Source organism: Myotis daubentonii, chromosome 1 (assembly GCF_963259705.1).
Source record: "Myotis daubentonii chromosome 1, mMyoDau2.1, whole genome shotgun sequence".
Taxonomy (NCBI): Eukaryota; Metazoa; Chordata; class Mammalia; order Chiroptera; family Vespertilionidae; genus Myotis; species Myotis daubentonii.
This window is the reverse complement of record NC_081840.1, coordinates 20,470,256-20,542,344: the sequence shown is the minus strand read 5'-3', so window position 1 is coordinate 20,542,344 and position 72,089 is coordinate 20,470,256. Positions and strand designations below refer to the sequence as shown.

Here is a 72,089-nt window from a genome sequence, read left to right as displayed (position 1 = left end):
CAGATATAGAACGTGTCCACCATCATAGCTCTATTGGAGGCTCTGGAGATCAAAGCGGGAGGAAGCAGAGGTCTCAGGAAGAAACAGCTCCTGTTTTGTTTTATCACTTCAACAAAACAACAAAGAGCAAGATCTGGAGCAGAGAACTAGGAAAGGTATCTTGCCTGTATCCCCTTCTTAACAGTCCAGGAACACACATCTCCCTTAAACAAAAACAAGGGAACAGACCTTGTTCTTGCACCCCCGCCCCCCTCAAAAAAAAGACCAAGTCACGAATAAGGGGGAAACATCACATTATCATCAGGCTTTTCAACAGCAATGCTTTGTGCAAAAAAAAAAAAAAATAGATCTATATATAAAAGCTATTCCAGGAAAGTAAGAGTGAAGGATGTTACATCCATACTAACTGGTAATCAAGTATAAAGGCTGCAGACACACTTTTCAACATCCACGTCATCCCCATGAACCCTTCCTGAGGAATCCACTAAAATGAACCAAGGATCAAAATTACTGGAGTAACTGTGACTAGGACTGGAGGTGAGCATTAAACACACAAATATTTTTAGTATATAGAGACTTGTGCTTAATATATGAATGTATTTTTATGTTTCTATAAATATATAATAATTACAGTTAGATTATCAAAAGGGGGGGAGTAATGAAGAGTATTTGAAAACTAGAATAAGCTTTCTGGTTGCCCGATAAATATTAATCAGGAGTAAAACACGATGGCAAGAAATGACCCTGGCCTCCCTAATATGTGACCTTGACCATGTAGCTCAATTTCCCAACTGGGAGATGGTGGGTGGGTGGGGGAATAAAACTTTCCTTGCCTATCCTAGAGGGTATGAAAAAGTGGTTGGCAATCCATCAATATCACATTTTATTATTCTGGGACTTGGGAAAAACATCCCATCTTAGGGCTGAGGAGGCTAGAGGTGTTAGCCAAGGTATATGAGCGGGAGGAGGTGGAGACGCAGCAGCGACTCAAACCTTTGCTTCCCTGTGGAAGAGGTGAGCTCTGAATGCTCCTTAGGCTGGGCTGGGAAGCAGGAGGCAACCGCACTACACCAGAAATGGAGAGACACACAGTAGGGAGGTGAGCCCCCCCAGGAACTACCAAGGAAGCATGCTGCTGTCAGGGCGGGGGGGGGGGGTGGTTAGCGGGGGGTAGGGAACAAGCCAAGCTGGGGTCTGAGGAGTGGGGGAGAGCAAGGAAAAGTCAGAAAAACAGACACCCAGCTGACAGGCTTCACACCACGGACTAGAAAAGGAAAAATCACATAGGGAGGTAGTCATTTGTTAGAGGGCATACATAGGAGTCACATGGTCAAGTTGCCCCCACACGGACAGAGGAGCCAAAGCTAGCTCTGTGTCTCAGAGACACCCCTCCTCCTTCCCTAACAGGAGGGGAGGGTGACTCCTATAGGCACCAGCCAAGTCACATTCGCCCAGTGCACACCCAAGACATCCCGGGAAGGTTGGAAGCTGGGTCCTCACCCTCAGGGGCCCGGTGGATTCTGGGAACCTCTGGGGCTGAGCTGGTCCCTGACACTTGGTCAAATAAAGTTTGCCCGTGGTCCCATCCCCGCTGCTGTGTCCCTGACTCCCTCTCCAAGGAACCCTGCTCTCCATTTGTCAATTTTAAGTGATAATTTCTATTCAATCTGATACATATTATAAGAATATAAACAAATGCCTCTCCCCCTATCGGCGCCATAATCGCTTTCTTTTATAGCTATCATTTATTACGGGCCGACAGATGGCCAGTTCACAGAATTCCAAAGAGGCTGCCCACCGGCCATCCACCTGGGAGCACGGGTGCACTTGCATCTCTCCAAAACAGATGGGAGCGGGAGGGGGCAGGAGGCAGATTCCTGTCAAAACTTTGGCGCTTTCCAAAACGTGTTTCTTTTGCTTCTCCCTCTCTCCCTCTGCCTTTCTTGCAGATGGTACTTGTATCATCTGGCCCCTTCCAAACTTCCTCATTGCCCTCCCACTCATCCGTTTCCCATCCATGGCAACTGAATGCACCAATATGGCGGCCTTGATGGGTGAAGACTGGGCGGGCTCTTGGCAGGCCACCTTCTGGGACTTCTGGAGCCTGAGGCTCAGTATCCCAGGGGTCCCTCCCGGCTGGTCATTTGGGCCTGGGGCTGTGGTGAGAGGGTGAGAAGTGGGTCTGCTTTGCAGAGGGCAGATGCTGGAGCCTGACTTTTTCACAAAACCGCAGTAGTTTTGGCTCCTCTGTCCCTGTGGGGGCGACTTAAGCTTGTGACTCCTATGTGTGCCTCCTAACAAATTACTACTGGCTTGTTATGCGGGAGCTACTAGTACAGGGCAGTGGTTCTCAAACCCTGACCACACAGGAGAGCATCGGGAGAGCTTTTTAAAAAACACGAATACCAGGGCCCACCCAGGATGGTTAAATCAGAAAGCCTGGTGAGGGGCCTGACAAGGTGTGCAGGTCTGGTGAAGAACCCACTGCTTCAGGTAAAGGAAAAAGAGGTAAGAAGTCAAAAAATGAAGAAACTGTAGAGACGAGAGAGTCGCGTGCCAGGCACTACAAGAGCAGCAAAGTTAGAACTCAGTGATCTAAAGTCCCTGCTCATGGCCCAGCGGGGTGAATGCAGTAACTGATTACAGCGGGAGAGGAGGTTCAGGGCTACGAAGGAGGTATGTTCAGCTTGAGATGGGAGAGAACCTACTGGGGAGAGAACCCACCGGTGGGAGCCACGGGATGTCTTCCCACCAGAAGATGACATCCGGAGTGAAGAAACCCGAAAATAAGGGACTATCTATATGCCCCAGTGTAGGGAATGGTTTCCTTAGACCAAGGAGCACAAACCTTAAGGGAAATGATTGTTGTGTTTACATCAGGACCTTTTGTTCACCAAAAGATGCCCTCGTGAGAAAGAAAAGACGAGCCACAAACCAGAAGATACTTGTAACCTGGGGAACTAGAAGAGGATGAGTATCTAGAACACACAAAGGAAGCAGAGGAATCTACAGGAGAAAACAACCCAATAAACAACTGGGCAAAGAATATGAAAATGAAACACATACTGAAACAAATAAAAAAAATAGCCCATAAGCATAACAGCCCTTAAATCACTTGTAATCAGCAAAGTGCAAATTATAACTATAACGCCACCGTTTCATACCCGCTAACTTGGCAAAATCGGAAGTCTGACAACATCCAGTGTGATGAGTAAGTTGATGCCCGTGGTTGTGTAGATTGGTACAACCACTTTGGAAAAGCCATTCGGTGATGACTACTAAGGCCGAACACATACACGCTCTGCCACCCAGCATTCCACGGTCGGTACGTACTGTAAAGAAACTTGCACAATATCCCAGAGAGGCACATAATAAGAATCTTCATAGAAACACTGGTCATAACAGCAAAAATGAGAAATAATCCAAATGCCCACCAACACCAGCACAGATAAATGCTGGTTTAATCGTACATATACTGAGAGCTTACTCTCAGACACCAGCCTAAGCCCTTCGCACGCCGCACCCTCGCAGTGGCTGGGAAGTTCAGTGCTGTCCTCACAACCATTTCACAGAGCAGACATTCTACTGAAGCACACGGTGTGGCTGGAGGCAGAGCTGGCTGTGACCTTGTGGTCTGACTCCAGCACCTACTCACTCACCCTGCTCTGTTCTTACTGGAATCGCCATAATGACTGGAGGGTCGTTGTAAGATGAGAGCACTTTCCAATATCCATCTGCTAGGTGACGACGCTGAGGGGCCGGCTGAGTGGCTGGCTCTGCCCACACAGCCAGGCAGTGACAGAGGGGAGAACCACTACCAGATTTCGACTCCTCTTTTCGTGTCCTGCTGGGTTGCTGGGTGGGAGATACACCTGGTGGGCTCAGGCATCTGTCAGGAAAGCTGGGAGACTCCTCCTAAAAGGTCATTGCCCTGACAGCATCTACAGCGAGAGAGGGAAGGGCATGGAACCAGCCCCGCCGCTCCTGATCTGGGCTCTGCAGTGGGTTAGGCCGGTTGCTGCTCATTTAAAACCTCCACTGGCTCCGGAATCATGCATTCTCGCCCCTGTTTACAAGAGAAGAACCTGAGGCAGGGAGGGTCTCACCGGGTTTGGGCAGCCAGGCCTGACTTTGGAGCCTGTGTCCTCCCTGGCACCAGGGTTCCTTCTGCAGGCTCCACAGAGCGGCTGGAGGTGGGGCTGGGGTAGTGGTAAGCTGGCAGACCTGTTTCGTACACTTCCTACGTCAGTTGTTTTCCTGTCTCACGTGGTGCGTTTAGTTCTAGACAAGCCTGCCTTGGGGAGGGACGAGCAGGAGGAAGACAGGCCATCTGGGTGCACGCGCCCCAGTCCAGTTAGACCTGAGAAAAACCTGGCAGCGTGCCCTCTGCTGCCCCAGGCCCACCAGAGAGTGCCCGGAGGGTGGGAGGTAAGTGATGGGACAATTACTCTGGGTGCCACTTGACTCATGGCTGGGAGGCAGCACTGCTCTGGGTTCTCTGAATATTTTCCTCCAATTTTTCCATCCACACTTCTAAGCCCATTTTCTTCCTCTGACCCCATCTCTTTCTCTCTCTTCCCACCAACCTTGCACTGTCCTGTTCTGCTGTCTCAGCCCTGTCCTGGGAAATAATGAGCGTTAGTCTTCACATTGGTGCGATGAGGGGGTTCTGACACGCTGTGAAACTGGGAGGCGGCATCCCAGCGCCCTGACTGCTGCTGAGCCCAGGATGAGTGTGTGACTCACTCTCGAGCTCCAGCTGCCAGATAATAACAGCGCTTTCCTCTGTGAGTGACTGCGAGAGTGCATGGCGTACAGGACGTCACTGCTGCCCAGGGTTGGCGGAGCCTAAGCCTCTTAACGATGCTCGGTGCCAGGAAGAGCCCGCACCCACAGGGAGAAGCCTAAGGGAGACTTCTTCCAGAGTTCAAGACCAACAGGCGGAATCTCGACTGGGGAATTTCAGCTCAGTAGGCAGGCAACTAGGAAGCGACTGATGCTCAGGCCACACTAGTGAGCGGCCCTGGCCAGGTATGTGTAACATGGGTAGCTCTTAAGAAGCACTTCCTATCTGCCAGCCGCTGTTCTAAGTCAAGGCTCAGCAAATTTCAGCTCACGGGCAAATGGGCCCACCTCCTGTTTTTGTAACTCGAGTTTCACTGGAACAAGTCACTCCCGTTTGTTCGAGTTCTGTCTACAGCGGCTTCCCCACTACCGGGTGGCTGCGAAAGAGGCTGTCTGGCTGGCAAAGCCTAATATATATACTCATCACCTGAGGATATTTTTCCATTGATTTTTAGAGAGAGGGAAAGACAGAGAGAAATATTGATGTGAGAGAAACATATTGTGGTTGCCTCCTGCACGCACCCTGACCAGGGCCCTGGCCAGGGAGGAGCCTACAACCGAGATACATGCCCTTGACCAGAATGGAACCTGTCACCCTTCAGTCCACAGTTCGAGGCTCTATCCACTGAACCAAACTGGCTAGGGCAAGCCTGAAATATTTACTATGATCTGGCCATACCATTGTTCTAAGTACTTGGCACACTTAATTTAAGATAATCCTTATCCTATCCCTACAAATATGTAATGTTGCTGTGCTCATTTAATAGATGAAAAAAAACTGAGGTCAGAAAGGCAAAATAACTAGCGATTCAATTCTGAACATAGGCGATACAGTGCCCAAATCATAACAATTCCACTGGCTGGGGATTCTCTCCCTGAGAGGGTTGCCAAACAGCAAATGAAAATATAGGACACCAGTTAAAATTGAACTTTAGATAAACAACAAATAACCTTTTTAGTATAAGTATGTCCCATGAGATTTTTAGGACATAGATATACTAAAAAAACTATCCCTTGTTTACCTGAAGTTCTATTGTAACTGGGCATTCTTATTTCAACTGGCAATCCTACTGCGCCCCTTTGAAAGTTGACTTTCACAGGTTCTCGGGGTGGGGTGGGATGGGGTGGAGGGAGATGATCTTCGGGTCCATTGCCATGTAGCTTCAGACCTCAGCAACCAGGAGCCCAGAGGAAAGCTCCAGGGGAAGCACGAAGCCCCTCTCCCCAGGCCAAAGCCAAGTACCATCTCCCTTCTCTTAGTGACCTCTGACATCCTCCTCTCCTCCTTCTCTCTTCCATCCTCCTGGTCAAAGGCCCACCAGGTCCTCTCTCCTTAAGATTGCACAGGAGTTTAAGAAAGAAGAAAAAAAATATGGTAAGCCAGGGTGACAGCAACCTAGGGCCAGACGGGGTGGGGATGGGGTAGAAAGAGAAAGAGAAAGAAAGAGATGATAGGTGGGGGATGGGAGTCGGCCATCTAATTTTTAATAGACTGAGACATAAATGCAACATGATTCACTTTGAACAGGCCACCTGGATTAGATGGAAGTTAATTAAAACAAGCCCTCATTTCTCAGCGTTTGAAACTTCTTCAGTCTCACTTGGGGAAGAGTGCGGCAGGACTTTTTATTACTCTTAGATGGTGTTCAGAAGGCCCATAAATACATCTCCTCTTCCTGTGATCCCATTAATCTTGCCGCCTCTCCTGCTCCTCTCTGCCAACAATCAGATCCCAGTAAACAACCTCAAGTGAAATTTGCAACTGTCAGATAAACATTAAAAATGCTTCTCTTGTCCTTTCCCATTGATAGTCCCATTAATATTGTAATGGAACAAAAAGTTATGAAAATGAATGCATGCTGGTTTTGGAAATGAATGATGCCGGCCGCTGCTGGGATATAGATGCACATGCATATGGATGGGCTCGGAAGATCGCCGATGCTGCCCACATCGACAGCAGGCTGCCTGGCCATGCACATCCCTGGAACCAAGGACAGCCCCACGCAATGCTGGGTACACGCGTGTACACATGTGTCAGGATGGGGAGGGCTTGTAAGTGGAAAAAAGGAATTCCACCCCAGAAAGTACTGTAGACACACACTCACCACCTAGCTTTATACAGAGTAAAATATTACAAGGTTTTCTACTTTATCATTGCTTCTCTCCTACCTTATCTGCTTGCAGTCAGTGGTTGGATTCTCTCTACAGATACTCAGATACCCCAATTGATAAGGCCCTCTTGACATTTCTTCCTCATTTGTTTTCCATGCAGAGGCCTTATTAATACACATGCATGCTCTTGTGTGTGTGTTTATCTATCTGACGAATGAGGCCTTAAAATCTGAAGGTATAATACATGGGAACTTCATAAGAAGAAACTTCTTAAGGAGTATTTCAGGTCAAAGATTCCTATTTGATGCAGGAAATAAGTACAAGTGTTATGATATTTAAATTCACTAGGCTAGCCCTAACTGGTTTGGCTCAGTGAATAGAGCGTCAGCCTGCGGACGGAAGGGTCCCAGGTTTGATTCTGGTCAAGGGCATGTACCTTGGTTGCGGGCACATCCCCAGTAGGGAGTGTGCAGGAGGCAGCTGATCGATGTTTCTCTCTCATCGATGTTTCTAACTCTCTATCCTTCTCCCTTCCTCTCTGTAAAAAATCAATAAAATATATTTTTAATAAATAAATAAATGCACTAGGCTAGTGCTTGGCACTTAGTAGAAGCTTAAGAAAGGTGATGTCCAAGAAAGAGGAAGGAGAAACAAAGGAAGGGAGGCAAGAATGGCCATTTTGCTTTTCTTCTGTGGGGAAGTCTGTGGCACCTGCCAATCAGAGGCAGGAGGCGGGTTTTAGCATTTTAACATCTGGGAAGGTCAACCTGAAGGCGGAGTGGACGGACACGGGGAGCAGGACCTGGCTTGCTTGGGCAGGGGAATGAGCACATTAAAAAGGACTCCCATTTGATTAGCTCCTCTCTGTGTCTGGTTTTTACACCCTTTCTTCTAACATTTCTTTATCATGATCTTAAAGAAAGTGTCCTATCAACATATTATCTGAAAAGTAGAGAAGTGTCACAGAGAACAAAGCTTCCACAGACTTCCCCCCACCCCTGCCCCGGGATGCTTGGACTCCCATACTTAGGCTTAGTAAATCCCCTTCAGGTCCACTCTGGAAAGCCCCCCTGACCTCTCAGAGTGGGTTAAGTCATCTCATGGTTTTCCTCCAGGCTATAAACTCCACCAGGGCAGAAGCTTGACTCATACACAAGCTTAATAAATATTTGCTGATGGACTGACAGTGTGGTTCTTTTTATTTTTATTTTTTGACTCAAGAATATGTCTTACTGTTTTGAGAGAGAGAAACATCAATCGATTGCCTCTGATATGCACCCCCACCAGGGATTAAACCCACAACCTAATTTGTGTACTGGTGAGGAATCAAATAGGCGACCTTTTGGTGCATGGGATGATGCGCCAATGAACTGACCCACCTGGTCAGGGCAGAGAATATCTATATATATAAAAGGCTAATATGCTAAGTGTCCGACTGTCTGACCCATCACTATGATGCACACTGACCACCAGGGGGCAGATGCTCAACACAGAAGCTGCCATGATGCACATTGGCCATTTACAGAGAAACGGCACCGTGGACCTGGTGCTCACAAAGCAACACTCAGCTTCCCCCAAGTGGGGCACAGGCCCTGCCACCACCCCAGAGTGACACCCCACCAAATCACAGCCAATGCGGCCAAGACCCCATGGCACAAAACGTGGCCCACAGTCCAGCCCAGCCCAGACATGGTGGCTGTGGGCACCAGGTAATGACATCACATAGCAACACCCAGCTTCCTCTCCCTAGCGACTAGCCTTCTTGAAGTTTCTTCAGCTCAGGAGCACGACTTGCTTTATTGCCAGGTACAAACATTTTTAGACTTTAATCAAATGTCTCTGAAGCGTTTTCTCATGCCTCATCTCATTTGATCCTCACAGAAGTCCTGGAGTAGGTAGATAGGAGACTCGGTGGAATCCTATTTTCTTTTCATTGGCTGGAAAATGGATATTTAGAAATCTTAGAAACTTAACCCTATTGAAAAGAAGTAAGAAATGGTGGACCTTGAAAATTACTTCAGGTTTTCTCACTGCACAGAATATAGTCAAACACTGCTGCAATTAAATATTTTACCCTTTGTTCTCCCTGTGTGATCTACAATAATAATCTGCTTTGTGTCGATATTTACTACTGTGTTGCTGACAATTACCTGAAAGAGAAGTTGGGGTGCTTCACTGGGCTGGAAAAAGTTTAGCTAAGTCAGAAAGCAGGTCTAATTAAGAAAGTTTATTCTATATCTATAAAAGCCTAAGTTGACTCATGCATGTGTGATACATATAAAGCTCTCACTGGCACCAATCGCACACGTGTGTTTCCATCTGTCATTGTTGATTGTGAATTTGGTTGATACTTCTATTATAGAGAAAGGGAGAATAGCAATATTAAAATATTTCTTCTAACTAATTTCCTTTCAATGTGCACAAATTCATGCACTGGGCCACTAGTGGTCATATAAACTCTCTAGCCTAGCTTATGAGTGCCTAACTTATGTGATTTGCAATGTGGCAATAGAGAGACCACTAGCATCTTAGTCCACATACTCAATTCTGGCCACTTCCCTGATTCATAGCAAGACCTAGAGGAGTTCATTTAAGCTTTCTATGCCTCAGTTTCCTTACCTGTGTCAATACAATGACCTCACATAATGTAACTGCAAAGCAGACAAAACCAAGTGGGGTATCCAAAATACCAACTCACTCCAATCCAATATTATATCAACATACCTAACATCTGTATGTACATTAAAGAGGTAGGGATGATATAAAAAGAATGCAGAATTTAATTAAGCTCTTGCCTAAAAAAAAAAAAAAGACACATACAAAACTTGAGAGAAAAAAAAAATGAATGGAAGGTGTAATCCTGTAACACCTAATTGGGAGATGCTGGCTTCCAGGAATGCAAGTAATATGGCTATATGGGTACTGGACTTCATCTCCACCTCTTTTGGAGTTGTGAAGCCATCAACCTTATAGCAACCATACATAAGAGTGAGTATATCCCCAAAGGGGCACGAACTGGAATCCAGGTAGAATCCTGGAGAAATCTCAGACATCAGTAACCTCTGGTAACCGCATGTCATTACCTTCCAAGGGACATACACCGTTCAACTCCGGGAAATTGGTAACTCAAAATTCTATTTTAATATTTGTTGAATTAGTGAATCTGTAAAATTTTATACCCTATACACTTGCAAAGGTTAAGGGATTTTGACCTTTGGCATAACAACTTTCTAGTCCAATTAAAAATGTATACAGTAATTACATAATTGATTTGAGACCTGAGATTTTACATTGCACGGTGTTGGGACATTTAAGAGAAACTTATACTCATTTTATTAGTTTAATTTCATAGATTTTTGAGAATTATTTAAATAGTTGGGAACTTTTATTGTTAGGAAGTGGAAGTATTTAAGGAAATAAAATATAGTACATTTACAAATGCAGTATAAAATACTCGAAAGTATTTAATGAACTGGATTTTGTAATGGGGCAAATAGAATTCAAGGGCCCTTTAAAATGATTGTTAAAATAAGACTAACAACATTTGTAAACAGACTTATAAACAGAATAATAAGATGTATAAGTTGGTCTTAAAAGCATATGGAGAAATCCTGTCACAAAACATGAGTGAACCTGAGGAAATAAGTCAGTCACAAAAGACAAACATTGTAGGGTTCCTCTTATATAAGGTACCCAGAGTAGTCAATGTCATAGAAACAGGAAGCAGAACGGTGGTTACCAGGGCTGGGAGGTGGGGAAGGGGACTTGTTTAATGGGTAGAGTTGCAGATTTGCACAATGAAAAAGTCTGCACATCTACTTTACATCAACGTGAATCTACTTAATACTAATTAAATGTACACTTTAAAATGGTTAAGACAGTAAATTTTATGTTATGTGGGGTTTTATAATCACAATAAAAACAAGGGGGGGGGAGAGCCTATGGAGGAATTGGGGCTTTTGATGTATAATTTTAGTTTATTGCGCATCGGTGTTTAAAACCCTAAATAACTATTTCCTGCATACAGAAGCCCCCCTCAAAGGCATAAAAACCTCACCTCATCTATAATTATATAGATTATAATGGGGTAATCATGCATGACAAAATTACTGTAAGGACTAAGGGAGAGGTTTAAAAAAAAAAAAAAGAGGTCCCTACAAACCAAACCAAAACAAGTCTCTGGGATGAACTTGAGTCACATGGGCACCCTGAGCCAGTCACTGATGGCTGGCAGGGTGAAATATGCTGACTACCACCTGGGATTCCTTCAGCTCCTTCCCCTGGGGCTGGGGTGGGAGGGGTGGTTTCCCAGAGGAAAATCAGGCGCTGTTACCAGAAGAATGGGGGGAGTTGGCAGGGAAGACAAATGCCGCTGATCCTATGCTTGCCCTTCTCTGTCACTCATTTACTCACCCCGTATAACACGGGGCTCATCGGAGCCTCCCACCCCACTCCGAGCAACTTCCCTGGTGTGTTAGGCGAGTCCTGCCTTTCTGTTCCACTGGAACCCTCTCAGACCTCACATGCATAAAAGAGAAAATGAGGAGGTGCATTTACCGGGGAGGGGAGGGAACACGTATAAAACACTCCCGGGCTGGAGGCCCACGCCTCCATTCACAGGCTGCTAACTTACCACTTCACCGTCAAGGCAAAGGGAACAATATTCTGGGTATATGTGATCATGCAAGGCCAACAGCACAGATATTTCCTTACCCATAAAATTTTGTTTGTAAATGCATATTTATTGCCTATTGGAACAAGTGGACAAATAAAAGATTGGTGCCCAGAGAGAGGACGTGCTCTTTATCAGAGCGTGGAGGGAGGGAGAGGTACCCAGGCAGGCCCAGCAGGGGTCAGGGGAATTATGACTGACTGGCTAACGCTTGCTCTGGGCCAGGTATTGTTCTAAGTGCTTTACGTGTAGCAATCTGCTTAATCCTCGAGACAGCGCTTTGGGTTTTATTATCCCGATTTTGCAGATGAGAAAGCCTAGTCTCAGAGTAGCTAAGGGACTTGCCTGGTGTCCTGGCTGTAAGTGGCAGAACCACCTGGTCCCAGGACCCCGCACACTCTCAACTATTGGGCTAGACAACTATGATGCTCCTTCATTAGATGCTGTAACAAATAAAGGCTTAGAGAGATGAAGTGTCTTGACCCGGCTACACAGCTGACAAATTAAAAAGCTGAAACTTCAGCTCAGGTCCCCTCATGCCAGGCTCTTGGCAAGAATGGAAACCCAGTGTCCTAGCCATTTTGGTTCAGTGGACAGAGCATCGGCCCTCACACTGAAGGGTCCTGGGTTCAATTCCGGTCAAGGGCACGTGCCTGGGTCGCAGGCTGGATCCCGGCCCTGGTCGGGGCTCGTGTGGGAGGCAACCAAGCAATGTGCCTCTCTCACAGTGATGGTCTCTCTCTGTCTCTACCTATCCTTTTCCCTCTCTCAAAAAATCAATGGAAAATATCCTTGGGTGAGGATTAACAGGGATGAAGAGGGTAAAATAGACAAAGAACACCTCCCTGCCACACTGAGAAGGAAATGTGAGAGCTTTGTGAGCAACGGACAACAGCACCCCGGGGGCTGAAAGGCCTTCAGCTCTTTCCTTGGTTATTACTTCTTTCCATGCAACACCCTGCCACATGTCTTAACTTGGTGGACGCCACTGAAGTCACTGAAAATTCCCCCAGTCCCCTCCTCGGCCCCATCTGCTCACATGCTCTTTGCCACGCGTTGATGCTGGTTCTCCCAGCTGTGGAGAAGTGTCCATACGATCTATAAAAGACTCTGACTTGGGGAAAGGTTTGAGAACACAGTCATCTTTAAGATAAGTAGGCAAACAGAAGCAGACTCAGAGGTGCCGAGAACAAACTGAGGGCCACCAGCTAGGAGGGGAGTTGGGGGGCTGAGCGAAAAAGATAAAGGGATTAAAAAGTGCAGATTGGTAGTTACCAAATGGCCATGGGGATGTAAAGCTCAGCGCGGGGAATGCAGTCAGTGATGTTAAAGTAACTGCGTGTGGTGCCGGGTGGGCACTCGGATGATCAGGGGATCACTTTATACATTATGAACTGTCTAACCACTATGTGTACGCCTGAAACTACTATACAATAATATTGAATGTCGACTGTGATTGAAAAATAAAACATTTAAAAAGGTAAAGTAGGCAAGAATTATGCTCCCTCTGAAACCTGCAGGGGAGGTCCTTCCTTGCCCCTCCAGCCTTCTATAGCCCCCAGGCACTCCTGGGCCGGTGGCAGCATCGCTCCAATCTCTGCTTCCGTCTTCACAGGGCCTCCTTCTGTGTCTGTGTCCCTTCTCCTCTTTTTATAAGGACACCAGTTACATTGGACGAGGGCTCACCCTAATTCAGTATGATCTCAACTTTATTACACCCACAAGGGCATGACCTTTGGGAGAGATGTAGAAAATAATACCATCTGTGTTTTTTAAGTCTGTGCTTGGGATCAGGCACAATGATGGAAGGAAGACACTGGATCTGGGCCCCAGCACACATCCTCTAGAACAATAATTCCCTAATTCTGTCTTGGAGCTGCCATGGTCCAGGTAGACTGGTCCGCTAAAGTAGCAAGGACTGTGAAACACTAGAACCTACACTTCCGCTTCTGGCATGGATGACAACCTGGCCCTTCACAGGAAATGGCGCCTTTCCTCCCATCTCTTCTGTTAAGCTCCTTTCTCAGTAACTGGAAATATGCAGAGTCGACAGATGGGCCCTGCAACCGCTTGTCAACTAAAGTAGTGAGGGCCCTGCAGAAGCTGGAGACACATTTCTGCGTTACATCCTCAAGTGGGGCCTTCACGGGTCTCCATGAAAACTCTGGTGACTTCTGCCAGGTTGCCAGGCTCTCCCTTCTGATCCTCCCAGAGGCGGAGCTGGAGAAGTTGCAGGCTCACCTTGCACAGCTTTTGGAAGTCAGGAGGTTAGATGAGGGGCATTCATGTCATAGGGAAAGGACCGAAATCCCTACACCAGAATCTGCAGCTTCTGATAGGTAATAAGAAACCCAGGAGCTATTGGCACCCTGGTAAGAATTACTTTACAAGCTACGAAGAGCCCATGTACATCCCTAAAGTCTGAGAGAAAAGCACACAGGACAGATACTCAGAAGACCCAGGTTTCGGAACCAGTGTTCCAGCAGTCATAGTGAGGGCTGCCCCAGGCAAGCTTGGATCCAGGTTACACTCAGAGTTGCATTTGCCCGGTGTGATGCCAGGACGTGCTGCCCATCGCACTCTCCTTGAAATTATCTGTACAGGGCTGATGGCAGCTTACGACACATTTTCTGCACTTTAACCGAGATCAAAATCTTAAGTTGAAGAAGTATCAGCCAGCAATTAAAAGGGGTTCAGACCCACTCAGGCTTTTTCCGAGGGCTGCCATACCAAATTACCACAACCTGAGTGGTGGCTGGAACGTCGGAAATTGATTCTCACAGTTCTGGAGTCTGAAAGTCCATAAGCAAGGTGTTGGCAGGGCCAGGCTCCCTCTGAAACCTGCAGGGGAAGGTCCCTCCTTGCCCCTCCAACACCCCTTGGCTCGTGGCGGCGTCCCTCCAATCTCTGCTTCAGTCTTCACATGGCCTTCTTCCCTGTATATCTGTGCCTGTGTCCCTTCTCCTCTTTTCATAAGGACACCAGGCATGTTTGGACCAGGGCTCACCTTAATTCAGTTTGACCTCAACTTTATGACATCCACAAAGACCCTCTCTCCAAATGAGGTCATACTCACAGGTTCCAGGGGCTGGGACTTCAACGTAACTTTCTGGGGCACATACTTCAACCCGTAATACCAGGCCTCTCAGCCCTGGGACGTCATGGAAGGCGAGCTTGTCAGCTCAGGTAAAGCCATCCTGGAAACCTCAACCTGCCAAGAACAGTGCTCCCGACATCTGCCTCCTACATCTGCCTCTTCTCCCTTCCCTTTCCCCCACAGGAAGATCCTTCCCAATGGGCCTGTGCCAGGATGTCACAGCTCCTCCCTAGAATGGAAGTCACCGGGACCAGACAGGCAACCCCTGATCCCAAAGCCTTCTCCCTGTAACTCTACAATTAAATCGCAAGGGGACAATGACGCATGCTCCTTGAGAACCTCACTGGCCTGGGAGTCAGGGGCCCGGTGGGAAGCCTGGATTGTGGCTCTCCAGCTGTGAAACCCTGGACAAGTGACCAAACATCTCGGAGCCTCCGCTGTCGCCTCTGTAAAGGGACCTTGCTGCGCTGTTACCAGGAATTCACAGAGAGGCGCCCTGAAGTTGCTTAGCTCAGAGTCTGGAAAAACGCAGGTGCATGTAGGGCGAGGCACTGGGCCCATCCCTCTGCTTCTTCAACGCCAAATAAAGAGCCCAGAAACGGAAACGACTTTGGAGGCGACGTGCCCAGTTTCACCCCCACCACCAGGGAGAAAAGGGAAGACAAATAAAACGGCCATTTTAACGTATATCCTCTGCATTAATTTTCACAGCTAACTGCTGAACTGACTAAATTCTTTTCTTTTCTTAAGGACCTTTATAAATTCCATCATTAATAAAATCAGACATTCAATTAGCAGGAAACTCTGATTGGGAGCTGATGGCTTCCGCGATACCTTTCTCTCCCCTCCCTCTTCGCAGACTCGCTGGCTTGTCCCAGGCTGGGTCCTGCCAATGCTGTTTCCGTTTTCCCCTTTCTTCCCCGGGCCTGTCAGAACCGTAACAAAAGCCAGAGAAGAACCGGGGCTGATTCCATTAACCTCTGTCATTGCTTAAATCTCTCTCTTAATTAACATGAGTTAATATGATTAATCAAAATAATGAGACAAACCTATTAAATTGGGGGGGGGGGGCGGTGAAATGGCAGAACTCGGCAGAAAAAGTAAAAGCAAGAGGAGGCATGAGGGGAAACGAGAGGGAGGTGGTGAGTCCAGAGGGGAGGAGGGCAGGAGCGGGCGGCCGGCCCAGTCCAGCCAGTCCAGCCCGGGCTCAGGCAGGGGAAGGGGGCTTGGAGGAATTGCTTTGGAGCATGTTCAGTGTTTGTGCCCATCTCAGCTAATTATAACTAGTCCTCGGACTTTATAACTAGTCCTCGGACTTTTCTGGGGCCCCTCCAGCTCCTTAGCCTCTCCCAGCTTCAGAATTTTCGGTAGCCCTTTGGGGGTGTTAGGGTTTCCTGGTACCCGCAACCTCACCTCCCAAGCCCAGGCTTTTAGAAACGACAGCATTTTCTTTTTCTTTTTCTTTTTAGATATATTTTTATTGATTTCAGAGAGGAAGGGAGAGGAAGAGAGAGATAGAAAAACATCAGTGATGAGAGAGAATCACTGATTGGCTGTCTCCTGCACACCCCACACTAGGGATCGAACCCACAACCTGGGCATGTGTCCTGACCAGGAATTGAACTGTGACCTTCTGGTTCATATGTCGACACTCACCCAGCCGGGCTAGAAACGACGGCTTTTTCTGAGGCAGGGTGACCCACCCCGCAGCTCTGCCCCTCACAGGGGTTGAGACTTGGGGAGAGTCACTTCACCTCTCTGAAACCCAGCAAGCACATCTACAAGAACGGGAATTACATTCCTGAGTCGGAATGGTTACTGTAAGAATTTAGAGAGAGGCTGTGTGAAAATGCCTGGGGTGGTGCCAAGTCCCCAGTAAAATTTCCCTTCGTTCTTCTCTGCTATGACTATAACATGTGGAGGTTCTAAAGCGCTTTTTAATTCTGAACATATTTCCATGTAGATCATTCTACCAGAAACTTAGCTGATACGCAGGACAGGTGTGCTTTTGCAGAGCTGTGAGGTTCTGGCCACATTACTGAGTACCTTCTGGGTGTCAGCTCCTAGGGGCCACTCAGATCCAACAAGGCAAAGTGACTCATCGGGGACGTCCAGAACCTGGTCCCTAATCCTAGGCCAAAGGGATTTCCATGGCCCCTGACTCCGAGGAACCAGGAATTCCCACAGTGCCCTCCTTTCTCTCCTGGTCACTCCGCGCCGTGACAGAGTCCACACAGGCCCGTGGCTCCTCCGCCTCCAGCTGCTGAGTTGCCCGGCAGGGAGTCCATTCAAAAGAGAACAGTGGTTACCCTAGCTGGTGTTGCTCAGTGGTCTTCAAATCCCAGTCAAGGGCACACACCTGAGTTGCAGGTTCAATCCCTGGCTCTGGTCGGGGTGTGTGGGGGAGGCTACCAATTGATGTGTCTCTCTCACATAGATGTTTCTCTCTATCTATCTCTATCTCTCTCTCTACCTATCTCTCTCCTCCCTTCCTTCTTCCCTCCCTTCCACTCTCTCTAAAAAATCAATGGAAAAAAATATCCTCAGGTGCAGATTATCAGAGAGAGAGAGAGAGAGAGAGAGAGAGAGAGAGAGAGAGAGAGAGAGAGAGAGAGAACAGTGGCTCTCCAGTGCAGGCCACCTGACATCTGACAGGTCACTTTGGCTCATCATCAGGATGTTTTCTTCCAGTGAAGCCATCGTTTTGGGGCCAAAGAGTCCTTCAGACATTCTTGGCCATCCAAATTCTGGCTATTCGAACTCAGGAACCGAATGAAATCCAAAAAAAAAAAAAAAATTACAATCGGGCTAATATCCCTTGCTCTCTGAACTCTCTGTATTTGTTATCCAAAGTATAGGAGCCAAATCGCTTTGGCTAGTTCAGTATCCCTTACTGCGTGACCTCTCACCACGTGGATGTGGGCACCACGTAGCTTTGGAGAGTGAGGAACACTGCATTTCATCTCAGGTTGATGAAAATAGAACAGTGACTAATTTAATATGTAAATGATATGTTCATCTAAGTAAAGGTCAAATCCTGTGCCTGGACTGTGTCCAAACATAGACATCATAGAAACTGGGATAGGAAAGGAATGGGACAACTGAGTTAGCACAGCACACCTGGGAGAACAGGCATGATGAGGTCAAAGGCTCCTTCAAAGCAAGCATGTGCTGGGACCACCCTGTTTGGGCTCATAAGAGCCAATTGTTCAATTTTTCAGGTATTTTGAGAGCCAATGAATAGAGCAATTATGATAGCTACTAGAGGGCCCGGTGCACAAAATTCATGCACGGTGTGGGGGGAGGGGAGGTGTTCCTAAGCCCACCCTGCACCCTCTCCAATTTGGGACCCCTCAAGGGATGTCCAACTGCCAATCCCTCTCACAATCCAGGATTGCTGGTTCCCAACCACTCGCCTGCCTGCCTGATTGACCCTAACCACTCCCCTGCTAGCCTGATCGATGCCTAACTGCTACCCTGCCAGTCAGATTGCCCCTAACTGCCCTCCCTTGCCAGCCCGGTCGCTCCTAACTGCCCTCCCCTGCCAGCCTGGTTGCCCCTAACTGTCCTCCCCTGCAGGCCTGGTCACCCCTAACTGTCCTCCCCTGCAGGCCTGGTCGCCCCTAACTGTCCTCCCCTGCTGGCCTGGTCGCCCCTAACTGTCCTCCCCTGCTGGCCTGGTCACTCCCAACTGCCCTCCCCTACAGGCCTGATTGCCCACAACTGCCCTCCCCTGCTGGCCATCTTGTGTCCACATGGGGGCAGCCATCTTTGACCACATGGGGCAGCCATCTTGTGTGTTGGAGTGATGGTCATTTTGCATATTACTTTTTTATTAGATAGGATGAGCCATGCTAAGACTATTTACACCATGGAAATTGGAACACACTAGGAAACAGCTTCTTCTTCTTTGTTTTCCCCCTGAAGAGCCCATTTATTAACCCGTCACTCTCTGTAACAGTCAAGGCCGCATTTGCCTTGTGAGCGGCAATTTAGTTTCTGCAAATAACATCATCTAGTCAGTCCACTTAATGTAAAATTTTCTTAGTGCTATGCCTTTTTTGCATTTAAATAGGTTTGGTTTTGTGATTCATATAAGAGATATAAAACATAAGGAGTGTACACTTAGTTTTATGTCTGTTTATATTCCACTGTCATTAAAAATAATTTTAAATCAAAGTTGGGTGCTAGCAAGAATGTTTTTATTTATTCAAGTCTGAGAAACACCAATCTGAGTCCATTCCAGTCGATAATCCCAGCCTGGCACATAAGACCCTCTAGGATCTGACCTCACCCTGGCTTTTCCCATCTTGAACTCCTTGCTGCAGCCAAACTGGTCTCTCCCTGTCCTTTCAGTACATTTCTCAGGAATGTAGCATTTAAATGAGATTATAGAAATGGAAGTACAGTGGCTACACTATACCTTTCCACACTCTATCCCAAGTAAACCCATCCTTCGAGGCTGACTCAGATTCCTCCCCCGCTATGGATGTCTCTGGGGTGGGGGGTGGTGGTGGTGGAGGGGTGTTGGGGTGGGGGGCACGAGGGCAGGGCGATCCTTCCCTGCACACACCACCTGGGATGCTTGATTTTACCAACTGACGTCACTCATCCCCTTGACTAGTGGAGAAGCAGTTGCTGGCAGGAGAGTTCTAAGGGTCCTTATAGATTGCTTTTTCAATTTGCCTTTACCTCCAAATTTACTTGTATTCTCATTATCTTTTTGCCTTCTGTGCATGAGAAAGAAGTTTGCTTATTTCTTTCCAAGCCAGTTCTTCCACCAATGGTCTTAACCACAATCATTCCTATTTCTCCTGGGAATTTAATCCATCAACTCTCTCTTTTCTCTGTCTTATGTCTTTAATTTCTTCTCTTCTCTGAACTTTCTCTCTTAACCTTATGTATCCTCCATCCCTTCAATAAAATAAAATCCACTGATAAGCACCAATGGTGTTTTTGCCTCTCTGAAACATCTGACATGTAACAGAAACCTAACTAAAATGGTTTAAATAATCACTAAGTGTATTATGTCACATGAATGAGAAGCCTGGATGTCGGGCCATTCCAGGCACCATGACAGTCAGAATTCAGCTCTCTGTATCCAGACTGGCTTCTCTCATGGTGGCATGGTTGCCAGTAGCCCACATTTTCATCAGTCTTATAGGGCCAGAAAGTCAGGTGCCCTGGACAATAAATAACTCTTGCCAGGAGAATGCCCTTCATGGATGGACTAAAGCATATATTCTGGCGCCAATCAATGACAGAGAGGTATGAGATTACCATGGTTGGTTTAGATTAATCAGTGCCCATTCTGGGGACTCTGAGTTCAAGGTGTGGTGGAAACCTTAACAAACTTGGGGATTCTGTTAGGGAGTAAGAAGTGGGGCAACAGAAGCTTGAAAGAAAGCCAATAGTCCCAGTGTTCCACTTTTCCTATTCTCAGCTACTGCCGTCTCCCCTTTCCTTAACCCATCCCCAGACTCATAACCTTCAGATGATCAGTCCTTCCTCTCCAACATGTTCCCCATCACTCAACAACGTTTATTTCACAAACATTTTTTGAGCACTTACTGTATACTAATTCAATATATCCAGCATGTAATATGCTGCAAAGTATTCCTGAATATATAGTTTAGCCTCATTTTTCACCTCCACAATTACAGTAACTTCCCAACTGGTCCCTCTGCCTCCAATACCACCCCCTTAGCAATCTGTCTTCCTTGCTCACAGGTGTGATCTTACTAAATGTTAGTCTGGTTATTGTCGCTCCTGTTTTTATTTCTCCTGCAAGAAGAGGCTCCAAATCCTTAGCGTGGCATTTGAGACTTTGTCAATCAGGTCCCACCAACCTCTCCGAGTCTAGCCCATCCTTTCTCCACTTATATTTTAAGTTGTAGGCATACTTCCCAACCACATCACGAACTTTCTTAATTTTAAGTTTTGTTCTTCTTCTTATTCTTATTATTATTACTAAAACGCCCTCTTCTGATTTTTCTGCTAGGAAAAAACCCTACTCATTTTTCAAGATCCAGTCTCCATGTCCCCTCCCCAGTGAAGTCTTCTCCAAGGCCAAGTCAAGCAAACCTCTGTGGTCCCAGAGCACTCTGTCCATATTAATAATAAACCCTTCTCAGAGTGTATTATAGTTAGGTTTATGCTTGTGAGGTCTTGCAGGAGAAGGACTGGATCTCAATCATCATTCTGTACTAAGCACAAACACTTGGCAATGCAAGCTCAATCTCTGTTTGGAGAATTAAACTGAATTAATTATTTCAACCATCTCATTTTATAAATGGGAAAACTGAGGGCTAGTGAAGAAGTGACTTGCAACAGTCATTCTGTGTATTTGATCAGCATTCTTTTGCTGAAAGTAGAAAAAAAAAGGCTTAAACAAAAAAGGAAAATTATATGCCTCACTGAATTGAAAACTCTCTGTTCAAGCACAACTGCTGTCTCAGGATTCAACAAGTATCATCCAGACCTGACTTCAGCCCTGCTTCCTTCTATGTTGGCTTCATCCCTTGGTTTTCTGGTAGAACAAAACAGCCAACAGCTCCAGCCTAAACTACTCCACACTTAGGTTCCCATCAATGGAAAAGAGAATGCCTTTGGTGGTCATGTAAGTAAAACTTCCGACATTTGTTTGAATTATGACTTGAGTCACACACAATACCATAACTGGCGTTCTATGCCACATGTTCACCCACAGAGCTGTGGGTAGAGTCAGCTCCACCAAAGCATGTGGACTGATAATGGGAGAGGAGTAATTCCCTCTCGAGTAACATCGTCCAATAGAACTTTCATGGGTGATGAAAATACTCGTACCTGTGTTGCCCAGTATGGCAACCATTAACCACATATGGCTATGGACCATTTTAAATGTGGTTAGTGTGATTAAAGAACTGAATGTTTAACTTTAATTAATTTAGATTTAAGTTTATACTATAACATAGCTAGTGGCCACTGTATTGGACATTACAACTATAGGAGAGAGAAGGTCTAGAATTCTACACACATGACTGTTGAGTCACAAAGAATATGTACACCCAGGCCACTCTAAGTGTGAAGTTCTCCAAAGCCCTCCAAGATGGACTGCATCTGCATGGCCTAGAAGTGTGTGTGTTTAAAAATCCAGATTTCCAAGTTTACGCCAGTCACTCATATTCTGATTATTGTGGATTCAGTGCTATTTGGGATGGGAGCTTATTGAAGAACATAGAAGGCAGTGGGTGGTATCTCTGTGACCATATCATTATTTCTAGTCTTAGAGATCCCAAAGCTAGAAATTACAGAAGTCTTCCTTCCTTCCTTCTTTCCTTCCTTCCTTCCTTCCTTCCTTCCTTCCTTCCTTCTTTCCTTCCTTCCTTCCTTCCTTCCTTCCTTCCTTCCTTCCTCTTTCCTTCCTTCATTACCTCCATTAGTCATATTCTGAGCACATCCTAGATATAATTTGCTATGCTAGATACCTTACATCATTGATTCATTCATTCATACATTCATTAAATATCTTCTATGTGCCAAGTACTCCACTCAATAATTTAAAAGTTGAACAAGAAAGACAGGGTCCCTTTTCATGTGGAAAGTAAAAAAAACACATTGATGAACTATTGAACAGTGTGGTGGGCATTTAGAAAAGGGGAATACAAAGCAGGGGCTCCAATACGTTGAGAGGAGGCCTCGCTGACATTAACCTGAATGAGGAAGAGCAAGGAGTCTGTGGTGAATTATCTGAAATCATTGACCAGGCAGAGAAGGAGAACAGGAACTCTCCACACCCATTCTAGCTTTGTTTTCTGATAGAGGGAAGGAAACTCTTTCAGAAGAATAAAGGTGGAGGACTAACACTATCTTACCTTAAGGCTCATCATAAAGCTACGTTAATTAAGACAGTGTGGTACTGGCATCAATACAGACAAATAGATCAATGAAACAGAAGAGAGAATCCATAAATAGATCAAAACACATGAGCAGCTGAATTTTTTAAAAAGGTATAAATGCAATTCAGTGGAGAGAATATAGTCTTTGCAACAAATGGTGCTAGAACAATCAAATATTGAGCTAAAAAAAACACAACTTCAATCCATACCTCACGTCATATTTTAAAAATTAACTCAAAATAGATCATAGCCCTAAATGTAAAACATATCTATAAAATTCCTAAAAGAAAACAGGTGAAAAACCTCTGTGATCCTGGGTTGGCAAAGAATTTTTGGATATGACACCAAAAGCATGATGTATTTTAAAAAAAAAAAAGAACAACAACTTTGACTTTTTCAAAATAAAAAACTTCTGGTCTTTGAAAGACACTGTGAAGCAAATGAAAAGGCAAGCCACAGATGCGAAGAAAATATTTGTAGTCATATATCTAATAAAGAACATGCATCCAGAGAGAGAAACCAAGATGGCAGCATAGGTAAACACCAGAAATTGCTGCCTCCCACAACAACTTCAAAAATACAACTAAAAGACAAAACGGACATCATCCAGAACCACAGTAAGGCTAGCTGAGTGGAAATTTTACAACTAGAAGGAAAGAGAAAAGCACACTGAGACTCAGAGGAGGTTCGGAAGTAAAGTGCAGAGGTATGGAGGCGCACATGGAAAAGACTGGAAACTAAGGACGCAGCTGTCTTTTTCAATTGGGAGGGAGTCACAAGCCCCTGACTGCTCTGAACTCCAGTTCTGGGAAGTCTCTGGGAACCCAGACTCATACGGGGAGAAAATGGACTGTCTGGCAGTGGGCAGAACTTGGAACTTGAGGGCAGCTTTCTCTCAGAGGTGCATGCAGCGATTACCAGGACACTGAGACACGGGGGCCTCTTAGGGCAGGACTGAGGAGCAGCCATAGCTGTTTGCTCCACCCTGTTGATTCCCTGAGGCCCTGCCCCACCCAAGCTGTGGCAGAGGCTTTTGCATATGAATGCCCTGGCCCTTTGCAATCTGAAAATTACCTAACAAACTACAGCTGGGCCAGACAGACCCAGAACTTCCAAGAGAAGACCCAAGGCCCCACAGCAGCTTGCATTGCTTCACAGCTAGGCCTCATCTGGGCACCTCCAAACCCCAAACAAGGAAGGGGAATCTGCAGATCTCTTCGTAGCTCCTGCTGGGTAGCCTCAGGCAGAGGCTAAATTAGCACCTCCTTAGATCCAAGAGCCAGTGTACCCAGTGGTCAGAGTGGGACCATCCAGATTACAACTCCTCAGATCCATAAGGGACACACTAAGGGGGCAGACTAAGTGAGCACCAAAGCCCCACTGAAGCAAGTCTTGCCCCATAAGGGTGTCTTCAGCACAGAATTTCTCCCACCATAGACACAGCTGATTCTCACAGCTAATAGGCCTGGAGGTCAATTCCTCCCAGTGATACCTACATCAATCAAGGCTTAACTACAACAAGACTGTGCACAAAGCCCACAAAGGGGTGCACCAAGAGTGTCCACCTCAGGTAATTGGGAAGGCTGAGCCACTGGGCCCTATAGGACACCTAGCACACAAAGCCACTCTACCAACACAGGGAAGCATAAAAAATGCGGAGACAAAGAAACAGGTCACAAATGACAGAAATGGAGGAAAACAAACTACTGGATATAGAGTTCAAAACCACAGTTATAAGGTTTTTCAAGAATTTTCTAGAAACCACCAATAAATTTAGTGAGACCCTGGAGGATATGAAAAAAGACCAACTAGAAATTAAGCATACACTGACTGAAATAAAGAATAATATACAGGGATCCAACAGCAGATAAGAGGATCCCAAAAGTCAAGTCAAAGATTTGAAATACGAAGAAGCAAAAAATACCCAACCAGAAAACCCCCCCAAAAAAAGAATCCAAAAATATGAAGATAGTATAAGGAGCCTCTGGGACACCTTCAAGCGTACCAACATCCGAATTATAGGGGTGCCAGAAGAAGAGAGAGAGCAAGATATTGAAAACCTATTTGAAGAAATAATGACAGAAAACTTCCCCTACCTGATGAAAGAAATAGACTTACAAGTCCAGGATGCACAGAAAACCCCAAACAAAAAGGAATCCAAAGAGGACCACACCAAGACACATCATAATTAAAATGCCAAGGGCAAAAGACAAAGAGAAAATCTTAAAAGCAGCAAGAGAAAGACAGTCAATTACCTACAAGGGAGTACCCATACGACTGTCAGCTGATTTCTCAACAGAAACTATGCAGGCCAGAAGGGAGGGACAAGAAATATTCAAAGTGATGAATAGCAAGAACCTACAACCAAGATTACTTTATCCAGCAAAGCTATCATTCAGAATTGAAGGTCAGATAAAGAGCTTCACAGATAAGAAAAAGCTAAAGGAGTTCATCACCACCAAACCAGTATTATATGAAATGCTGAAAGGTATCCTTTAAGAAGAGGAAGAAGAAGAAAAAGGTAAAGATGCAAACTATGAACAACAAATACACATCTATCAACAAGTGAATCTGAAAATCAAGTGAATAGTCTGATGAACATAATAAACTGGTGATTATAAAAGAATCAGGGGCATAGAAAGGGAGTGGACTGACTATTCTTGGGGGGGGGGAAGGAGGAGGGGGATGCGGGAAGAGACTGGACAAAAATCGTGCACCTATGGATGAGGACAGTGGGTGGGGAGTGAGGGAGGAGGGTGGGGTGGGAAGTGGGTGGAGGAGAGCTATGGGGGGAAAAAAGAGGAAAAACTGTAATAATCTAAACAATAAAGATTTAATTTTTAAAAAAAGAACATGCATCCAGAATAAAGACTTTTCAAAACTCAATAATTAAAAACAAAGACCTCAATAAAAAAAAAATGAGCAAAAGACTTGAATAGACACTTTAGTAAAGAAGATATAGGGATGGCAAATAAGCACATGAAAAGATGTTCAACTCCCTATAGTTGAAAAACAAACTATCATTAGTCACTAATGACAATTAATGAAGCCTAAACTATCATTAGTCATTAGGAAAATATCAAGCCTAAGCTATCATCAGTTATTAAGATAACGCAAGGTAAAGCCATATACCTTTTAGAATATCTAAATTTAAAGGAATGATTATATCAAATGTTGGCAAAAAATGTGGAGCAAATGTACTTCTCAACCAGTTCGGCTGTTTATTTCTAAAATAAAAACCTAACAAACAAAGAAACCATATACCCAACATATGACCCAGCCATTCCATTCTTAAATACTTATAGAAGAGAAATGAAAACACATGTTTACATAAAGACCTGTACATGAATGACCACAGAAACTTTATTTACAATAACTCAAAACTGGAAACAACCCAAATGTCATCAACAGGTGAATGGGTAAAGAAATTCTGGTATGTCCATACAATAGGCAACTACGTAGCAATGAAAAGGAATGAAATTTTTATACAAACTAGAATGGATCAAAAGACAATTACGGCTGATTAAAAAAATAAAACAAAAAATGTATGCTGTACAATTCAAATTATATAGAATTCTAAAAAATGCAAATTAACTTTTATTTATTTTTTATTTATTTATTTTTTTAAATATATTTTATTGATTTTTTACAGAGAGGAAGGGAGAGAGATAGAGAGTTAGAAACATCGATGAGAGAGAAACATCAATCAGCTGCCTCCTGCACATCCCCCACTGGGGAAGTGCCTGCAACCCAGGTACATGCCCTCGGAATCGAACCCGGGACCCTTCAGTCTGCAGGCCGACGCTCTATCCGCTGAGCCAAACCGGCTTTGCAAATTAACTTTTAGTGACAAAAAGCAGGTCGGTGGTTGCCTCAGGGTGGGGTAAGGAGAAGAGGGGTGGGAGGGAGTGATTACCAGAGGCACAAGGAAACCTTGGAGAAGGGGACAATGAATATGTTCATTATCTTGATCATGGGTGCATATGTTGAAACATCAAATTGTACACATATAAGTATGTTCTAGTTTTGTATGTCAAGTATGCCTCGATAAAATTATTTTCAAAAGAAAGAATCTGGGGACATGGGGAGGGAAGGCCTTTCTTCCTTGCGTTCTCTCTGTCACTCTATCCATCCATCACAGAGCTGACTGCCACTGAAAAGGGGGGGGGCATGTTTTCTGCCCCCACAAGCCAGTCACTTTTCATTGACACTAGCTTGCCCAAGGAAGTCATTTTGACTGCTTTTTAATTTCAATTAGAAAAACAATTATGTATATAAGGACACAATGTCTTAGAATTTTGTGACTTTTTGTACAACATATAAATGCGTTTATTAATAATTGTAGTTACCTCCCCCTCCTTCATTTCCGGTATATATGTATGTGTTATACCTATATTGCCCAAAAGCAGTCATTTTGACTGCCTAGGAAATTTTAGATAATCAAATGACTCTTATTATTGAATTGAGTAAATTTCTTATATGACCAGTTCGGCTCTGTATTGAAATAACAGTTTTCATTTTTTTTCGATTACGTCACATGATAACATACAAGTACATGATAAATTGTCGACACTTGATAAGTTGCAGTTGCTCAATAAGCTAAACTAGTACTTGTTATTCGAATCTTTATGCAGTGATACTTGTTCTAATAAGTTGTTTATTTTATTTCTTTTGCGCCCTAAATTCATGAAAGAAATGTTGAATAGAAGTGAGTTATTGGAAAAGCTAAGGAACATAAGTGAAGAGTGCTCTGATATTATTCTTTCACAATGCAGTCATTTTGACTGCTTTTGGGCACTATAGGTATATACTAAGTTTCAGTCTTTCTAGTGTTAAAGAACAGTCTTGTGGAGGATAAGCCCGGATGTGTGAGCAAACACAGGCAAAGGATTCTTCATCAAAGTCAGGGCAATCCGTAGCAAAGCCACTGTCAAACGTGCCCAAAGAAACAGGAAAGAACCACAAATTATAATGTACAGAGCAAGTCCTGGGAATAAATTCTGAATCCATGATCTAGCAGCTAATTTCTAACCTCTCTAAACCTCTGCATCTTTACCTTAAAAATGGGACCATAACATCACACAAAGGCTGTGGGGAAGACTAGGTAAGGTTCTATTTACAAAGAGACCTACATCAGGGCTGGCGCAGTTAACGCTTCCTCCATCCAGGGAGGCAGCATCTAGAGAGGAGAAGGGCCTGAAGTTTGAACGTGGAAAATGTGGGTTCTAGTCCTGAGTCTGCCCTTGACATGACCTTGCTGCCGGTCCGTGAAGCCCTTCTGCACTGGGGATGGAGAGGGGAGAACAACGGACGGAAATAGTCCTGCACTCCACTAGGCTCTCTAAGCCCTGGCTGAGGGTTCAGTTAGATTAGGTGCCACCCACAGGGAACTCTAGTTTACTACCTGCTTTTGTACAGCCCATGAGCTAAAAATGGTTTTTACAATTTTAAATGGTTTTTAAAAATTCCAAAAAAGAATAATATATTGTAAGGTGTGAAAGTTATATGAAATTCAAATTTCAATGTTCCTTAATAAGTTTTATTTTAATACAGACACACCCGTTCTTTTATATGTCTGTGGTATCCTTGTGATAAAAAGTCAGAACAGAGTAGTTGCAAATGTGACCATACAAACTGCCAACCCTAATCTTTCTTCTTTTTTAAAAAATATGTTTTTATTGATTTCAGAGAAAGGAAGGGAGAGGGAGACAGAGACAGAAATATCAATGATGAGCATCATTGATCGGCTACCTCCTGCACGCCCCCTACTGGGGATGAAGCCTGAGACCCTGGGCATGTGCCCTGACCAGGAAGTGAACAGTAACCTCCTAATTCATGGACTGATGTTCGACCACTGAGCCACACTGGCTGGGCAAAGCCTAAACGCTTCACCAGCTGGCCCTTTAACAGAAAAAGTTTGTGGACTCTTGAGTTAGGTCATCAGAAGCACAAGCTATTTGCTCAGCTCCCCATAGAAAAGTATTTGGTGTACTAAGATTTAATACAATGCCCTTAACTTTTATAGGGTTCATAAGAAACATCCATTTGAGTGGAATTTCTGTGTCTTCTGCAATAAATGCTTTCTAGAATTTTATGCCAGAAAAGAAGCTTGTCTTCAATTGACCTTGTATACGTCATTTTATTACCCAGTGTAGCTGGCATATGGTAAGTGGTGCAGAATAATTTTAGTTTATTTTAAATTATATTAGCAGATGATTCTTTTAATATATATATATATTGATTTCAGAGAGGAAGGGAGGAAGAGAGAGATAGAAACATCAATGATGAGAGAGAATCATTGATTGGCTGCCTCCTGCATGCCCCTACTGGGGATTAAGCCCACAACCCGGGCATGTGCCCTGACCAGGAATTGAACCCTCACCTCCTGGTTCATAGGCCGATGCTCAACCACTGAGCCACACCGCTGGGCATGATGTATCTGTTAATATCCTCGCCCTCTCCAGGAGCTTCCCAGCCGTAACTCAGATCTTCTAGCTGCTTCCTCAGACCTGGCACTGCTTCCCTCTCTTCACTTCTACCGGCTCCAGTCCTTCTCCCTGTGGCTGCCGGTTGACTTTCTACAGCAGCCAGCAGGGAAAGGTCAAAAACTAAGGTGGTCCAAGCCTGCCCACCACCTGTTTCTATATTTTTAAATGATTACATAAGTACTTACACAGTCTCCTCCATTTCCCCCTTAGCCCCAAATGCTTATTCTCTGGCCCTTTCCCGAAAAAGTTCGCCATCCTCTGTCACAAATGAGAACTGGTTGCTGCCCCGCTTCTCCTCACCTGCACTCCTCAGTGCTCGCCCCAGAGGCACTGGGGGAAATGCAGATTGCTGGGCCCCCAGCCGTGGGCAAACTACATCCCGCGGGCCAGATCCGGCCCATTTGAAATGAATAAAACTAAAAAAAAAAAAAAAAAAAAAAAAAAGACCGTGCCCTTTTATGTAATGATGTTTACTTTGAATTGATATTAGTTCACACAAACACTCCATCCATGCTTTTGTTCCGGCCCTCCGGTCCAGTTTAAGAACCCATTGTGGCCCTCGAGTCAAAAAGTTTGCCCACCCCTGATAGACATTCTGGTTCCGTGGGGGTGCAGCCTGGAATCTGTATCCTAACAAACACTCGTCGCACACACCCGGCGGTCCTCACATAGATGGCCCACAGCCACACCTTGTGGAATCTCTTCTAACTGGAGCGATGACCTGAGGCTCCTGAGATACCCAGACAGCTCATGCCTTTGCCACAGTCTTGTCTGCCCGGAAAGCCTTGGAAATGCCTTTCTCTTTCGAGGCTCAACACAAAGGCCACATCTTGTTCGCAGGCCCCCACCGCTACCTCAGACCAGCACTGTTGCCCCTCCCCTGTCCGCTCCACAGAGCACCTGTCCTCCTATAACCCTGATGATGCGCTAATGTAGCTTTCCCAGGAGCCACACGTGAGCTCCCCATCGTGTCCCCAGTCCTTGCAGAGAAGGCACTTGATTAACATTCAGTGACTCGGGGAATGAACAGATGGATTTGCTCCAAAATGCCGCGTAACGCAGCGCCAAGTCAGAACTGGAGTCCCCACTCCAGACCCCCGTGGGTGGCTCCCATGCCCAGCCATCAGCTGCCGGAGCAGAGGGTTCGGAGAAGGGCTGGCCTGGGTGTGAATCCTGCTAGCTCGGTGACCTTGGCGACTTGGACCAGCTCTCAGAGCCTCATTACATCATCTCTAAAATGAGAAAGATGATACGAACAGCACTTACCTCATCGAGTTGCTCTGAGGCTGAAGTGAAATAATCCACGGAACGCTCGTCAGCACATAGGAAGCATTCGATCCCGGTTAATTATAGTTGTGATTCCGTCATCTTCCTTGGTCCACACCAGGCATTTCCCCAGGGAGCCTGGGAGGAAGCCTCAGCCTTTCTCTGTGAAGGGGACAGTGGGGACTGTTCAGATTTGAGTCTCCGTCAGCCAATGCCATCCCTCGTGTCTTTAAGATCTTATGGGAAATCACCAACCAGGCTAAAGCCCTGTCAAGTGACCCGGTGTTCTGGAGCTGCTGAAGCACATGAACCCCAGCTCTGAGCCAAACTCAAGAAATCCACCCACAGAGACCCTGCTCCCTGGAGGTTTGAGGCAGAGTTGTTTCAGAAAACAGAGGACACCCAGCACCAAGGGCTGGGACACTCGGAGGCTGCTGGCCGCATCCCCGCCCAGCACAGCAACACTGCAAGTTTGTCGAGTCCTCATCACACACAGGCAGGTGCCACCAACCCCGGGAGAGGGAATGAAGCAGGAGCCTCAGTTGCCCACAGCGTGGACCTGCCATGCAATGTGGCAGATCCAGGATGGGGCTTCCTGCAGCAGGGTAGCCTCTGGGATGAGGAGCCCGGATTACAGGCCCACCCACCACCCCCAAGGTGACAGGGCACTGTCAGAGAGCTCACAGGCTACAGAACCAGGAAGACTTGAGTAATGTTTGGTAGCCTAATACACTCTTTTAAAACCATTCTTCAGTCACACAAACCAGAAGCCTAGGAGTTGACCTTGACATCTCTCTCTCCCTCAATCCCCCCTACCTATCCTCCATCATGGAATGACACCATTTTATCTCCTAATGATTTTGGCCACCAACCATCCCCATTCCCAATCTCACTTATTCTGTTGGATTTCTTTTTCTTTTTCCATTGCACATAATGCTTCCCAACACACTAGCTTACTTATTTATTATGTTCTGTCTCCCCCTCATGAAAATGTCAGCTCTATGAGGATAGGGTTCTTGGCCTGTTTTGCTCACAGAGTAGGTGCTCAGAAATACTCATGGATGAATTCTTCATGTCTACCATCTCCGATCTAAATGACTACACTAGCTTCCTGCCTGGCCCTCTGATGCCCACTCAGGTCCATTTCCATTCCATTCCCCAATGTGGTATCTTCTCAAAATCCAAGCTGGTCATATGTCTGCTCTCTGCTGCTCACACCTGCACTCACACCTGCACTCACAGACTCCAGACACAGCAATGGCTCCCCGCAGCTCTTGGGATGACGTCCAAAGCCCCAACTCAGCCCACAAGGTCCTGTGTGGCCTGCTCCGGCCTCCTCTGGCCTCTGTGCTCCCCACCCTCCTCCTTCTCCTTTCTCTGGTCCCACTGGACTCTCTTCAGCTACCAAATGCCTGTTTGCCACATCGTTCCCTCCACAGGGCATGAGTCCAAGAAGATTCCCGTGCTTGGAATACTTTCTCCCTTCCTACTCATCCTTTAGCTCCCTGCTCTGGGCAGTCTTCTCTGACACGGCTCACACCCTCACTAGGTCAGACCCTCATGGCAGGATCTCATACACCATCCGGGACTTCCCCTCCACAGTGCTGTCAGGAATGCATTTTTATACCCGTCTGTGGGTTGTTTGTTAACATCTTTCTTCTTGACTGTCAACTCCAGGAGGGCAGGGCTGTCTTTCTTGCTCACTATTTTATTACAGGCGGGCAGGCCTGTAATGCCTAACAGAGTGCCAGACACCTCGTAGGCACTCTATAAACCTTTGTTGAGTGAATGAATGAAACCAAGGCCCAAAGGCCAGAAGTGACTTACTCACAGTGGAGCCGCCTGGAGTTGGCTGCACTGGGCTGAGGAACACAGAATTCAGGACTCTTCCCGGAACTCATTCACTTGTCTTTGGCAGAGCAGTGATGACAGTCCCCCAGCCAGCAGAGAACACAGCTGGTCAGCACACCAGACAGGGGGATGGACCCAGGCCTCTGGAGGTCCTTTCTGGAACAACGGCTCCAGGCAGTCAAGACAGAAGGTCTCTATGTTGGGGACTATTACACACTAAATTCCCCTCATGGAGATTGCAATTCACATCTACAGACTGAAGGCTCTCAAAGTCCCAGGTCGGAAAGAAACGGTGAACACCATGCAGAGGATTTTCCTTCCCCAGAAGAAAACATTTCTGCACAAGGCCAGTCCACAGGTCAGCTCCGAGCACAACCAAGTGGACACTCAATCTTCCAAAGAACACGTATCAAAGGCCTACTCAGTTTCAGGTATGCGCCGGGTGCCGAGACAACTGCAGAAGAAAAGTCAGCAAGGCCCTATCCTCAGGCAGTTTACGTTCTAGGAGGGGAAAAGCCAAACTCAAAACCAACTAAAGGGTGGAATGAACAACCGGCCGTGAACTGAAATCACATAAGTTCAATGAAAGGAACGCCGGCCATGATTGGCTGCTGGGCTGAGCCCTGAGGGGGTGACCACACAGCTGACAGTGTGAGGCACTGAGGCCAGCCTGACGGACGGCCAGGGCCAGCATGCCCGGCTCCCAGTAATCCCGTCCCTTAGCTGTGAATCCTCTAGAGACGAATTCTGCTTCCACACGCCTCTCAGTAACACCCAAGTAGGAAACCACAGGTCCTCCAGGATGTGACTCAGGCAGAGCTGACACGGGGGCTCGGTGTTGCTAAATTTCCAGCACACCGGTGAATGGAAAAGCACACATAGAGAGGAATGTCCCCCTTCCAGGGTATGATCACGAAAACCGCGCCAGATTAACGTATAATATCTCACTGAACGTGCTAAAAATGGTTTTGGAGCGCAGAGGAATTGCTTAAATGGAAAGTAATTGTTGAGGAGCCATTATTGTTCATCCAAGATGGGGCCGATGACATTGAGGTGTTCCGTTTAATGTGCTGCCATAACTATCCTCTTTTAGAGACGATAAAGCTAAGCGTTCTCAGATGACCTGGATGCCCGTACCTCGTTTTCTCATAATACCTTATGGCCATCCACCTGGAATTCTCCAACCTTGGGGGTTTCCAAGAACTATAGCCCTCACAGCTGAGGAGGGATGTGCCGTCAACATTCGGGTCCTAGATGTGTCTGAGGCTATCAAAACGTTAGGTTTCTCCAATGGTTTGGCAAAGTGAGCTGTGCAAACGGAGGAGATGCTTGTCACTTGCTCTCCCCCTATTCTTCTCCTCCTCCTCCTCCTCCTCCTCCTCCTCCTCCTCCTCCTCCTCCTCCTCCTCCTCCTCCTCTTCCTCCTCCTCCTCCTCCAGCTTGCCCTGGCTGACTCTCACGGTGGAGTGGAGATCATTTCCCAACATGAGAACATTCCTGGGTGCTGTAGGGAACGAGCAGCAGAAAAATGAGGTTTGCCTGACCCCTTGTGGTGCCTGGCTCTCAAAGCCTGCTCTTGGCTGTGCAGACTAGACACGGAAGACTGGGCTCGGTTCGGTGTGAATGTGGGTGGCTGTAGTGGATTGAATGGTGGCTCCCCAGAAAACATGTTCTCCCACTGTGACCCTGTTTGGAGAGGGTTTTTGCAGAAGGATTAAATGATGAGTTCTAAGATGAAACCATTTTAGATGACCTGAGTGGGCCCTACATTGAGTGATAAGAAGACGCAGACCCAGACAAGGCCGTGAGAAGATGGATGCAGAAACTAGAGTCACACGACTACAAGCCAGGGAATGCCGAGGATTGCCGCAGTCATCAGAAACTGGGAGAGAGCCATGGGAGGGATCTGCCCTCAGAACCTCCAAAAAGAACTAACCTTGCCGACGACACCTTCATTTGGGACTTCTGGCTTCTGGAATGGTAGGAAAATAAATTTCTGTTGTTTGAAGCCACCAAGTTTGGGGTTATTGGCTAAGGCAGCGCTGGGCAACGAATACAGTGTCTTTTATAGCCAAGGTGGGGTTGGGGGATAGAAGGGCTCAAAGCCAGTGGTTTCCAAATGCTTGTCTATGGCGAGAGTGAATCAGATTAGCCTGGGCCCTTGTTAGAACCGAGTCCCGATTGTGGGTTAGAGTCCCTGCGCTGTGCAGGGGGATATGGAATCTGTACCTTTAATACGCTGTCCCTATCAATTCTCCCGCACAACCAGTCCTGGGAGCCGCTGCTCTGAACACCTCAGGAGTAGCCGCTGTGGTCGTGGTAGTGCTATTCACTGAATTATTTCTTCCTCTTCACCTTCCAAGCACAGGATAAGACCACACTTCCTGCTCTGCAGCCGGTGGTCAGGTAAAGTCAAGCCACTAGTTTGGGCCTAAGGAACTGTGAGTGAAAGTGCAGTGTGTCGCTCCTGGGCTGAACCTTAACTGCCAGCGTGAGACCCTCCGAGCTCTTTTCCGGCAACGTGTGGGATGGCGGCAGCCCCATCAGCCTGGTTCTCTGAGTGGCTGAGCGGAGCTCCTTGCCCCCCTCGAAGGCCCATGTGGCCCTGGGGTTTGAAAGGCTCTGAAATGTCCGGTTGTTTGTTACTGCAGCACAACCCAGCCTATCCTCACTGACTGAAAAGTTTTATTTCAACTTCAAGTCACCCTCTCTAAGGCATAACTTGGATACGGAAACATTGTTTTGGCACTTTGGGGACAATTTGTTAACCATGGCTTCGGCTCATCATTGCAAACACTGCTCATATTAGGGGAGGGACTGAACTGAACTCAGTATTAACTCCCAAACAAACTCCAAAAATTTTTTTTCTAGCCAAAACCGGTTTGGCTCAGTGGATAGAGCGTCGGCCTGTGGACTGAAAGGTCCCAGGTTCGATTCCGGTCAAGGGCATGTACCTGGGTTGCGGGCATATCCCCAGTAGGAGATGTGCAGAAGGCAGCTGATCGATGTTTCTCTCTCATCGATGTTTCTAACTCTCTATCTCTCTCCCTTCCTCTCTGTAAAAAATCAATAAAATATATTTAAAAAAAAATTTTTTTTTCTTGCTATCTTTTTAATTCACTAAAACTGGTGATTTTCTAGCCAGTATCAAACTTTAGTGTGCATACGAATCACCCCAGATCTTGTTAACATACACAGTATTAGAACTCAGTAGTCTAGGATGAGTTACATTCTGTATTTCTGACAAACTCTCGGGTGATGCCAGTTCTGCTGTCCTGTAGACACACTTAGAGTAGCAAGGTTTTAAACAATGATTTTCTACAAAATTACTTCTAAACCAACAGTTAAATTAACTTCATAACCTCCATAATTACACTGGTGTATATCTGTAAAGCCATCTGTAGTTTCACATGCGTCCAATTTCAGCCTCATCATGGTCCTGTCTGTGAGGGAGACCAAGCAGGTATTCTCAGACCCACTTTGCAGACGAGAAAAATAAAAGCTGGGGGAGGTTAAGAGATGTCTCCAGGGTCATATAGCTTAGAAATGCCAAAAGTCTGGCTAAGGGCACAAATCACATTATACTGATGCTCTACCAGTGCCCAAGTAATAGCTCTCAAGACTTCATCAGTGTTTAAATACTCAGCAGGATTGTAAACTGAGAGAGAGAGAGAGAGAGAGAGAGAGAGAGAGAGAGAGAGAACGAACTTCAGATTTCAATTCTTTGGTGGCCTCAACCTAGCCTCTGAATTAGTCTACACTGGCTTTGGAATGTCCTTTTCATGGAGGAAACACTGCCCTCTGGTGGGTTTCCAGAGCATTACTTTTCAGGACACCATCTGAGTTCCATCCTTGCAACTCTGGGCTTCATAGCTCCAGTTCTTTGAGTCAACAAGGGCTAGGCCCTGTGTACGGGATCCAGACGTGGCATAAGCCATGGTCCTTACCTTCTAGGAGCTCTGGAGGCAGGCGCAGAGACAAGACTTTTCGCATGACACAATCTGTTCGTAACGCAGAGTTTGTGGCCGCTTTGGTCCTCAGCTCCCCCGTCTATAAAGAGAGGATACAATAGGCTTGCCAAGCTAGGTACCTGGATGAAGATGAGAGATTTGCCCTAAAAATCAACAGGCCTTGGACATGGAGGTGTTACAGGAAAGGAGACGGTCACGATGCCAAGACGACACCATGATGTTGAGCCTCGTTGGCAGGGAGAACCATCACGCCTCCGGGAGAGATAAGGTGAACAGTTAATTTGGGGGAAACGATGACAAGTTTCAATTTACCTGTGAGTCTGAAATGACACCAGGACACGGTGTGGCACTATCCAAAGCACTTGAAAGGAGATGAGGGATGAAAATGCAGCTTTAGGAAGGAGAAGGCAGCGGCCAGGGGCACAAGTCCGGAGTCTAAGGGCCTGGGTTTAAGTCTTAACTCCACTACTTGCCAGCAGTGACCTCAGCAAGCGTTTAACCTCCCAGTGTCTCCAGCTGGGCACCTAGAACATGAAACAATAGTTGCCATGAGAATGAAATAAGTTAGTGCGGGTACTGGGTTATACTATCTCTTGAGTGCCTCCTATTCACTGGACTATAACCTCCATGAGAGCAAGAGTTTTTGTTGATTTCTATGTCTCCTAGTGCAGAATGTGCACTCAATCAATAGTCACTGGATAAAGGAGTGAGTGAGTGAATGAATGAATGAATGAATGAATGACGGAATTGCCACAGGATTGATGGACTGAGACGCTGTTTGAGGGGCAGGCTGAAAGAGAGACTGGACGTCTGAGCTCAGATGTTGCCCAGAATTGGGAGCTGAGGTCACTATCTAACACTGTTCTTTTTAGAAGCGTGAACCGGAGGTTTTCCCATGGGAAGGACTAGGTTCTCAACCAGAGCAATGTCTAGAGGAGAGCTCTTTGGTTTCTGCAGTTGGTGGGAGCGGAGAAAATGCTCCCTGCATCCAGCCAGGGAATCCGCTAAACAGCCCACAATGCACGGGACAACCCCACAACAGAGTCATCTATCCCCCAATGTCAACAGGCCCAGGGCTGCGAAACCCTAGAGTAGAGGGGAGAGTCCAAAAGATGGCCCCGATCCCAGCTAGTGTGCTTCTCTCTAGCTCTGTGACCTTCGCAGTCAAATCCTTGCTCTTTCTGAGTTTGCTTCCTAATCTACAAAATGGGAACCATAGCAATACCAACTGAGGTTGTGGTGAGGAGAACAGTTGTGTGTTCCCAGCCCCTGACAAATGGTGGGCCCACGTTAAACCCCAGCATTCCTATTAGTTATGACTCTCGGGCACGGGGATGCATAACACAGACAACGCCTCAGCTCCTGGGGAACCACTGAGGCTGAATCCCACTCCCACAGCTTGAAGAGGTCACATTCACGCCCGCTTCGCTCCCCCCATCCTACACACAAAAGCAATTACACTAATATTGGTCTGGCTCCTCCTTTCATGTTGCTGAGGGCACCGAAGGGGGTGCACGGCCAGGAATGGCTTCAGACTTGCCACCAAAGTGAAACTGGGCGGAGGTTCTACTTCTACGCAGCTTAGAATCAGCTCATAACCTTGACCCAGGCCTGACCCAGGCAAACGTTAGCCAGACCGACCGCCATCTCGATGGTCTGGCCAGTGGAGCAGGTTCTGGCAGGTAACCTGAGTATGAGAGAAGTTGCCAAACACCACCAGAAGCTTACAAAAGACCTACCTTCCAGGCAAAGAAAATAAAAAAGAAATCTGGGGAAACTCTCCTGAAGGCCACGTTACTTAGACATTGCTGTGTGTGAGTGTGCAGAGGATGGCGGGCAAGCACGTTACATACACTGAGGTTCCCACGTCTCTGAATGCACCCACATACCCCTCATAACACTCGGGGTGCCGCTCCTGCCTGGCCTTTCCCTGGCTTGCTCCGGCTGTGGCTTACAGGTGACTCTGGCCAGAGCGACGGCACCTTTATTTCTTGAAGACAGAGACTCAAGCATCAGTTCTGTCCTCTGTCTTGGAGGTCTCATGGAGGATGGATGGGGCCCAGGGGCAGGAAAGATGGAAGAGAGAAAATGGGGAAGAAATAGGACAGAGCTCCTCAATGAACAATAATAGTTAAAAATTTCTGAGCATTTACTGTATACCAGGCACTGTGCTACCTTCGTGTTCATTATTCAGTCCTCCAAGTCTCCTATGAATTCAGTTTAAGGTTGTTCATTTTACATAAGTCAAGTAAACTGCTCCAAGAGTTACACTGCCTCACACCAGCTCATTCCCAGTCCAATCAATGCCTATGACCCTGGGGTCAGGTGTGAAGTAACTTAAAAGGAAGATCTGCCTTATAGGGCATCCTCCCACCCGGCATTTGCGGGTACGTGGTAGGGGAGGGGGAGACAGTTTTCCTTCTGGTGGGAGGGCTAATTACTTGTCACATGACTGGGGGAGGGCGATGCCACTGGTACGTAGGAGGGGAAGCCAAGGGCATGAAACACCCTGTGTTGTAAAGAATAACACTCTGGTTGAGAAACACCGGAACCTTCTGGCCCTCAGCTCCCCCACCTCCACAGTATAGACCATATCGTCTGCATTATCATGAGGATGAAATGACATGTCATCTCGAAGGCACTGGCTCCCACAGGGCAGCAGACACTGTCAGAGCCCCAGCATACCCTGGGGCCTGTACCACTTCCCTCCACCTGCCACATCTGCCCCTCTTCCTCCAAGAGCTTCTGCTGCTGGGAAAGCTTGCTGTACCCTCTCATGACAAGGCACATCGAGGCACCCCAGACCCTCAGCCAACAACTACTGGTGGGAGCTGCCTCGCTCCTGGGAGCGAGAAGACGGAGGCTCATGCACTACCGTTTCCGCAGCAGGACTAGCAGGGTCCTTCCATGCTAACCAGCATCCTCTCCTCTGTCACTGCCCCCTCTCTTTCTCACGCTCTTGGGATCACCTCCCAATGAAACCATGTGCTGTCAGATCCTTGGGAAGCCCAATCTAAGACACACACTGACTAGTTCAGTGTTGGTCCCCTTTCCTCTGTGCCCTTGTTGGCTTGTATGTGTGTGTTTTTAGCCTAGAGCTGCCCTTATAAAAGCGTGTGTGTCTTCCTGTGCGGGTCCTGCTCATGTTAATAACTGTGTACTGTGAATTATGTTAGTTCTTCTCTCTGGCTCGTTAGCAACATTATTAAAAATTGGGTGGGGAGGGTAGCCCATTAAATTCCACAAAATGAAAATAATTCTTTCCCACACAATGTGAGCACTACCATTTCTGCTTTGGGGACTGAGAGACAGCACCCCCCTTTCCCCCGCCCCCCTCCCCCCTTCCCACACCCCGCCAGCCAAGGAGAAGAGTGGGCCCTTGAGGGACAATAGCTAGAGACAGTGCAGGTCCCAGGCAGCCAGAGGGCTGTGCCCAGGGAGGCACCCGCTGCCCTTGTCCATATAAACAGCAGAGCTGCACCGGTCGCATGGCCCCTCCTGAGCTCAGCAGTGCTAGAAGGGCCCACCCCTGTACAAATTCCTGCACCGGGCCTCCAGTGTAATTATAAGATATTCCTCCATGAGCATGTTCAAGTTTATCCTATTGGCTCTGTTATTACTTCTTTCATTTACTTCCAGATGCTCTCCCGATGACATGGGTTTCAGACCCCATTCATTTTCCAGATGACTTGTTGACACTGCCGTGGAGCAGCACCTTGAGCAGGAAGGGATGTGCCCTTGTTTCTTTCCTAGCCATCTCTCCGTCCACACATTGTCAACCCTTCACATATGCTCCATTCCGCTGGGTGTCTACAGAGGCAAAGAATTTAGAGTCTGGAAGGGACTCTGCCTCCTCACTCTCCTCTCCCTCCCTTTCCTCTTCCTTCTACTTCTTTCCCATATAACAACCCAGTTTCCTGCATCTGAAATATAGTGCCTGGTTGTAAACACCAGGAATTTGAAACCTAAGGAGACCCTAATTAAGGCCTAGGATCACACAGCAAACAAGTAGCTGAGCCAAAGTAATTCTCAATCTCCTGACTCTCAATATAGTGCTCATCCCACAGAATCCCATTTGGTTAAATTGATCCACCAAATTCATAGTCTTGATAAGGACCACATAAGTGAGTGAAGCAAACCCATCCCATGCCCCAGCCTATAGAAAGCCAAGCTCTGTTGGATCTGCTCTGTCAGGGTCTGACCTCATCTCTTGCCCTTTGCTCACTTTTCTTACAATTGTGCAAAGTTGGTTCCTGCCCTGGGGCCTTGACATTGGCTGTTCCCTCATACTAAACACTCTTCCCAGATCTTTGCATAGTTCAGGTCTAGTTTCCCCATCTGAGAACCCTAAAATTCCCTTGAGCTGCCCAATGCTGCCCATTCCTTAAAGATGGGTTCAGTATCTATGGTTTATATTATTATCTTTACTATAATTATTTTAATCAATGTCTAGTAATAGCATTGTGTGCTAGGCACTGTTTTAAATATACTACTTGTATAAATTAATTCTCATAATAGGACTCCATGAGGTAAATACTATTATAGCATCCATTTTCAGATGTAGAAATTGAGGCACAAAATTAATTTGCGCAAGTATATGTAGCTTATGAGTGGAAGAAAAGGAATTTTAACTAGGCCATCTGGCTGTAGAACCCTATACTCTAAGTTTTTAAAGTTATTAATTTTCCTCTTAGTATAACTTCAGCTATATCTCTCTCTAACGTTCCCCAAGTGGCCATTCAGCCATGTTTAAACTTTGCTAGTGCTGGGAGTTGGGAGCATGTGCCCCACCCCCCCACCCCGCCCTCCACCCCCCAACCCTCCAGGAGCCTACTCCATTGTTGGGCTGCTCAGGAAGTTCTTTCTCAATGAACTGGACTCTGCCTCCCTGCCACTTCTTGGTCTTGGTTCTTACATGGAGCACACTTTCCCATACAGCATCCCTTCACACTTTCCAGATCGGTTTCTAGAAACACCAAACCAGTAACCCTCTTTCCGAATGCCTTCTCTGATACCTTCAGTTGTACTAAATGTATCACAAACTCTGAAATGCCAGTTGGAAAAGAAATATTTTAATCCTAAAAGTCTTCAGAAGCCCCTCACTTTACGAGGGATCCTTAAAAATCTTAGGCTATGTTTTCTTTGCCTCAGTTGCCCCCGACTTCATCAGAGATTCTAGAAACAAGCGTACAAATAGCGATTCTGCATGGGACAGGGTGAGAGAGAAAGTGAGAGAGAGAAGAATGAGGTGTTTATGTGCAGAAAGAGGCCTTCAGAGCCTTGGTAGGGCAGGCAGTGTTCTGGGAAACAGAGCCATTTGGAGAGATCACTGACCATCAGTGGAGAATTGTTTGTGCTGTATCAGTGGACAAAGCTTTTGGAGTCAGAAGCAGCTGTCAGAGGGAGGGCTACTGTTGTCCAGGTCGCCCATCTCAGCATCACCATTAGAGGTAGGCATTCTGTTTGTGTGTGCATGTCTCCCCCAACCAGGAGGTAAGCCCCAAATAACCAGAATTTCCCCCCTATCGTGTTCACTGCTGCATCCTCAGTGCCTAGAACCATGCCTGGCACTCAGTAGGCACTCACATATCTGTTGAATGAATACAGGATTCATGCAGCTCAGCTTTGTTAATTATTGTGCCCCCTCCTCACTTTTGTCAAGTCATCATCGGTTCTTTCTCTTCCCTTTGATGCAAGAGGAGAACCCACTTCCACCTACCCGTTCCCGCTGGATTCTTATCTCAGCCGCACCATCAGGGGGTTGGTCTCGCCTGGGTTCTGAGGTCACAGAACCCTCTGCTTTTGCTAAGTTCCCAGGAGGAATTTCATGAAACACTCCAGGAGTGGAGGGAGACCCAGACTCAGCTCTAATTTTCACGGATTGGAGGGTGTGGCCCAGCAGTTTGTCCCTTATGGAGAGTCATGGGCTTCTCTGACAATTTGATTAAATCTGAATGCTCTCCCCAGAAAAATTCTCACAAGTGTGCACATTGTGGCATACTATAAAGCCCACACGTGGTCACCAGGTTAACAATCCATGGTGTAGACTCGCAGTGGTTCTCAACCTTCTGGCCCTTTAAATACAGTTCCTCATGTTGTGACCCAACCATAAAATTATTTTCGTTGCTACTTCATAACTGTAATGTTGCTACTGTTATGAATCGTAATGTAAATATCTGATATGCAGGATGGTCTTAGGCGACCTCTGTGAAAGGGTCGTTCGACTGCCAAAGGGGTCGCGACCCACAGGTTGAGAACCGCTGGTAGAGGGTAAACTCTCTGATTAGAGTTGATCCAGGAAGAAATCAACCTTGAGGGCTGAGGAAAAGGTCAATGTTACTAAGTAGTCACTTTATTTACTGATCATCTCATGTGAGGGGAGGGAAAGGAGGGGGGGGGAGAGAGAGAGAGAGAGAGAGAGAGAGAGAGAGAGAGAGAGAGAGAGAGAGAGAAGGGTAACATTTAAAACTCCTCTGCATGCAATTCTCAACCAGGTACTTTATTTTCTTTACATTTGCCTTGCTATCTGGAAAATCTAACAGTATTTCCATTTCCTCGGAGATAGGAAGTTTATAATAAATCTAAGAAAAAAATTGGTCGGCAAATCTCAAGAAATGTCCTCTCTCTCCCAGGATGGTTGTCCCTCCCATCCATCTGGCAGCCATGTTCCTTGACCCACATACACAGGAATAGACTACCGAGTCCAGTCCAGAATCAGAGCCAGGCAGGATGTGGGAAGTCCACCCAGCACTGCAATGCCAACTTTTAGATACCATAGGATCCAGCTCTGCGAATTTTGACATTTTTCTACAAATTCTTTGGGGATCACTAATGCTTTAAAAACTCTTATAAAGCTATGTAGCCCCTCATTTAAAAACGCACAATGTGCACAGAAACAAACACTTGCAACCAATTTTAAGGGGCACACAACCTCCCTCGAGTTTACCCCTGAATGCTCTAGAGTAGCACCATCCACGGTGGCAGCCACAAGCCACATGTGGGTGCTGAGCCCTAGAAATGTGGCTAGTTGGAATTGAGATATGCTGTAAGTGTGACATACATGATGGAGTTACTATGAGCAAAAGGATGTCCATTATCTCAGTAATTTTTATATGATTACAAGTTGAAATGATAATCTTTGGATATCTTGAATTAAACAAAACATGGTATTAAAGCTCATTTCACCTATTTCACAAGCCTGAAGACACCCTGGGTTCCTGAATTACAGGTATTTGCTTTAGCTCCTGTCCCACCATATTCCCCACTGCCCTATTCCTCATATCTTCACAGGGCTGTGCTAGGAGAGTGCCCCATGACACACCTCCCCCTTCACTTCCCCAGCAGCCGCCCAGGGCTGAAAGGAAGCTTGGGGCCACAGAGGGGCCTTCCTGAGAAAGGCCTCTGGTCAGGCTCTAGGGAGACATTGCAGCCCCTCGGCAGAGACAGAACACCCAGCCTCCAGGTGTGGCCAGGGACCTCTCAGCATGAGAAATGCCCCAACATGAGTTTTTGCTCTTCCTGCCCATCCACCAGCCTCAGCTAGAAATCCTCAGGCCCAGGTTCTGGGGTCTGCAGCTCCTAGGACCCAGCTGGACATGTAAAGAGCTCCCATGTCCCCAAGGATACAAGAAGACCTTCGATGATTTACACCACAGCCCCTGGATGTATTCAGCTAAAAGGACCCCAAATGCCACCTAGTCCATCCCTCATGTTACGATGGAAAAATTGAGTTCAGATGGGCCAAGTGACTTCCCTAGCCACTCCGCTGCTTAGTAACATGACCAGGGTCTAGCACAGAGCCTGGCTCAGTAATGACATGAATGAGTAACAATTGATCCAGGGAGGAATGCAGATTCCTAGCGCGCAGGCCAGTGCTCATCTTGCTACCCCGACTGACAGTCTACCCTCACCCTTTCTTTATCTTATTGGCGACCCAGGGAAAGATGCAGGAGAAAAACATAAGAAATGAAACAGGATTTGAAAGGAGAGATTTGACTTGACAGTGACTATTGGTTCTAGTCATCCCTCCCTCCTCAGTGGGGATTGTAGGGTCTCTGCAAATCCGAGGTACTCTCGCTTCTGGAGACCCTATTCCCCTGCTGATCAAGCATAGTCGAAGCCTCCCATAGCCTACTTTCAAGAGAATTTATACCTAACTACTTAAGAGTTGATTTGCAATTACAACTTGCTATTGACAAAATGTTATGATTTAGAAGCATTTAGTTAAGACATTGTTAGCTTTAATATTTGGGCTTTTGTTGTTGCTGTTAAGTCTCAAGCATTTCCATAGAACTTTGCAAAACTCTCAGCCCAAAGGCAGAGCAGATATCCCGCTGGTGCACTCCAGTGCCCTGTACCGCTAATTGGCCAAAGCCCACACCCTCCAGAGGTTAAGTCTTTGAACATCACCCTTGCCAAAGGATACGATGGCTCTGTCTCCCATGGGCCATCTTCAATAAGCAACAGCATTAATGAACAACCTCTGCTTGTTCTTTTGCAGGAGGAAAGAACAAATCATGGAGGCTCTAAAACTCAGAGGTCCACTTGGGCCCCATCCTCACTATGGATAACTCACACACCCACAGCATGATCCCACCGCCACCGACCACACAAACACGGACATCATTCACTAAAAACAGTAAGTCATGGACACACACAGAGCACTTCAGAGTTTGCAATGTTGCATATATATTTTTGCTGTAGGGGGATGGAGAACATGAGAGTGCAGCTGAGGCCACCTGCCTTTCTCATCACCCGGAAACTTGAGTCCTGCTGCCAACATCTGGGCCCCTCATCAGCTGCCTGGAGGATCACATAATCCCGCCCCCACACAGGCACACATCTAGCTCATCTGAGTCATGGGCCTATGGACCCCATCCCCATCAGAACATCTCACTGCTGGTGTGTCTGGCTGGTACCGTAAAGTCGTCCAGGGGTAAAGGGTGGAGCATGGGCTTTGGAGTCAGTCCCTCCTCAGTTGGTACCTTGGCTCCGTTGCTTGGTAACTGTGAGACTTGGGAAAGGTGACGAGGTAGCATTTCCATGTCCCCTCCTACCTCACAGGGTGGTTGTGAGGATTAGGGGCATGTTGCTTATGGCAGTCAATCAAATCACCTGCTTCCCAGTTCCGTGGCACATGCTCCTTTGAACACTCCCAGTCCAGCCCAGGAGTAAGTCATGCAGCTGGAGGGTTGAGATCCTGGAGTGGGGGAGTCTGGATCTGAACCCATGCTCTGCCACTGACTAACCGTGTGACTTTTGGCCAGTTAATCCATCGCTCTGGGCCTCCTCATCTATACAAAAATAAAAATAAAAATACAACGTAATTCTAAGGGTTGTTTGGGAGATTAAATGAATTAATAGACGAAAGTGTATGAAACAGTGCCAGGCACACAGGAAACCCTCATTAGCTACCCACTGCTGTTCCTATTACAGTCGATGCTCAGTAAATGCTAATTGAATTCAAATGTATCCACAAGATATCCTGGGGAAGGGATGGGGCCTCCTCTCCACTAAGATCGCCCAGAATATTTTCATTTGCAACATCCACACTTCCCTAGTAGAAAACCCACAGGAGGGTGGAGGCCAGAACTTGCCGGATTCTGATTTTCCTTTTTGTTTTCCAGTATCCCTGAAAGGAACTTGCAAGGTGGCATGGCAGGTAAGGAAATGGCATAAAAACTAGACGCAGTCTTCTTTATCTTCCATAATTCTTTCCCACTATGCTCCCATCTCCATTGTACTGAAAAAGAAGCCCAAACAACATGACAGAGAACTAGGAGGGGCTATGGAGGGGTGTGACCCGTTAGGGAGTCACAGTCTTATAGAGATAGTCGGTGCCACCCCAAGGTGCCATGGTCTAGAACAGTGATGGTGAACCTATGACACGCGTGTCAGAGGAAACACGCAAACTCATTTTTTTGGTTGATTTTTCTTTGTTAAATGGCATTTAAATATATAAAATAAATATCAAAAATATAAGTCTTTGTTTTACTATGCTTGCAAATATCAAAAAATTTCTATATGCGACACGGCACCAGAGTTAAGTTAGGGTTTTTCAAAATGCTGGCACGCCGAGCTCAAAAGGTTCGCCATCACTGGTCTAGGAGAACTTCACTGATCAAAGTGTGGCCTGTAGCCCAGCGGCATGGGCATCATCTGAGAGCTTATAGGAAATCCCAGGCCCCAACCCAGGTCTCCTGAACCAGGATCTGCACTTTAACAAGATCCCCGGGTGATTCATTTAAATTTTCAAGTTGAGAAGCAGGGCTCTCATAGATGTAGTGGGGGGTTTGAGGTCTGAAGAACCGGGTTTGCATCCTGGCTCAGCCACTCACTGGCTGCATCACCTTGGAAACTTAATATCTGAGCCTCAGCATCCTCATCTAACAACTAAGAACAACTGTAATGCCCCCTCCAACCTGTCACGAGGACTAGTGAGCATGTGTGTGGAAGTGTTTTATAATGTAGTAGGTACTAGATAAATGGACACTTTTATTTCTTTCCACTGTATGCATTTTTAAAGTAGCTCCTGTGGTCTATGGGCAAGAGAACGCCAGCCTATTCCGCTTTGGATGTGAGGGTAGAGCACACTCACGCTGAAATGATGGCGCTGCACCCAGAGCTGCTCCTGCTTGGGCAGGATCCTTGCCACCGTTTCCCAAGGCTCCCACGTGGACTGACCAGCCCAGGCAGCCTCCCTGTGAGGGGAGGCCAAGCTGTCCACACAACTCCTGGGAGAGCTGACACATTAACACTTATGAAGCCATAAAGAGGGTCTCCCTGGAGTATTGCAAAGAATATGGGCTTCAGGGACTAAAAGATATGGCTTTACATCCTGGTTCTGCCACTTCATAGCTGTGACCTTGAACAAGTCAGCTTAGCTTTCTGAGCCTCAATTTCTTCATCTATACAGGAAGCTAAAAATACAGACTCTCCCGGATTATTGTGAGATAACATATGTGAAGCATCTAATACAGCACCTGGCACATAGGTGTTCAATAAATGACACTGCAGCAGTAGTTACTATTATAACCAATAGGATTATTAGCGTGCCCACTATCTGTTTTCCCAATGACCATGAGGAGCTTGTTTTAGGCAAACCTTTTGGGCCTGGAATAGCCTAGAAAAAATATTCAGTCGTTGGCTCATTGTGCAAGCACGTATTAAGCTGTACGTGCAAAAAGAGCACAGACTGTGGTCAGAAAAGCCAGGTTCGAATCTCCAAGACTCCTTCCCACTCAAGGATTCTAGAATGTGTCAGCTTTCAGAAGAGGATCAATTCTGAGAGTCACCCAATCAGGGGAAAATATATGACTGAGGGCAAAGGGATGATAGAAAAGGGCACAGCAGACAGCCCACTTCACAGGGAGTCAGGGGCAATCCCACCCCCAGGACAGAGCCCATAGAGCAGTCCCCATATCAAACCAGAGTAACGTTTCATCTCCTGTTCTCTGAGTAGCTCAGGACACACTGGAAGTCAGGATAATGCTTTAGAGCAGCAATCCTCATACTTATGTGTGTATCAATGCCACCGAGAAAGCTTGTTAAATATATAGGTTACAGGCTATAGCGCCAGGGAACCTAATTCAGGAGGTCTTGAAATCACATATATACACATGTTTCTGATGCAAATGAAAGGAAACCTGCCTTAGGGACAAAAACCCACTTCTTTTGACTCAAAATTCGGCTCTTTTTTCTATCACACTAATGTCCTTCGGAAGGAAGGATAGACAGATGAATGGATGTGTGGATGGATGGACAGATGGACAAAGAAAATGAGTAAGTTTTCCCCACAGGCTGTAAATGAATAACAGATACTGGGGTCCTGATCTTGTTTGTCTCTACTGATCACAGTTCCTGGGAAGGACCCCTGAGCTCTGGACGCTTGGGCCAGGTGATTCGGGGACACCGATCAGAGACAGCCCGGTGTGGCCGGGAGGGTCTGATCTGGGGAGTTAGAATACACATGTTCAAGTCTCAGCACTGGTCCTCCCTCATAGTGTGACCACATGGAATTCACACCTTCACTGAACCCTGATTTTTCTCATTTGTATAAAGAGGATAAGAATGCCCATCCCACAAGATTGTTAACTACTAACATGAATTTTAAATTCCTGCACATCTGCATCTTGCTGCTTGAGGTTGGTAGGCTGAAGGCATTCCTGGGAACTCTCTTGAAATCTTTTCTTTTTTTTTTGTTTTTTTTTGTTGTTGTTGTTAATCCTCACCTGAGGATATTTTTTCCATTGATTTTAGGGAGAGTGGAAGAGAGGAAAAGACAGAGAGAAACGTCGATGTGAGAGAAAAATCAATTGGTTGCCTCTTGCATGAGCCCCGACCAGGGCCCAGGCCGGGGAGAAGCCTGCAACCAAGGTATGTGCCCTTGACCGGAATCGAACCTGGAACCCTTTGGTCCTCAGGCCAACGCTCTATCCACTGAGCCATACTATCTAGGGCTGAAATCTTTGCAAGTCTGTTTCATGGGCCCTTCTCCTCTGGCCTTCAGAAGACATTTGCGTCCTGGTCCCTGATAGAGGAGGCGCTGCCAGGGGACAGTCTATTTATTCTAACTTGCTCTGTCGACTCTAATGTTCTGTCACACAAGTGACTTGCTGTGCGGTGCCAGCAAGGAAACAATAAAATGCACGATTAAGAGTGTGGCTAATGCCTCCCAGGGAGTCGGCTCTCTGGAGGTCACATGTCCCCATGAATTCATTGCCATGGATGGCTTCCCCGTGGCCTTCAAGGGGGTTCTGCAGGGGGAGCCTCGCTTGCCCTTTTCCCACTTTTCCACGCTGAGTTGGGGATTCGGTGGGAAGTGGGGAGGGAGAAACAGAGCAAAACCCACTCTCCCCAGGGCCCTCCAGGGTGACAATGGGCCGGTCTCACCCTCTCTGTGGGACGTGTCTCCCTCACCCTTGAATTCAACCCCTGCTTCAAAGAGCCTGTCCAGCTCTGGCTCTTATGACTCGAATGACCTAGAACAAATACACCCCTTGTGCTATTATTTTTCTGAGTTTTTAAGTAAGACCAAGTCTTCCTGGTTCTTTTGTTTTATGGAGGAAACTGAAGGATTAGAGTCTTCCTTGGATTCTTTTAACAAAGCCAATTGGCTTGCCAAGAATGTCACTTCCCTCCCACCGCACAGTCCCCAGATATCAGGACAACATTACCCCCATATTGTCAACAGATGGGGTGGCAGGGACCCAGAAATAAGCTCCAAGAAGAGAACAAATGCGCATTGCGTGCTGGACATTTACATGCCTGTCTCTAATCTCCCCCAGTCAGATGTGGTGCCCCTTCGTCCAGCGGACTCCAAGGCAGTGTTCCTCCTCCGATGACCCTAACTGTGGCCTTCTCTCAGGCGGCCCATTGGGCAAGAGAAAGTCAGTGGAATCATTTGCAACAGGCGTGTGTGACACAGCCCTGCTGGGCCTGTAATAGGGAAATTAGACCTCACGCAAGAGGCTGTACCCAAGTAGCTGTCCAGCTGCCCTTGACCCCACTTTTGGGGGAGCCCATACACGGAATTCCATGTCAAGGGCACATGAGGACAACACAGGGACTTGGTAAATTGTGAAGTGGGAAAGCTGGTTTTTATTCCCTTTGCTCTCTAAAGCCTGGGAGCCTGCCTGGCTTATACCCTATTGACACGCCTGTCCTGTCCCTCAGGCCCCAGGATACCAGGTGCCACATGGTCGACCTTATAAAGTGATGGTCAGAAAGAAAGCCAGGGAAGCAGCCTTCACTGGGGCTCGGGAGCTGAGATCAGTGCCTGGCATGCAGCCCTCATTGACTCTCCATCCTGGCAACTCCGAGGGGCATGAGCACCCGCTCATCAGAAGGGGCCATTTGGCATCCTTCAAGTCATGTCCTGGCAGCACAGGGAGCCACACCCTTCAGGCTCCTGCGGTCTGAACAGAGGGCTGCTGTCTCTACCTCCTCCTGCAGCCAGTCACAGCTGTGCCAGGTCCCAGGACCATCGCCTGCAAGATTCTGCCCTTCTTGGGAGCCTCCCCGTCTATCTCCTCCCCAGCCCTTGCTACTCCCATTATATCCAGTCGGGACGGGGGGGGGGGGGGGGCGGGCGGGGGTCACGGTGAAAACTCAACCCTGCTCACCCTCCCAGCCTCCCAGCCAAGGAAGGTCTCCTTCAGGAACTCATCTGGCCCCTTGAGTGCTGGCTGGAAAGGGGCCCCTCCCTGGGAGGGCTGATGCTGAGTGGAGCCAAGGCCAGCCCACCCGGGGGTAGGAGAGGCTTGGCTCTGGGGTGAAGAGTTCCAGCACAGCAGCTGCGGGCCCCCCGCTGCTCAGGAGGGGCCGGGCTTCAGAGCAGGGCAGCCCCCCCCCCTCCCCGGACATCACAGGTATCCTTTGCTTCAAGAGAGATAGCGATTAGGGGTTGTCTTCTGCAGAATAAAAGGAACCTACGCCTGATTAAAAAATAATAGCGTGGCCAGTGTGGCTCAGTGGTTGAGCATTGGCCCATGAACCAGGAGGTCATGGTTCAATTTCTGGTCAGGGTAACGATTCTCTCTCATCATTGATGTTTCTATCTCTCCCTCTCCCTGAAATCAATAACAAAATACTTTTTTAAAAAAGCGTGACCACAGGGTTGTCTGACCAGTGACCACCCTACTGCTTCCGGACCCACACCCGGTGCAAGCACACTTGAGTTTGGGGCAGCCCTCCCGGCATCGCGTTCAGGCCCAGGCCTTTGGCAGCGGGCACCCAGGAAGCCGAGGACGGCAAGAAGGCTTCCAGGAAAGCCAGGCGGCGTGGGTCTCCAGACTTGGGCTCCGCTAAACAAACCCAGAAGGCACTTCCAGAACGGAGAGCAGAAATGCGATGGTACAGACTGTGACGGATCAGACCAGCTAGTGTAAGACTAGGGGCAGAGCATTATTCTTCCCTTTACGTATGGATTTGGGGCATCTCAGTCAGCCCAGGGCTGGAGCTGGCCGCCAGTGCGGGGGGTGGTGGGGGAGATGGACTAACAGCTCAGGGCAGAAGGTAGAAAGGCCAGAGGAAGAAGCTGAAGGAGAACCCACCAGGAGGAAACAGAAACGCAGGGGGCTCCGTGGACCTTGCCGCTCCGGAGCTGAACTTGTAGCTCTGACAACGCTGACTTTAAGCCGACCTTCAGCGGCGCTTCTTAGCAATGTACACCGGGCAATCGCTGGTAAATCTTTATTAATTTTAATTGGCGGCCCCCATTTATAAGAACCATTAAAAAGGATAAATTGAGCCCATCCGGCGTAATGTCTTTTGTTAATTAGTTTGTCAGCACTGTTTTAATATCCCCTAATGACTTCATATTTCAGACCTGACATTAAAGGAGACGCTGTGAGAAAGGAAATGGTCTTATCACAGTGTACTGTAACGTTTTTCTTTTCTGAACAAAAAGTGTCCTTCCAAACGCTGACCAAGGTTAGATGTCATTTAATTCTCAAAGGTGGGTGCTCGGGGACTCCTGAGGCCCCCAATTCTGTTTCCAGGCCCCCCTGCCCATCATCTCTCAACTTGCCTTTCTGCCAACCACCTCACGCAGCCCCCACACAGTCATTCATTTCTTCCTCCCTTCATTTATTCAACAAACATTGAGTCTCTCGGAATCAGGGAAATAGGTCGGAGGGAAGTCAAGCAAGACACAAATGCCTCCTAGAAAAAGACGCAGACGCTTCGCATCCTCCATCCCAAGAAGGGCATGTCTCCCGAATCCAGGGCCATTGTTTTGTTTGGGCAGGAAACAAGTCATGGGAAAGAAGGAAAGACAAGTAGTTCAGACGGGCCTTGACCCCTGCTGCCGAAGATTCTGCTCTAAAATCAAATGGAAAGCAAAATGGGCACCGAGGTGGTCTCCCTTGGCAGGAGCACAGGTGTGTGTGTGTGTGTGTGTGTGTGTGTGTGTGTGTGTGAGAGAGAGAGAGAGAGAGAGAGAGAGAGAGAGAGAGAGAGAATATATCAATGAGAACATGCTGGATGTTAGTACCACCTTTAACCACGCTGTGCCACGGAGTTCAAAGGAGAGGGCACTTGAGTGCTGGAAGCCTTTAGAACGATTGGCACCCTTCTAAAGTCTAAACACCAAGAAGGAAAGGAAGCCTTGCTAAGCGAATGAAAGGTTTCACACCCCCACTCCGCCTTGGTCTGCATGTCCGAGGGCCTCTGTGACTTAGAGCGAGGGTAAGAGGCGGCGTAGAGGGAGGAAAGGCCGCTGCATCCCACACGGGCTTGGCAACCTTCCGCATGCGGTCCCTGCAGCTCACCTTCACCACGTTCAGTGAATTTCCAGGCCCGGCCCTATCATCCGGGCTGGACGGAATGGCTCTCACAAAAAGCACAGTTAGAAAGCGTAGCTTGAGCCTCAAGTTGACATGAAAAATGACAGAGCTGAAACTTCTCCCAGTCCTGGTACAAGCTCTTTGACAACCGTCTTATGAGGTAAAAATAATGTTGATCTAATCACATCTGACAAGCAATTGGCAAAAAAAAAAAAAAAGTATGAAAAATTATCAAGAAGACTATTTGAAATGTGGATTTACTAACTAATGATCATGAGACTAATTTATGTTTCATGGATAAATACATAAATGGAGGTGCATGCATGTTTCGAAAAATTCTTACTGATAGGGAATGAGACCATAAAAGTCTACAGACCACCCAAGTGTGGGACTATTGGCAAGTATTTAACCCCCTGGATCCTCAGTTTTCTCATCTGTAAAATGGTAATAATTCCACCTACTTTGTAGGATTGTTGTAAAGACTAAAGATGAAGCATTTAAAGTGCCCATCACAGCCATGGCCAGTGTGGCTCAGTTGGTTGGGCATCATCCTGTGCACCCAGAGGTCACCAGTTCAATTCCTGGTCAGGGCACCTGCCTGGGTGTGGGCTCGATCCCCAGTGGGAGGCCTTCAGGAGACAGCCGATCTATGTTTCACTCTCACATCAATGTTTCTCTCTCTCTCTCTCCCTCACCCTTTCTCTCTCTCTAAAATCAAAAGCATATTTAAAAATAAAGCCTGACCCTGGGTGTGTAGGTACATCACAGAAAAAGCTATATATGTTCATGCTCACCATCAAGCAACATTTTATGGTCCCTTTCAACACCGTCTGTAGAAATTATTGAATCACTGAAGATTTAAAAAGAAAAGAAAAACTCAAGTCCCCTTTAAAGAGGCAATAAGAGTTTCTTGCAGGGCTTGAAGCTTTCTGGATTCTCTTTCTCAGAACCCCCTCCTCTCTCCTACAGCTTACAGGTGCTGTGGAGAGGGCTCAGCAACTCCAGCAGACAGATACTGGCAATGCATACGAATGAAGATAGCCTGGGTGGACCACCTCATGCTGTACTTTTCAACTCTAGACATCCATTTGATTCATTTTTCTATCATTAATTTCTCCCATCATTATCTCATGTTTTCCTTAAATCCATGAGTAGTGGGCATATTTTTTCTTCCAAATATTATTTTTAGAGCAGTTTTAGGCTCACAGCAAAACGGAGCAGAAAGCACAGAGGTCCCATAAACTGCCTGCTCCCACTCTCAACATCCCACACCAAAGTGGTCCATTTGTTACCATTGATGAGCCTGCACTGGCACCTCATTAGCACCCAACATCCACGGTTTACATCAGGGCTCACTCCGGGTGCTGCACATTCTGTGCATTTGTACAAACGTCTAATGACACGGATCACACAGGCTAGTTCCAATGCCCTGAAACTATCCTCCGGATCCAACTTACCAGGAAACCCTAAGCCAATTGATCCATTCCCTCCTCCCTCATCCCTGGCAACCGCTGACCTTTTTACTGTCTACACAGTTATCGCCTTTTTCAGAATGTTATAGAGTTGGAATCATACAGTATGTAGCCTTTTCGGGGTCCTTAACTTAGAAATATCCATTTAGGTTTCCTCCATGTCTTTGTGTGGCTGGGTAGCCAATTTCTTTTGGGCTCTGAATAAGTACAGGTCATTTATCCATTTATTTACCCATTTGTAAATCTTGAGTGTCTAAGCTAGGTTTTCCCACAACAACCAGATGCCATTCCTGAGTGAACTCACAGAAAACTCCAGAGATGGAAAACTGCTGGCAAAAGGTAGAGGTCACTTCTCCAATGTCAGAAAACAAAAAAACTTTTAGAAGCATTTCTGTTGGGTCATACTTACAATCATGTTTCCACCAAACCACCCTCTCAGTCACAGAGCAGCAAGTTTTAACTGGCACGTCTGCCCGGTGACCAACTGCACATTCACAGCTCCCACCCCACACACAGACACAGACCTGACATCTACGCACCTGTCAGTGCTGATGCGAGGGGCTTCCCCCTCAGACATCTGACAGCTATTCTTATGGGTAGCAGGCCTGCCTCCCGCCATGGAGGCTGGGACAAAGACCTGTGACCTCATCTTGGGGCCCACGATGATGTAGAAGAGTGGGGACTGAGGGGGTCCTGCATTGGTGGCAACAACCCCCAGTTTTCAGGGCCAGCAGGATGGCCGTGCCTGCAGCCTCATGCCCGTGTCTGACGGCGAGACTGGGAAAACAGAGTGTCTCATGTTTGACGGCAGCGGTGGCAGCTCTGTCATCATCGGGCTGGTCCATGGAAGCACCTCTGCACTTCTAGGTGCCTGGTCTCCACATCTGCCTACACAGACTCCCCACCCTTCCCTGGAGGCTGGAGGCTTCCCAACATCTATTCCAAAAGACCTACTTTCTGTAACTTACAACTAAAGCATTCCTTCCCTACATCAGACCTACAACAAAACTTCCATGTAAGCTCAAGGTTGAGTGAGTGAATTCATAAGAACCAAGAACCCTAACTAACTGTCATCATCGCCAATTAAGGGCTGTTTTTCATGACCTGTGCAATGTTGTAGGCAATGTAATACCCCAGAAATGATTAATGTTTTTAAAGTGTAAACTTCTATTTCAGAAGAAATAACAGGTACACAGGTGAAGGCTTGGGGAGACAAAAACCAGAGAACCAAAGCAAAAAATAAAAAAGAAACATAATTTATGAAGTGAGTACATAAAAGGCACAGAAAAACAGTCTTCAAAGATACTCAAAAAAAGAGACTAAAGAGAAATGCTGCTACTTTATTAAATGGGGCCAGAGAGGAATGAGTAGCAGATGATAGAAAATAAATAAATAACATTTTATCTGGTTTGATCTTGATCAATATCAAAAATGATAAGGTGCAGAAAAGCCTAGTTAACACATGGACTTGGAAAAAGGAAAGACAAAGTTGCAGTCAGCTTGAAATTAGGTAAGAAACAAAGACAATGCATGTAAATGAGCCCGCAGACAGGGATCTTAGGAAACGAAGCAAAGTCATTGCCAGCAGTTCCAAACTCGGCACATAGATATAGAATATCATTACGCTCACCGTGCCGGTGATTTCAGACGCATCCCAGGGATCCTCACAACAGTGCTCTCCAGTAAGAATTCGTATCCCCAATCTAGAGGTAAAGAAACTGGGGGGGGGGGGGGGGGAGGCAAAAATCACATGATAGAAGTGGTAGAGTTGGGGCTGAAATGCCATGTCCTACCTAGTGCATCCTTGCCATAGCTACCTTCCCGGGTGGGGAGATGGAGAGATAGAGAGAGAGAGAGGAAGACGCCGAGAGAGCCAGCCTTGACCCTGGGCCAGACTCAAGTTAGCAGACACTGGGGGGTAGGTAGAAAGCTACCTGCTGGCAGAGACAGGAAAGCTGAAAGTGCTCTGGGCCACACGTCAGATCTAGGCCCCGCCCCAGCTCTGCAGTATTAGCTGTGTGACCTTGAGAGCGTTCATCTGCTCTGGGCCTCCGTTTCCTAGTTAGTTGGATCCAGGTGGCCTTTTCCATTGATTCCGATTGTAAGTCTATGATCCTGGCCATGATTCCAGCATTCAGAGACAGGCTCTGGAAGAGCTGAAGAAGCCTGAGAAAGACTATAGTTTTCCATCTACGGGGCAAATACATATTTATCTGGATTTTTGTTGCTTTGCCCAACATCTCTTTCATTCTCTTTCTGAGGATAACACCCTGCTCTCACCTTCCTGTCTTTGCTTTGATGCACTACCCTTCCCATATTCCATGGAATTCTGAAAACCTGGCGGTCACAGTACTGAGCCCCACCCCTGGACACAGCAACTGGCCCAAAGGTTGAGCATCTGACCTAAGATGACCAATCAGAATCTTTCCCTGGATGTTTATATGTGGACACAGGAGAAAGAAAGGTACTCACTTTTGGGGTTGTAGGACTGATACACTGGAAATATCCTCTCCCCACCCTCCTCCCTGCCACCACTTCCCTTCCATATAGGCACTTTCTCACTTTCACCTCACTGAGGAGGCTTAGCTAGGGTAGAAGAGAGAAGCAATGGCAGGAGATAGCAGGAAGGAGGGATGAGAGGCTCTATGGGACCATATTGCTTGAGCACCTCAGATGTCAGCTCCATTCAAGGCTCCTTAGTGTATAAACCACCAAATTCCACATATTTGGGGGATATTAGTTTTCTATGGCTGTTGTAACAAATTGCCACAAACTTGGAGGCTTGAATACAATATTTTGAAACAATAAAAATGTATTATCTTACAGTTTTGGAGGCCAAGAGTCTGAACTCAGCATCACAGGGCCAAAGTCAAGGAGTCAGGAGGGCAGTGCTCCCTCCAGAGGCTCCAGGGGAGAATGTGGTCCTTGCTTCTAGCTCCTGGTGGCTGCCGGCATCGCTCCAATCTCTGCCTCTGTGCTCACACTGCCCCCTCTTCTGTCTGCATCAGATCTGCCCCTGCCCCTCTCTTAGCGAACACCTGTGATGGCATTTAGGGCCAACTTGAATAATCCCCATCACAGGATCCATAATTTAGTTGCACCCATATGGTCAAATAATCTATGACAAAGGAGGCAAGAATATACAATGGGATGAAGACGGTCTCTTCAATAAATGATTCTGGGAAAACTGGACAGAATACATGCAAAGAAATAAAACTAGACCACTTTATTACACTATATACAAAAACAAACTCAAAACAGATTAAAGACTTACATGTAAGACCTGGAGCCATGAAACTCCTAGAAGAAAACATAAGCAATAAGCTCTTTGGCATAGGTCTTAGCAATATGTTTTGGGGTATGTCTCCTGGGGAAAAGACAACAAAAGCAAAAATAAACACGAGAGACTACATCAAAATAGAAAACGTTTGTGTTGCAAAAGAAATCACAGACAAAACAAAAAGGCAGCCTACTGAATGGTAGTGATATATCAGATAAGAGGATCAATATCCAAAATATATAAAGAACTTATACAGTTCAACATAAAAAACAACAACACATCCAACTAAAAAAATGGAGATGACATGAATATTCATTTCTCCAAAGAGAACATACAGATGGACAACAGACACATAAAAAGACACTCAACATCACTATGGGAAATGCAAACCAAAACCACAATGAGATATCTCACACCTGTCAGAATGGCTCCCATCAATAAATCAACAAACAGTAAGTATTGCTGAGGTTGTGGAGGAAAGGGAACCCTTGTGCACTGTTGGTGGGGTTGTGAATTAGTGCAGCCATTATGGAAGACAGTGTGGAAGTTCCTAAGAAATTAAAAATAGAACTACCATATAGCGCAACAATCCCACTTCTGAGCACTTATCTGAAGAAATCCAAAACACTAATTTGAAAAGATATATGCACCCCCATTTTCACTGCAACATTAGTTGCAATAGCCAAGACATGGAAGCAACCTGAGTGTTCATCCATAGACAAACGGACAAAGAAAACATGGTACATATATATATATGCAAGGAACTATTACTCAGCCATAAAAAAGAATGAAATCTTGCCATTTGCAACAACATGGGTGAACCTACAGGGCATCATACCAAGTAGAATGTCAGGCAGAGAAAGACACACACTGTGTGGTTTCACTTATATATGTAGAATCTAAAAAACAAAATGAACAAAGTAGAAACAAACTCATAGATACAGAGAACAAACTGATGGTCACCAGATGGGAGGGGGTTGCGGGGTGGGCACAAAGGTGAAAAGGATTACGAAGTACAAATTGCCAGTCATAAAAATAGTCACAGGAATTTAGAGTACAGCAAAGGGAATGTAGTCAATAATATTGTCATAACTATGCATGGTGCCAAATGGGTTCCAGACTTATCAAGATGATCACTTCATAAGATACATAAACGTCTCATCACTATATTGCATACCTGAAACTAAGATAAGATTGTAAATCAACTAGAACTGAAAAATACATTTCAAAAAATCATCTACGAAAAGAAAAACTAGAAGGAATTAGACCAAAAGGTTAACAATCGCAGTCTCAGTAAAATAGAATTGAGGGTAATGTGAGGATGTGGGAATATGGGCCATTTTTATGTTTTTTACATTTTCCAAATTTCCCTGGCAAGTGATGCACTGGGTGGGTGCAGGGAATTGAAGGGAAAGTGTCATTTTCTCCAATTCCCAATTCAGGAAAACACCAACATGAACATAGAATATTTTTAAAGTCTCAACAGTGAGCAATCAATGTGTTTATAGAGATAGCCGTGTGGAACTTATTAAACTATTGTAGCTGCCAATTAATTAATGGTGATAAAAGAAAAATAATTTATGATTAGCAAGTTGATTGCTTTGAAAAGAGTCCTTCTAAAATTCTTGAACTTCTTTCACCCTAGCCTGTTGGGCTCAGTGGATAGAGTGTCAGCCCTCGGACTGAAGGTTCCAGGGTTCAATTCCAGTCAAGGGCACGTACCTTGGTTGCAGGCTCGGTCCCCGGCCCTGGTCAGGGCGTGTGCAGAAGGCAGCCAACCAATGTGTCTCTCTCACACCGATGTTTCTCTCTCTCTGTCTCTTCTCTTCCCTTCCACAGTCTCTAAAAATCAATGGGAAAATATCCTCGGGTAAGATTGACAACAACAACAACAAGTTCTTGAACTTCTTTCAAATGGACTAATCATTTCCCATACAATCCTGTTTATATTCCATACCATTTTGGGGCTACTTTAATAGGTTAAAAGGAAAACCTGCCGAATCCTCATCTAAAGTAGCACAAATTCATGGAACCCATGTACATCTCACTTGCACCTGTAGCGAAGGGGAGACCATCCTGAAGGAAAAGGCCAGGACGCTCTCATCCAGTGGTTCTGAACCTTCTGGCCCTTTAAATACAGTTCCTCATGTTGTGACCCAACCATAAAATTATTTTCATTGCTACTTCATAGCTGTAATGTTGCTACTGTTATGAATCGTAATGTAAATGTCTGATATGCAGGATGGTCTTAGGCGACCCCTGTGAAAGGGTCGTTCGGCCGCCAAAGGGGTTGCAACCCACAGGTTGAGAACCACTGCTCTCATCCCAGCTGTCCCCGATCTCTGGGACCTTGTTGGGGGTCGGTCCCTGTCTCCTCTTGGACTCAGTTTCCTGCTGTGTAAAAGGAGGAGTGTGGCCCAGATGTGTTGAGGATCTCTCCACACCATTCATCGACTCATTTTTGCTTAGTGAGCACCCATGGGCATGAGGCTATCACTGAACAAAGCAAACCCTGGTTTTGTTGCATTTGTTCTTCCTCCCACACAGGCAGCTCTGACCTCCTCTAACCTCTGTTACAGGCCAGGCCCCTCTGCACTTAATCAGACACTGCCTTGTGTCATGTGAGTTTCACTGGCCTGCCGACTCCATTATGAACCTCAGGGGAGCAGAGACCAGGATTTCTCCTGTATTACATAGTCCTTAGCACAACCCCAGACACCCTTCACTTTTCACTAGAAAAAGCATAGTATACGGACATGGTCAGGACTTGATGAATGTTTGCTGAGTGACTAATAAGGATCATACAATATGTTGAACATTTACAGGCGTTATCTCCTGGAGTCCTCACGGCAGCCCTAAAAGGTGGCAATTTACAGAGAAAGAGAGGTTAAGGGACCTGCTCAAGACACACAGTTCAGAACTGGTGGACCCTGAATGCAAGCCCAGATCTCTCCGTTCATTAAATACACGCACTATGAAACAGGGCCGTTTCTGAGACATGTCACATGCACCGTGGGGACAATAGGTTCCTCGGAGAAGAGAAGGGTTTGTGAGGGCCGAGCGGGCAGGGAGGAAGTTTCGGCAGAAGTGGCGCCTCTGCGGGAGGGGCTGGGAGGGATGGAGGAGGGGAGAAGGGTGGCAAAAATCACACGACATGAATCCCTGAGGCCGACTCAAAGTACCTTGCCCAACCGATCAGTCGGGTGCGTGTTTCTCTAACAGCTGGAAAGTGATGAGAAAATAATTGTTCAATATGTGCAGGAGATCACTCACCTAAGCAAGCATGTGGCCGCGCTTGAAACGAAGCCAGATGCGCCCTGGTGTGGACCCCAGACTGCAGGGCAGAGCTGGTGGTGCTGCGGCACCTGGGCCTGACCCCAAGCCAGGTGCCCTGGAGGGGCCAGGAGTCCCCCAGGGGGTCTTCAGTGAGGTAAAGGGCATTTCAATGAACTGCTTCGGCACAGCCTTGACCTCTGCCCTGTGCACTCTGACCCAGTGCCCTCCCGGGAAGAGGTTATTTGCCAGATGCGAAGACATACCCGCAGGCCTCGCAGGATGACATGGGCAGAGCACCCTGGACTTCGGTCCTGGCGGCCAGGGTTCTAAGACCAGCTCTGCCATCTACGGACACGTGACTCTGAACAACTCACACCAGCACTCGGGGGCTCTAAACAGCCGTCTAGAGCAAGAGCAGTGCCTGCCTCGAGCAGGGCAGGGTCCTCACCTAAGTCAAGATCTATGTAGAGCATCAAGACCAGGACTTCTTGGAATGGCATGAAATAGAAGTGAAAACATCTACATGGATCCCATGTTGTGGAAACTAGAGGATAATGCTAGTATACAATATGAACAGCTTCATATACATATACATATACATATACATATACATATACATATACATATACATATACATATTCAGTATGTATGTCATATACACTAATTTATAAAGATTGTGGATAAACCTATTTCCTTACAGCTTCGCCAGCATTGGATTCTACTATTTTATATTTTCACATTTAAAAAGCATGTAGGGGTCCCTATTCTAATGTACTTCTCTTTAAATACAGTATAAGGAAGCTGACTCCCCACCCCAAGCATTCACTATTCTTCCTTCCTAACGTGAAACCCTTGTGACCTTTCAGTCAGTAATATACATTAGAGAGACCAAACCTACTGACACCTTAATCTTGGACTTCTAGCATCCAGAACTGTGAGAAAACAAGTTTCTCTTGTGTAAGCCACCCAAGGCTGTGGTATGTTGTTATAGCAGATTGTTACTACAATGACCCAATAGGAACCCAAGGTTCGGGACACCAAATAATGGGACACCCCTAAAATAAAGTTTTGAGGTCCCCCTCTCAAAGTTTTCTCCATCCAAGATGGAGTGGCCACTGGTCAACTTCCTTCCTTCCATCACTCCCTCCTCAACACCTTGAGAACACCTGCTGGGAGCCAGCAGCACGTCCACAGCTGTGCACTGTCTATGAACCCTGCCACACCCCTCAGGGCTCTGTGCCAACCTCAGCCAGCCTTTTGTTCTCCATGCCATCCCCTCAAAAAATGGAGGCTGGAGGAAGAGCCCCTACCTGGAACCAGGCCAGAGTGTATTGTATTAGAGCATCATGCAGTCTTCCCCTCCCATCCTTAGCCATTCTATATACAGTGGGGCCTTGACTTACGAGTTTAATTCATTCCGTGACAGAGCTTGTAACTCAAATTACTCGTATGTCAAATCAAAAAGTGAACGAGTGAGACACGTGATGCTGGGCTGATGTTGTGGCATTCACTGTGACGTTCGCTGCGCCAACTAGTGGTGGGGTATCTGAAGCTGGCTCGTAACCCGAATTTTAGCTTGCAACTCAAAGCAAAAAATCGGCTAGTATCTCAAAATACTCGTTAGTCGGGACACTCGTAAGTCAAGGCCCCACTGTACAAGGACTACACCAAATTAAATAGCTCACTGCTGCCGTCTCCACAGGCCTGTCAGTTCAAGGCCATGGCTCTGAGATGGTCATGACAGAACCAGCTTTACTACAACTGTATCAACTCCAAAAGCAGGGACCAGGTGAATGTCACGTCTAACAAGGTCCAGGCCAGCTGCTGACAAATCCATACTAATAAAAGGGTAATATGCTAATTGGACCAGATAGGCTGGACGTTTTCTAGACGTCCTTCCGGACAAAGCCACAGTAGCGGCAGCCAAGGCAGAGATGGTTAGGGGCGATCAGGCAGGCAGGAAGAGGCATTTAGGGGCAACCAGGCAGGCAGGGGAGCAGTTAGGTGTGATCAGGCAGGCAGGCAGGTGAGCGGTTAGGAGCCGGCGGTCCCGGATTGCGAGAGGATACAGGCCAGGCTAAAGGACCCCCCCTCCCCCATGCACAAATTTCGTGCACTGGGCCTCTAGTGCAGCGTATAACAGTCGCATTGCCTACAGTTCCCCACCCAGGACGTTCCCGAGGTCCTGACAATCATCATAGCCCTTCACTCCAGGAGCCTCCCCTCCCCCAGAGCTGTGGTTCTGGGCAGGCCTCCCGAGCCCAGCTCTCTCCCCACTCCTTTCACTTCTCTGTCTCCCTCGCTCAGGCTGCCATCCGCTTGCTCCGGAGTTACTACAGTGGCCTCCCAACTGGCCTCCCTTTATCTCCTTCTGCCCTCTCTGGTGCCCTCGTGCAAGCTGTCCAGCACACTGCAGCCAGAGTTCGCTTTCAAAATGCAAATCTCATCATGTCCCTCTTCTTTATTCCCACTTTTCTGAGGATAAAGGAGCAAGCCCCTGTGAGCTGGTCCCTGCCCACTCTCCAGCCCCCTCAGGAAGCACAACCATCTTTCAGTTCCCTGGGTGCACCCTGCCCCTTTCTGTCCCAGCAGTCTCACACCCACCTTCATTTCTGCCTGGGACATCCCACCCATGTGCACATCCTCTCTCCCCCCACATCCCCCCCAACTCTGATGCATCACCAGTGCCATCAACGCCCACATGTATTTGTTGTCATGTGCTGTTGGATCAGCTCCGACTCCTGGTGACCCTGGGAGTGAGTGCTGCCCACAACATTCCATCCTCGGCAGCCCTGCTCTGCTCCTGTAGACTCGTGTCCACGGCTCCTTTCACGGAGTCAGTCCAGCTCATGGTTGCTCTTCCTCTTTCCTGCTGCCTCTGTTTCCCAGCATTGCTGTCTGTCCAAAGACCCCTGCCTGCTCAGGCTGTGCCCGAAGTGGACATCTCCGTTTTATCTGTTTTGTCTCCAGTCATGTTTCAGGCTTCATCTACTTGGTTGTCTTTCTGGGTCCAGGGAATCTGCAGAGCTCCCCCCCAACACCATATTTCAGGTGAATCAGTGTTTTTCCTATCAGCCTGCGTCGTTATCCGGCTTGCGCATCTGCACGTGGTGATTGGGATGTGAGGTGTGACCTCAGCCTTCGCTCTGATGGCACGTCTTGGATCTTGGCGACCTGTCCTGATTCTTCCATTGCTGCCCTTGCCCTTCCCTCCGAGTCTCAGCCTTCTCTTGACTTCTCGGCTGCATCTCCATTGGAGTTGACGGCCGAGACAAAGTGAGCAAAATCTCTAACCATTTGCATGTCTTCACTGCCTGTGCTAAAGTTGTGTAGGTCTTCTGTAGCCATGCTCTGGTCTTCCTGATGTGCAAACAGTCCTGCTTTGGCACTTGGTTCCTTCACTTTCATCAGAAGTCAATTCAAATCAGGTGGACACTGTCCAGTTACTTGTTCAATGTCTTCATCTCTAGACTAAATTCCACCAGGGTAGGGACTGTGCGTGTCTGCCACCCTTAACCTCAAGAAATGTTCAATAATTATTTTAAAATAATAATTAGTTAGACCCGTGGTGATCAGCCTTTCATGTTTCATAAACATCAATTCCTGTTTTATCCTCCTAAGAGGTGGGTGGATGTAAAAGTGCCTTTTACTGGAAACATTAAGTACAAGTAAACAATGCAGATTTCTCTGGAAATTTGATTATGTGTTACAAAGCTATGGTAATAAATATCTTTTAAGATTTTTTTTAAAAGTGCCTTTTATTCTTGCTTGGTCAGTGTAGCTCAGTGGTTGAGTGTCAACCTATGAACCAGGAGGTCACAGTTCGATTCCTAGTCAGGGCACATGCCCAAGTTTCGGGCTCAATCCCCAGTGGGGGGCATGCAGGAGGCAGCCAATCAATGATTCCCTCTCATCATTGGTGTTTCTATCTCTCTCTCCCTCCCCCTTCCTCTCAGTAATCAATAAAAATATTTTTTAAAGTGCCTTTTATTCTTACTTTAAAAATATTTTTTGACTAGGCATATAGAATGATAGGCATATAGATGATAGGCATATAGATGATAGGCATATAGATGATAGGCATATAGATGATAGGCATATAGAATGATAGGCATATAGATGATAGGCATATAGATGATAGGCATATAGAATGATAGGCATATAGATGATAGGCATATAGATGATAGGCATATAGAATGATAGGCATATAGATGATAGGCATATAGATGATAGGCATATAGATGATAGGCATATAGAATGATAGGCATATAGATGATAGGCATATAGATGATAGGCATATAGATGATAGGCATATAGATGATAGGCATATAGGTGATAGGTTGGTTTCTTTCTAGTCTCAAGGCTGGGGGCCGTACTCATGAGGTTCCCCTGCCAAGCCTTGACCATGGCATGCAGTTTCCTGTCCTCTCCCAGGCAGAAATAGGTGATAGTTGAGATGTTCACCCCTCCCCGACTCTCCGCAGCAAGGCTTTGAGTGGGGACACGTGAAGGAGATGCACAGAATGTGCCTGCTGGTGCCCAGACCCTGCATACACTCAGCTCCCGCAGCCCAGCCACCTCTGCCATTGAAACCCGGCCCTCACTGCTCCCCAACCCTGACCTCCTCCACACCCAGACCCTCTGCCCAGGCTTTTGTTCTTTACTGTGTCCCATTAATGAGTAAACACCCAGGAATCCAAGGGCTGGGGGTAGAGCTCCAACAATCCCCCCTTTAAAGATACTCTGTAAGGCAGAACTCCAGCTCAGCTGGCATCCCTCCCTGGAGCCGGAAGTTTTGAGGCAGAGACAGTATCTTATGGGTACTTATCATTTTAGCCTTCCTGTTAGTCTGCCCAAGTGCACATTGAGGGCATGGCAAAGCCTGCAGGCAGAGTTCTGTAGCAATTCACTATGAATGCAAGACGCCTCCCTTCTCATGTGTTCAGCCAAACTACAAGTGTATTCCTTTCATTCACTTTAATCTAGTAAGACAATGAAGCATTGTAACTGTGGCACAATTAAAACCCTTGTAATTAAAGGAGGTGGCGGTAGGGAGAAAAGGACTCTGGTTCTGAAAGATCAGCCCGAGGTTGTGCAAAAGAGCAATATATGTATTCACCACTAGATGGCAGGCGGACGCTCAATTTTAAATCTAGACATGATCCCCCAACCAGCACTCCAACAAACCAGCATTCCAAAGTACCCGAACACACTGAGGCTCACAGAATACCAAGGGTGGGCAAAAATTTGATGAACAATTTTTTTGGCCAAACCTTACATTTACAAAAAAAAGAAAGAGAGCCCAGAGGTCAGGAGACCAGGTTTACAAATTCTCCCAGGACAACTTGTTAACAAATTCTCCCTGCCTCTTAACAAAAAGTCATCCAAAAATCTCATTAAAGAGAGATATGCTAAGGGCATTTTTCTGTGTGTATGTAATACTGAGAAACAGTGTGAGAGAGAGAGAGAGAGAGAGAGAGAGAGAGAGAGAGAGAGAGAGAGAGAGAGAGAGAATAATTCTATGACTAAAGGAATGAGATGTTTTCCTTCTTTTGGTCTTATAATTATCTGAGAGTTTGGCTAAACTATGGCTAGTGAGCAATCTACAACAGCAAAGAAAGAAAGAAAGAGGCAAGCTGGATGTCTAATATCAGGGGAAGCTTTAATAATGATAAATATGCCCCGCCCCGCTAGCCCCATGGAATTATATGTTATGGGGTTATATAAGAATGAAATGACTATATGATACAATGTTAAGGGAAAAGATATAAATTGGTACTGCCAGGAACTGTAAACATGCGAGATTAGGACCTAACTGTAAAAATGAAAACATTGAACACCTATTACGTTATGCTTGGATGTTGAGATTACGGGTGGTGTTTGCCTTTCATTAAACTACATATTTTTCACCATTTCACTACATATTTTTAAAGCAGCATTTTCCAGCTAAAATTTTAAGACCTCTCCCCCACCCCCACCCCCCCCCACCCCCCCCACACACACACACACACAACTCCCCAGATCTCACACACTAGGGCCAAGAGGTCCAACTGTCTTTTTTCACTTAACAAGCCAAAAAGCTTTCTGATTTTGAAAAGCCAACTTCCTCCAGCAGACCCCGGCAGAAGTCATTGTCTCGCAGGCCTCCGGGAGCAACCCTGACAAATGGCAAATCCACATAAACACACAACTGCCCTGGCTGCCTCGGCACTTGCGAGAGCAGACACTGAGGGGATGTGGTCCCAGCTTTCAGCCTGTCAGCCAGCAACAAGGGGCCTTTGTGAGAGGGACAAAACTTCCCCCCACTACCCGGGAGGTTCTCCAGCACCCCACCTCTCCCGCATGGACCGCCTGCCTCCCCCCCACCACCACACACAGTGAGGATTTATGTTTTGCTTCTTAGACATATAATCAACTCCCTCTTAAGCTAACTGCTTCTGAGGTTTTGAAGTGAAAAACATGGCCAGACGGGGGATGCATGCTGCAAGGACTCCTTGCCTTCAGCCCATTAAGTAGTCCTGTGCACATCTCTCCTGTCTAGGACAGGAGTAGGGGACTTTTTTCTGCCAAGGGCCATCTGGATACTTATAACATCACTCAAGGGCCATACAAAATTATCAACTTAAAAATCGGCCTGCTCTATTTGGTCAAACATTTCATCAACCCGCCCCTAATGCCTTGGCAGGGCCAGACCCATTGATTTTGTTGCCATATACGCCCGCGGGCGTTATATGGTCCTCAGGCTGGACATTCCCCACCCCTGATCTACAGTAATTCCCCTTCATAACTCTGAATACGGTGATGGTACTATTTCAGACACCCAGGGCACAGCACCGTGTGAAAGAAAGGCAGCGGATCATTGAGAGGGTTTTATTCAGGCTATTGCAATAGGGAGGATATCCACTGATGCAGAGGAACACCTCAACGAAAAGGAAGGAGGGCCGGGGGCTCAACAGAGACAAGAGAGAGGAGGAGGAGAGTGGCAAGTCTTATGTGAGGGTGGATGGCTCCTGTTTGAAGGGGATGGGAATGTGCTGAATGTGTGAAGGCAGGAGGGTCATTTGAAGGTTCTCTGCTTCTGGCTCTCCAGCTCTCAGGGAGCACAGGGCTCAGATATAAACTTCAACATGGTCACCAGGTACCTAAATCTGGCCTCCCTTGTAGCTGAGAGGGGAGGAGATACTGGGTGAGAGTGAGGTCCCAGATGCACCCAAGGGAGGTGGGGAGGGGAGGGGGGACTGCAGGCTGAGGAGCAAGGGTGGCAGACACATCTCCAGGAGCTTTTCTGGCCACTGAAATTTTACTCCTCAAATTCAGAAATCTCCCATGCTATTCTCTCTCTCTCTCTCTCTCTCTCTCTCTCTCTCTCTCTCTCTCTCTCTCTCTCTCTCTCTCTAATGGCAGGCAGGTGTGGATATTATTGAAAGAAAACCAGTTCTATTCCTTTTATTCCCCCCAAACACACACACATGAAGGAAACTGGCCACCGCCAGAGACTCCAGCCAAACACTGGGTTCCTTAAGAATGTCTTTTGGAAAGAGGGGAAAAAATGCTGAGATGGTCGGATAGCCACAATCACAATGGAAAGTTATAATTTCCCCTGCAGTAAGAATAGCCTTTTTCCTAATGTCCTTGATAAAGGCCAGCCCTCCCCCGCTCTCTGCCCCAGCACCCTCCCTTCCACCAGGCCAGGCAGATGTGTGAATTTTTTCCATTCACACAGCACAGGGTTTAAGGATGGAAGAAAAGGTGAGCTGTTTCCCCCATTAGTGGCTCTTTCCAGCCCTACAGCAACTGGGAGATTCGTGCTGCTGGCTGCAGATGAAACAGTGGATGGGGGCCGCTCTGGAAACCGGGGGAGCGCTGGGGGTTTCCATCTGGAATCCCAAGGCGCATGGTGGCAGGTCCAGATGGAACCACGGTCTGTCTACGGAGACAAAGCTTCTCTCTCAACTGGTCGTGCAAACAAGAATATGAGTTTTTTGACATGATGGCCAAGCGATAGGAAACTGAGATTGGTTATGAAATGCCAAGGACAGATCGCTTGGCTTTGGTGAATTACGCCCCGCATGTGATGCTGCCAGGAGCTTCCTTGAGCTGATGAAAACAGGGGATTGCAAAGCTTCGCATTCAAACTGAGACGTAGGAAACACAGCCCGCCGTCAGCCAGTTTCCGTCCTGTCCTGGGAACTTAAGTCATCTTTCAGCTGGGAGGGAGCGTGCTTCCGCCAGGCCCCGGAACAATGCTGGGGCTGTGGGGAGCTTCAGAAAGGCCCTGTCGACACCAGTAATGAGCATCCTCCTCTAGGCTGCACCTGAGCCAAATTCCAAGGCAGAATCAGGGTACGGGACGACGACGACAGAATGGAGATTGCAAGTTTGCTGGAAGCTCCCAGCTCCCAATTAGAGGGATGGTAGCAGATGTCGCAGAGCACAGGAGCTGAAAACCATCTGTCACGGCCTGCTTCCTGAGTCCTCCCTCCCAGGCAGCTCTGTGTCACCTAATAATGACAAAAGCAAGGCCTTCTTGGCTCTCAAAGCCCCTTTCAACCAGAGATGAGCTAACAAGCTGTGTGCCCTCAAGCAGGTCACTTCCCCTCTCTGAGCCTTAATTTTCTCTCCTATAAAATGCAGCAGTTGGACATGGATCAACGATGGTTGTTGGTTTTTTCCCACCTTTTTTAAAAGCCTTTTCCCCCAAGCAAAAACTTTATAATGGAACCCAATTTGTAAATATCTTCGGCCACTTAAGTGTAACCAGCCCCGGATCAGACTGATGGAGGGAAATGGCTCAGCGCTTTGTGTCTGAAACCCCCACGTAGACTAGCAGTTCCAACGTACTGGATCGCTCCCTGCAAGTATTAAGTGCTTTATAAAGACTGTGCAGGGGGGAGGAGGGATGTGTGATTCGATGGAAAACTATGCATCCTTTAGAATGCACTCTTCCTGCTTATGTGATTGTGATGCCAGAGGGCCCTTTCATTGCCTTTGAGCTATTTTACAAGCCTGTGAATTGTAGAAAATGGCAGCAATAGGAATAATTACTGTTTATGGGCATACAAATAAATTCTGTCCGTGGAGCTCTGATTGACACCCCTCCCTGCCCTCCAAGGGAAAAGCCAGTTTCCTTCTATTTAAAAATGTGTTCTCTCGTTCCTTTACGCCACATAAGTGTGCACTTTGCTTCTCATGTGAACTGGATGTGACGCCTCACCAGCTCTCATTAGCAACGAGCGAAGTAAAGTCTTTCATGCGTTCATTTATATTGGCATGAGAGTCATGATTTAGGCTTTCTCTGGTAATTACCTCATTTTGAAAACGGATTCGTCTCTTATCGTGATTCTTACTAATCCTAATCAAACATGCCTCCTCCACCTTAAGCCTGGCTGTAAAATCCCATAAACACCCCAACTTTGCTTTCCTGCTTTGGTAGGTTCTGGGCCCCATGGAGAGGTTCTCCCCCGCCATGGGGAGCAATACACTCGGCCTGGCCTTGTCCACGCGTTGCTGTGGTAACTGGGGGGATGATATTTGACAGGAGGGGAAATTGGTTGGAGGCCACGGTGTGTGAGCCTGTACGATCGAGGAGGGTTCTTTCCTGCTCACGTTCAGTGGGATGATGGCAGAAACATTCTTTCTTTTTCCTACGTGGACACAAAATCTGGAGTTGGAGGGGCTGGAAGGAACCCAGGAGGTGATCTGATCCCGCCCCTCCTTTACGGATGAGGTCACTGGGACCCACGGGGGTGGGTCAGCAAGGGGCTAGGATTCGAGTTCAAATCCTGCAGCTGTAGGCCAGGTGTCCTGCATTTATTCATTGTCTCCCTCGCTCATTCATTTCATTTTTTAAATTTTTATTTATTGATTTGAGAGAGAGAGAGAGACATCTGTTTGTTGTTCCGCTCATGTATGCACCCATTGGTTGCCTCCCATACGTGCCCTGCCCTGGGCTTGAACCCACAACCCCAGCACATCGGGACAAAGCGCCAACCAATGGAGCCACAGCCAGGGCGGGCGTCCATTTTTAACACTCACTCACTGCACGCTGGGCACCGTGCCACGGACGAGTGCTCAGAAGCGGGGTCACATTTTTGAGATGTCTGTCTCCTTTGCCCTCTGCCCTGGGTAAGCAGATCCGTATTCCTTGCCTCTAGAAAGCAGTGGAAGGGCAGAAAGCTGAGAACAGTCTGTGAGAACTCCCAGCCTCCAATTCCTGAAATCTAAACACTTGCAGAGGACAAGACTGAGGGATAACTCAGAGAGTTGACCTGTAGGCCAAGAACCTGGCATCATTAGGATCTCAGAACCATAAGACTCTGAAACTTAAAAAAAAGTTGGTGCTGCTGGCAGAGGGGCAGACCCCCAGAGCACAGAAAGCTGCAGGATTCTCCCCAGAACAGTGTCTCTTCCCACAAGGCCCAGGCCAACCAAACGCTGCCCAGCACTGGGGCGGCCGCTCCATAGGAGAGAGGATGAAAAGCCGCCTGTGTGGGGGCTGTGAGGAGCTCCTCAACAGAGCGATCCTGGGCAAAGCGATGCTGGGATGAGGGATGCTGGGGCTGCTTTTAAAACAAGGCCTGGCCTCTGAGCGTTCCCTCAGCCCGGGAACAGGGCTGGAGGGGATGAGGTGGGGAGGTCTGCCTGGGAGGGTCCCTGAAGCACAGGCAGCCCCGCTTCCTCTCTGTGGGCTGTGACCCTGCTGCGACCCCACAGGTGTTCCCCTGCCCCTGCTGGCTGCCGGCCAGAGCTCAGATGGCAGTTTTTCCCACTGCTCCCGAGAACCAGACTTTTCAAAAGGGGGAAGGAAGGAAGGAAAGACGGGGAGGGAAACAAGGGATCATAAGATAATGGGGAGTTGAGGGGGGGGTACTGATGGGGGGGGGGCGGGGTACTGACCCGGGAGGGAGACTCAGACAGGTGGAGAGAAACAAGTGAGTAATTCAATGTGAAACTGGCCCCTGAGGCCTGGGCCCTTTGGGTCAGCTCTTGCCCAGGTGCTGGTCTCAGAGGCTCAGAGGACTGTGTGCTGGGCCTCGGTCATGCAGCACCTCAAATTCAGATTTGCAGAGCCCTCCAAAGGAGCTACTGAGACGCACAGACCTGCGTTTTACGAAGCCGATGCTCGACTTTCCACTTGAGCTTGTCCCTGCCTGGTCACTGTGGGGCAGTGTGCTGCGGGGGAGTCAGTTTGTTCGCAAAGCCAGTGATGCTCCCGTCAGCTGTACCGCAGTTCCCTTCGTACTTAACGGGCTAATCTGTTGGAGGCAAACATTGAAAATACATCACCATTTTTAGAAGCGGTTAGGGTTCTGCTCTTCATTTTTTAATTTACAAGGAGCCTTTGAAAGCAGAGGGGACCCAAGTCTCCCCCACTCTCTGCGAGGCCCTGATGCCACCTCCCACAGCCCGAGGCCTCAGTGGGGCCGGAGTTCCCCCTGGAGGACACCCCCAGGAGCCAGGAGAGTCCCAGCAAATGCTCAGGAAGGAAGTAGTCATGGCACTGTCACTGTTACAGGAAAAATTGTTCTGACCCCTGTCAAAAGGGTAAGGGAGGCTTGATTCAGAACGGTCACATGGGTGTTAAGACTATTGCAAT

At 47.1% G+C, this 72,089-nt stretch overlaps 1 long non-coding RNA gene across 1 annotated transcript; it reads right to left on the bottom strand.

The window, feature by feature from the left end:
* Positions 1-30,363: 30,363 nt before the first annotated feature.
* LOC132215696 (uncharacterized) lies at positions 30,364-71,754 on the bottom strand. The gene is made up of 3 exons (XR_009448597.1): positions 71,594-71,754; positions 36,492-36,703; positions 30,364-30,519 (listed from the first exon to the last, which is right to left on the bottom strand). It is a non-coding gene; the product is annotated as an uncharacterized LOC132215696 (long non-coding RNA).
* Positions 71,755-72,089: the final 335 nt, after the last annotated feature.